Source organism: Thunnus thynnus, chromosome 13, assembly GCF_963924715.1.
Source record: "Thunnus thynnus chromosome 13, fThuThy2.1, whole genome shotgun sequence".
NCBI lineage: Eukaryota > Metazoa > Chordata > Actinopteri > Scombriformes > Scombridae > Thunnus > Thunnus thynnus.
In genome coordinates this window covers 22,140,512-22,201,459 of record NC_089529.1, presented here as the reverse complement: position 1 = coordinate 22,201,459, position 60,948 = coordinate 22,140,512, and the positions used below count along the sequence as shown (strand labels likewise).

At 39.1% G+C, this 60,948-nt stretch overlaps 1 long non-coding RNA gene across 3 annotated transcripts; it reads right to left on the bottom strand.

The window, feature by feature from the left end:
• Nucleotides 1-15,397: 15,397 nt before the first annotated feature.
• Nucleotides 15,398-32,328, bottom strand: LOC137195034 (uncharacterized). 3 transcript variants are annotated; one of them, XR_010931058.1, is made up of 5 exons: nt 32,222-32,328; nt 31,206-31,288; nt 30,648-30,771; nt 29,160-29,241; nt 15,398-15,661 (listed from the first exon to the last, which is right to left on the bottom strand). It is a non-coding gene; the product is annotated as an uncharacterized lncRNA (long non-coding RNA). The 3 variants fall into 3 exon arrangements; XR_010931060.1 differs by having other exon boundaries at nt 15,398-15,646; XR_010931059.1 differs by lacking the exon at nt 31,206-31,288.
• Nucleotides 32,329-60,948: the final 28,620 nt, after the last annotated feature.

Genomic DNA, 60,948 nt, shown 5'->3' with positions numbered 1-60,948 from the left:
AACACTCCCTCCTCTCCATCCCCATTATTTTCAAACCCACATCCCTCCCTTCTTAACACTCTCTACTTTTATTTAAGACATGCTCTCTGGCATTTTATAACTTTTTTTGACTTGTAAGTCAAAGGAAACAAGAAGTTTAGGAGATAGATAGGTAAAGGTGTACGATCGACAGCAATGTCATTTGTCCAACTGAGAAAAGTTGTGCGTTATCCAGGGTGAAAGCCACACACACAGCGAGGCTTTCAGGTTTGACCTACAAATCTTCCTCTAATGTTTGTGGATGTGTCAGCTCCACAGAGATTCAACTGTACTCCAGTCTGTCCCTAATGACCCCCAAAACCTCTGAGTTTGCTTTAAGAGGAAACAGGGACAGTCAGTAAATACAGAGATCTTCCTTCAGCTGGAGGATCCAGGGAAAAAAAAGCTGTCTTAGACTACGTCAAAGTCTAATTATTAACGTAAAAGTAACTCAGTGAAAGCGATTTGCATCCACATTAGAGTTTCCATGTCATTTTCATAGAGAACTCTGCCCACCTATTTCAGTTGGTAAATAACAAAAACTGTGAATCACATCCCAATAAGGCTGCAACCAACAATTATTTTCATTATTAAATAATCTGTTGATTATTTTCTCGATTAATCAATTGTTTTGTCTATAAAATGTCAGAAAATGGTGAAAAATGATGATCATGGTTTCCCAAAGCCCAAGATGACGTCCTCAAATGTTTTGTTTTGTCCCGGCCAACAGCCTACAACCTAATGATATACAGTTTACTGTCATAGAAGACTGAAAAAACGAGAAAATGTTCACATTTGAGAACATTTGAGAGTTTTTTTCTTAAAAAATGACTCAAAACAATTATTCAATTACCGAAATAGTTGGCGTTTAATTTAATGGTTTGCAGTTATTAGATTAATCGACCAATTGTTGCAGCTCTACATCCCAACATCTGGTAAGGAGCGAGACGAACACAACCCGACTGACCAAATCATTATTTTATGGTGATGTCTGACAACATCAAGATAAATACAGTTTAATGACAACATCTGTGTGATTGGATATATTGACAATGCCTCACTGGACAGCTTATGTCATTATTATGCAAAAGCTGTTTTCTCCTGTACACACTGAAACATCAAGCTGAAGATTTTTAGCCGGCAAGTTGTCCCAGATGTACTGTAGATCCTATGCAGTTAGCCATGATGGCCTTTCCAGGCAGCTACTTTCTGTATTAAATTTCAGTTTGACCCCAACAAGTGTTTGAATTATTCATGTTAAAATTATGTTTATTTGGAAAGCTTTAGGAGGCTCAGCAGCTTGCCCTGATATATGTTTTGCATGAATCCTGAATATTTCTCATTTTATTTTAATGTTATCAGTTGCTTGTTGTTGCGTCCCACATACTCTGTATCACCTCTGTTTTCATGTATTCATGTATTACTTACCTTTCTTTGAACATCATACCAAACATGTTTAATGAAATTAAACTGAATTGAAGTGAATATTTGTGAAATGTAATTTTTCTATGTTACTTGTAAATATCCAGGACTCTTTGAAAAATGATATTTTCAATCTTATTGCAGCAGTCCTGGTTGGACAAAAGCTAGAATTAAAAAAGAATTAAGTTGATATCAACATCTCTCTAGAGCTGGGCCTGTGTAAAAAAGAACCATGAAGTGTCACAATTACTTTAAAGCAAAGCACTGCAAAAATATCCATCTTATCAAGTCATGTTTGTCTGGTATTTAGTCCTAATTTGACCTGTTTGTTTCAAGGATTTTTAGTGTGTCTGTCTCTCTTATTTTGTGTGCTTTGAAGACATTAACACTTATTTTCAGGAAAGTTCTTGAGACAAGCCAAGCTGCATTGAAAAAGGTAAAAAAAAAACTGTGTTAATGCACAGGCAGAACAACCCCAAAACACAACTTTAGGGGCTACAAAATACCAAACAAGTGTGACATCTACAGGTAACTGATCTTCTTGGTCATAAACACCAAGATCAAACCTGTAAAAGTAAAGAAAGGCAAACATTTTTCCTGGTTAGACTGTTTGACCAAACAGGACAGCGAAAACACAACTTCAGAGCTCCTCTGCCACCACCAGCCTCTTCTCTCCTCGATGTTTGGAGGCTATTTCGATCATTAAAGGCCTGGGCTCAGAGCACTGTGGGTGTGTGTTGGTCCTCCGATTAAAGAACAGCCATTGAAGAGTGTGTGTTTTGTGGTCTGAACCAACGGTATGCAGGACGCCATACGAGCCCAGGCTGACGCAGCAGCACCACACCGAGATCTGAGCTGGGGGAGAGGTTGTGGGATGGGCACGTGGTGGGTGGCTGGCAATAAAGTATCAGGTTATGATACATAAACTAACCCTAATGCTTAACCACCTTAACCTCCATTCACAATAAATGTCCTTATTTTAAAGATCTTCAAGTCAAAGAACAAACAAACACTCAGTTGTTTCTCTCCTGTCAATCAAAACTGTCCTGCTTTACTACCTTTCTTTCTTCCTCTCTAGAGATATATAGTCATTAATTTATTTCACCGAGTCATTATGGTCTCAATCTCTAAATTCAGGCCCTCTAGTAAGGGTGCTGGTGGTCATTTTGGAAATTATTGCTCTGTTAATAAAATTTGAAGACTTACTGTAGGCTTTGATGTCTTCCATGTAGGCATTGATTGACAGCTGTGATTGACAGTTTCCTCACCTTTGAGGTCAGACCTGTGTGATTGCTCACTTTTACCTATGGCAAAAACATATGATCTACAGTCACATTCAAGCATCTCAAAAGCAACATTTATAGTTCATAAAGTCTTGAAGTTGCTGCCAGTATCCATCAGAAGAAAGACTATCTTAATGGACAAGTGTGTAGAATTCAGTGGCATCTAGTGGAACTGACAGAAATTGAATATAATATTCATAGGTATGTTTTAATCAGTGTATAATCCCACAAAAATAAGAATAGTTGTGTTTTCATTACCTTAGAATGAGCCCTTTATATCTACATAGAGAGCGGGTCCTCTTCCACAGAGCCTACCATGATGCACCACCATGTTTCTACAGTAGCCCAGAATGGACAAACCAAACACTGGCTCTAGAGAGGGCCTTTTGTGTTTTTTGCAGACACAAAGCAAACTCTCCCCTTATATACTGCATATTCCGATTTAAAACTCTTCCAGTAGGTCATGGTGCATAATTCCCTCCCTATATGCAATTATGACAGGAGTTTAACTCATAATAGTTAACCATTAAGGACACATCTCGGAGTAGAATTGATCAGCATTTTTAATCAATGATTTATATTAAAAACATATACTAACATATCATAATAAGTTAGAAAATGTTTTTGCAGTGATGGAATTAGTATGTAAATTTGCTGAATTTGTCATGCAAGCCTTTATAGTGCATGTAATTTTCCTTTTCTCCAGCTGTTATTTGAGAGAAAGCCATTATTTGAGAAACTGTTTTTTGGATTTATTTATGGTATACTGTGGAAAAAGTAAAGGACCCAATAAACTACCTTGTGGCACACCAGTAACATTTGAAACCTGTTTAACAAGGAGGAAATATTAACAATTGCAAAAAGTTGTAATGAACTGTTTATACAGGAGAATATGATGTTTTACCACACTGTCAAAATCTTTATGAATACTAATAATAACACATCCAGAAATATGATCTTTGATGGCAGAAAACGTATTCCATATAACTATCCAGTTTTGGTGAAACAATTGTCGGCATTACTACCTTTACCATTAATGGACATTTCAACTGATGTTGAGCAGCATTTTAAAAATTTACATTATGTCATATTTACATCATTCTGTTCAATCAGCCTTCTAAAACTAAGCAATTAAAACATGCCAAGTGAAGACTAACAAGTGAAAAGAGAATTTTCTGTCTCTAATTTGAGCAGGTTTAGTTTTGCCATGTCTCCTGGAGATTGTCTCAGGCCTAAAATACTTGAGGGAATAAGGTGGCCCAGTTAGGTTAGATACAACAAAATTTTCAACAAGACATCACAACCCAAAAAACAGGTGAAGAAATCAGAGAAGTGCGTATTTATGCAGTGGAAAATGAAGTAGACGTTGCTGTTTTTCTGTCTGAAATGTGTTATCAAAGTGATCTAGTGACTTCTCTCTCCCCGTTTACACACAGTATGCACCTTTTTTCCTTCCCTCCATCTTTCCCTCTCTCTCTCTTTTTCTCCCAGTGAGTGGTCTATTGACATACCAAGGGCCTCTTTCAGCATGTTCAGGTCTGTGGCTCCTTTCAAGCAGCCTACGTCTCCAGCAAGTGTGGCCTGACAGAGGACATTTTCAAACCGGCCCTGACATTGATGAAACCCCTCCGGTCGAGTCCAGGAGCTGCAGTTAAACACACAGCGGTGAGAGTGTTGACTGAGACTATGAGTCCATGTGTGTGTCTCTGTGTTAATGTGTAAGTAGTTTTCTAAACAGACAGAGGCTTATTTGAAGTATGAAACTTTGAATCTCCACAAATGTTTGGAGAAAACTCATTTCCCCATGCATGACCAATGCAGTTTGATAGTTTGTACACAGTGTGCGTCTGACAAGGTATTTGTGAAAAGAGTTTGATTGTCTGATTGCTCTGTGACATTTTCATATCAATAAATGTTTTGCTACTTGCCAGGTCATAAATGTTTCAAGTTTGCTGTTTTAAATGCTCCAAGTCTTTTTTATGTTTACAGCTGAAATAGGAGAAGTTTTAAAAAAAGAGAAGAGGTAAAACAGAAAATCAGTAAAGGAAATTTGTAATCAGCATGTGCAGTGAAAACTTTCATGATATCAGCAGTGAATCCAGCCAAAATAAACTAGGAAACACTGTGAAAAAGTTGAGAGGAGTAATTTTCTCATATCACATCAGTAGGAGAGTGGCAACTTAACGTCCGGTCATGCAATGCACGTCAGACTTTATAAAACGGGTAGTAGAATTTGTTCCCTAAATTCAGTTCAGCTCTAATCCCACAAGAGGAAATTCTCTTTGCAGCAAGTCAGCATAAACACACAAAAACATGCAACAGAAACACTAAAAATACAATGAGATAACTCCAAACAGCTTATAAAGTTCACACAAGGACGTGAATACACTTCATGATTTCGACAAGATGGGACTCAAATAACATGGTCAGATAACAAACAACATAAGCATCTAGTCACCCAATACTTGCCCCTGCTTCGCTGTGAGCAATGATAATGTTGAATGATGAAATTGATGCTATCAGTGAATTCAGTCATTCATTTGTTCATTCATGATGGCCATTGATGAAGTCTTCAACAGCAAAATGTCAGCTGTCTCTCATGCGCACAATGTGCCAAATAATGTGCAAGCATTGTCTCTCTCCGTAAATGTCCTGTCATGTCTGCATAAAGGAACATTGATGTCAAATACACCTCAGTGTGAATGACACAAAGCCATCACTTACTTACTAACAACTTGATGAAGACAACAATATTACGTATTCCATGTCTGAAAAGGGCTTTGGAGGTGTATTTCCAAAAATGTTGCCTTTATACAGTGTATCACCTTAATACAGGTATGCACCGTAATAGATCCAATTGTGTGCAAGTACATGTAGGAGAGTACATGAGGAGAAGGAAGAAAAGAGTGAGAGGAGGGCTTGTGGATGGATGGATGGAGAAGAGGAGGTGGTGGTTTACTGTAACAGGTCTCATTAAGAGCTCAGGAAGAACACGAGGCACAGGAAGTCAGGCACTCGGTGTCCTGCTCTGCCCTGCTGCATGCCTTTTACTACTCTGTTATGGTCTGCTCTGTCTCAGTGTGTGTGTGTGTGTGTGTGTGTGTTTGTGTGAATGTGTGTGTGCGTAAGTGTGAAAGAGAGTGAATGAGCTCCAGAATAACAGACTGGCAGTGAGAAATTTGGTTAGAGGGTGTGTGTGTACAGAAAACGACAGAGTGAGTGTGTGTCTGTGTTTGCTGGGAGAAGACAGAGTGGAGAATTCGCGTAGTAGAGTGCTATCCTCTGAACACACACACACACACACACATACTCACATGTACACACACATGCAGGCACGTAGTAAGTCCAGAGCAGTAGTTTCCTGGTTGTGGAAGTGAATGTGACTATTACTGAGGTATTAATGTCTCCAGATTGCAGGCCTGTTCCTGCCTCCGCATCCGCCGGCACTCCTCCATCCACAACCGTGAAATTGGGACCATGTGTTGCTGCTGCTGCTGCACTCCTCTCCTCCTCCTCCTCTCCTCCATCCCCTTCACTTTGCCAAAAACAGGTTTCTCTGCCTTCCTCTTCCTGTCCCTTCCTCCTCCTTCTCCTCCTCTTCCTCTCCCACATACAGTAGCACTGTGTCTTTTTCTATCCTTCTTCCTCCTCCTCGGTGATTCTTTAAGGCCTCAGTGTACTTCTAACGAACTACTTGGTACAAAGTGCTGACTGACCACATCTGAAGGCAAAAGGCTGCATTCAGACCGGAAACAACCCTGCATTAAAACAATGCAAAGGGCTGCGTTGGTGAGGGCTTGTTGTAAGGTACCAGTGAGACAATGAAACATAATCCAGGAAGTCCAGTTGGAGCTACAGATGAATGCATTTAAGGGCTTATCAGACATCAAAACACAGAACAAAAGTTTGTAATACTCACAGACAGGATTTTACAACTTTGGAAAGTTATCACGGCTGCAGTTATTTTATCTTTCACCACAACGATTGCAGGGTAAACAGCAGAAACACAGCATTCACTTTACCAGGAATGTGTGCTTGCATGTGTATGATTGTCCACTTTGACAGATGATATCAAATTGCATTGCAGCTGCAAAAGTTGAGCCCAGCTCAACTTTTTTGGCGGATGACCTGGCGTTGTTTTGACGGAGCCCTCTGCGTCGGCTCTTTTGCGTGTCTTTGTAGTTTTGATGCAATTTAATCGTACAAATGGGGATAACAGAGCACACCTGCAGACAGTCTCTGTGTGTTGTTTGAGCCTAAGAAACAGACAGCTTGTTTCTCACCTCCAACACACCTGACCAGTCGCCACGTAAAGTGTTTGTTGCATTGTCTGTTTTGGGAAGTTCCAAAACTGCACTTCTCTATAAGCACTTTGAAGTATAGTAAGACCTTGACAGGTGATTAAACATGTAAATGCTGGTTTAGTATTATGAATTTAATCTGGGACATCAGGAAGAGAGAAGAAAATTCAGGTGACAGATAGAGATTGTTGACCGTTCTGACTTGGAGATTGGCTGTGACAATAACTCTCAGATGAAGGAGTTGAGAAATTAAAGGGAATAAAAGAAAGAGGGAGGAATACCAGCAGGAGAAAGTAGGATGGAGGGAATGAGGACTGTGTGTATGTGTGTGTGTTTGGGGTTGTTGAGGTGGAGAGGTCACATTTCGCCAGGATGCAGGGGTCAAGTTTATTTTTCCTGCTAAGGGAGACGCCAACAGAATGGGAGAAGATAGAGGGATAAATGGAGGGAAAGGAGGAAAAGAATCAAGCAAACAACAGATTTAAGTGACAGCTTGTTTGAGCACCTGGCAAACTGAGTAACTTGCTCTTGTCCTTGTCTGTATCCTCGCTAATTTAACTCATCGTTCCGGATGTTGTTATGGTGGTGGTTCCTCATGGAGGTAGTTCATCATAGACAAAGACATTCCACAAGAATAACTTATATAATATGCCTGATGGAGAAGAATTGCACAACTCAAAATGTGCACTGAGGTGATGGAAATGAAGCCAAACTAACAATGCACCATGCAGTTGCAATTATTCCAAACCTAGTAATGGGACAATCACACCTACTTTACACAGTATTGGCCAGGTGTGCAGAGGTGAGGAAGTAGGCAGAGTTTCTCCTTTTTCATTCCTCACACAATGACTTCCATCACTTGTCATGCGCACAAATGAGTGCAACACATGATCGCCTCCAAGGAGAGACTGCACGCAGGTGTGTGATGTTATCCTCATTTCCATGATCGTGTCTTGCCACACTCTGTGATGGCAGCTTTTATTCAGAGCAGGTATGAACACTTTAGCCTTTAGACGTGGTTGTTTGACAGTGCTTCCTGACTACTTGCCTCATGTTGGTTATATAAACTTAATCTACACTTTGCTTCTGCACACACAGTATATATTATACACTCACACACACACACGAGCTATCAGTTTGCTGAAGTACTTCCTTCCGCTCAAGCATGAAGAGCAACTTGTCCACAGTTTCAACTGGACGTCTGCTTATCAGGATACTTCAGCAGCGCGTGCAGGAGGCAACTTATTAGCATCAGGATGCACTGAAGAGCCTCTACACTCACCCCAGGTTCATCCTCAGAGGTCACAGCATAACATCCTGCAGGAAGCGTGCACACACACAAACACACACACCTTTTCCCCCTTTCTTCCTTCTCTTCTTTCTCATGTCATGCTCAAATTTCACAGCATAACATCCTGTAGGAAGGGGTGTGTATGTGTGTGTGTGTGTGTGTGTGTGTTAGTCAGATTCATGGAGGAGTTACGTGTTCATCAGCTGGGTTATTAGAAACGTATGGGAATGAAGCATCCCGCAGTTTTAAAGAAGTTTCAGGAATCAGAGGAATGATGCTCTTGTCTTGAGAAATTTAAAATTTACATGTGGTGAAAAAGGCGACATTGATGTTTTTACTCAAATGTAAACATGCAGGTTTATTCCTTCATTCCTTCAGCGCTCAATAACACATATATAATAAAATAAGCTACTATTTTTGAGGACATTTGAGTGTGTATCTCAGCCAACAAGATGATAAATTATTTGCTAGGTGGTCTGAGCAGATAGAAACACAAGTAGCCTAAACAATAATAATCTATGGACAACATGGAGGGAGCTTTTGCTTCTGCAATTTGCATTTATCATTTGTTTTCTCTCCCTCTTTCTCTGCTGCATCTCAACTAGCCTTTTCTCTTTTAAAAAAATCTCAGAAAATCAAGTGATGAATGAACACACTGACCCTGAACTCTTCATACTTGAACTCTGCCGTTTACATGTAAAATGTTTTATACAGACGCCTCCTTCGAGGTGGAAGTAGAAAAACAAAAACGGGTCAAGCAACATCTTGATTATAGCAGCCAAAGATGGAAAAACTATTAATGTAATCAAATGATATTGATTTGTGTTTGAATGTATGCCTCCAGTTATTTGAAAACAAGTGGCTTATCCAACTTTTGGTATTGATTTTCTAAATGTTGCATCTCATATTTTTAATGCACACCTGTTGATACATTGATAAAGCAGCGTCTGTTTTTGTTCAGTATAATTTTCTTGACTCTGATTCAAGAATCAAACCTTTTGAACAAATTTAAATCCTTCTGAAATGAAACAATGAAACAAATTTATTTAAGCTAAACTTTCACAATATTTCATTTAATCAACCTTGAATTACATACTGTATATATAACACAACAATTAATGACTAAAACGAGTTAAGATTTACATTTAAAGAGCTTCAACAGGCAACATAACGTCTTTACTTCAGGTGTTTGCACAGGACAAAAAAAGAGAACAGAGGAGGAACCAGAAATCATACACATGGTTCACTTTATTTAGCTACTACATTTTGTTTTTGCAAGTAACCGAGAGTTGGCTAAAAAAAAAAAAAAAAACATTACCTGGAGGTTTAGCTTATTGCTCTCTGCTGATAAAAGATAAAGAGGGAATAGAAGGTTAAAATAAAGACTTGACATATAGATATTTTACCAACTTTGAACTGTTTAAACTGAATTTACTGTTGGGATTATTGAAAAATTGCCCACTCAACAACAAAATGGAGTGTATGTTTGACACAGAGTGATCTTGAACCCTCACATCCATGTACTACGGACTGTATAAGTATTACCATGGAGACATATGACACCACAACATGAACCTGAGAAATATGTAAAAAATGAGGGTGTATTTGAGAAGCGAAATGGGTCAGCTGAACTAACGGGAGCAGCTTCCAGATTCACACGACCCTTTTCACAAAAGGAATCGCTGGAACACATAAACAAACTGAAGAAGATGCTTGATGAACAGTAAATTTGACAGCTTGCATGATTCGATGATAAAACTTCCAAAAGAGTAAAATGCAAAAAATACATGTATGAAACAATATTTTTGCCAAGAATAAGGCAAATGTCTACACCTAAATGTCCATTCCTAACATGAGAATGGACACTAACATTTCTAATTCTTAATTATTTTAATTGAAACAATGCTATCATAGACTATTATCTGGCCTGATGGAGATGCCTATAGCCACAAAACGCTGTCAATATTAAAACTTGTTTGATGCAGCTTTTTATACAGACTCCATTTGCACCTTAATGGAAAGAAGATGACGGTAGACTGATAAGGATTACATTTTTGGGTGCGTGTGTGTGCACGTGTGTGTGTGTGTGTGTGTGTGAGACGCCGAGGGGTCTGTAACACTGCAGCACAAAACAGCATCCCTGAAGCTATTCCTGTAATCGCTCCCAATTTCCCTCCCGCTCAGTCACTCTTTTCTCTTTTCCTTCTCAATCACTCTTTCTTCCCTCCAGGAGCCACATCAAAGAGCGGAGTGTTATCAGTGCTGGGAGGAGTGTGAGTGTGTGTGTGTGTGTGTGTGCTGTACATACCACAGTTTATCTCTGTGAGTAGCAGATCTCTTCCTGGTTTATCTCTCACACTGCTGGCTGAGATTTATCAATGGGAAACAACAGTGGAACAAAACTCATCTAAGCAAACAGAGTTCAAACCTTCTGGAGTCAGAAAAACTCTAAATCATTGATTATTCTACACATTGGGATCACACTCTTGTGGTGTATTTTCCTTTTTCCTGTGGCCAATTATAAATGATGTTAATTCATGATCAGATATTTACAACAGCTCCAGTGGAGTTTAAGAGCAAAAAACCCCCCAAAATTTTAGTATTAGTGACGTTAATGTTATTAGTATGTTTAGTAATTTAAACATTAAGAAATATATCAGTGTTTTGAGTCTATGGACCTTATTTTCAAAGATAAGCTGTTGTTCACTTTGAGAATCCACAGCTGCGCTCTCAATATCTGCACCTCCACATGAAACAGGTGTGTTGGAAAACAAACTTCTTCTTGTCGAGCTTGTTAACTGTTTGGCATGAGTTGAGAGAGTCGAGGGAAAATATCAGCTCCTGTTCCTTCTGGTAGGATAAAAGTTCCCACCGCAAAATCTACAAATATTTCCTTCAGGCTGATCATCACTACATTACACGGGGAGTGATTGTGTACAGTAAAGAAATCACACACACCCGTCAGTCTGGTTTTCTAGTACCACTGTTTCAGAATTTAACAGTCTGTTTTTGGTAATTTTGCATGTCAGTCATAAATCTGACTCTCTCCTTAAAGGCCCCACGCACCTGTGCAACACTTATTAACAGTGTTAATGAGCTGCCTTTCAAATTTCATACCCTGTTGTCTGAAAACAGAATTGAAAAATATGTAAATCAGAACAACTATATTGTGACTTAGGCTGCGTTAAAAGACAGGAAGGAGGTTTAACAGGTTGAAAGTCTCTGTCTTTCTCTCAATTTCCTTCTTTCTTCTTCTTTCTCTTCCTCTCTTTTTCTAACTACAGACATGTAAATATGTCTGTAGACATATTTGACATTTAATACATTCACAATTTCATTCCACACTTCAGAGTCGAGAGCTGCTCCAACAAAGTAAAGATAGCAGATCATCTCTGGCAGCCATAAGGCGACACAGCTGGATAAGGGATGATTGTAACTTTCCCTTGCATGGAATAACTCTCATTCTGTTGCAACGTCATAACTCACAGCTGAGTGACCATTTTCTTGGTTAAATATCTAATCTAAATATACCGAAGATGATATCAATTCACTGTAAGTAAATCCTGAAATGAATTTAGCACCAACGTGTCTGCATTTCTGGACACTCATGAAAATTTCTTCCTCTATGAAGATGAAGATTATGTCTACTTTAGTGCTATATTTATATATATTTTTATTTATTTAAGTTTTGGCAGCTTTTGTGACATATTTGTAATGTTACTGACAGTGAGGACTGTGCAAGACACTGCATCAAAAAGAAAATATTTCCTTGCAAAAAGCCCAACTTGTGAGAATGAGACAACTAAACTCTCACAGTACAGTTGGCGTTGCCTGTAAGAGGAAAAAACAACTGATAAATCACACATGGTAGGACGTCATGTGCCTACAGCTCTCCTGCTTTCCAGACTCTGACCAATCGTCAAAATTTCAGTAATTGATTTTCCTCTCCCCTGGCATGAATGTGAGGCAGACAATTGTAAAAGGAGACATACTTTATAGAGGAATCAAGTTTTAGTAGAACAAAGGCTCCTTGAAAGCATCTCCAAATCTGATTCCCTTCTCCTATCTCACTCCCCTCCAACCGTGCCTCCACACTCCCTGATAAAGCTCCCCACCTAAAGGGCGTCTTGGCTGGTGGTTGGGCTCGACTCTCCTCCCCCCTGATAGCGACCTGAAGGGCCACATCACAGGAACATAGGCCCTCTTTGATAAGCAGGCCTGTTCCAGCAGCTGCTGAGGATCACTGACCACAGGCAGGGCTGATAGCAGCCTGCTGTACGCTCTTAAAATAACAGGAGTGACGCAGAGAACAGCCGAAACACAACAAAACACACATGTCAACAATGGACATCATCTACATCATTAAGACAGACGAGAGGTATGAAATCATCATGAAATGTGTCAAGGAAAAATATCTGAGGGGAAATGTGATGTGTGAAATGTGAAAAAAGTATATTTTTCCATTCTGAAAATTTATTTTTTTAGTATATTCAGTCTATTCAGATTTATACATGTATATTTCTACAATACTTAATACTTTTCATGTGATTTTATGCTCTATATCAAAGTGCAGTTTTAGTGTATCAGTTTATTGCACTTGTCTTTATGCCTAACTTTAATTTTTATATAATTGATAAGGATCCTATTTCTAACAAATTCCATGAAAGACAAACATCAATAACAGGTTAATCTGTCTGTCAACACTTTCTGATTTACCAACATTGATTTACATCTTTTTTTCCTTCTGAAGATGTAAATCTTTAAAAATGGTTCTGAAATATAGAGTTTCATTAAAAAAAGGCTAATTAATTTCCTAAAACAGTTGGGAACTGTAGTTTTTAGCAAACATTACTCAAATAGGAGTAAATAAACATTTAGTGAATATTTACTGCAGCAAGATGGTGTATGTTGACTCAGAATAAATTACAGTGTGTGTTTATTGTCATAAAGAGGAACATGTCATCCAGTGCAACATGTTCATTGATGTGTTTTTAATAGTTTGAGGGAAAAAAAACAACGGAGGTCTGTGGCACAGAGGAATAAGATATATCAGGCTTTAGATACATAGAAAATTCATTGATGGTTTTGGTCTTTTCATTGGATTCATTGACAATATGTAAAATATAGAATATCATCAGATTTATCCTTATTTTTTTATGATGCAGTTCTCTGATTTCCAGCCAGGGTGGAAGCCCTGTTCCAGGCTGTTATAGACTCCGTACACCTGGGAGGCTTAACGCTCTATTAGACTTGTATGGAGTGAAGAGAAGTGGGTGAGAGTGACAGACGTTGAAATAGAGGGCGAGGAAGAGAGGCAGAGAGAGCTTGTGAGCGTTAAGTTATAATCCCTGAGATTTCAGTGCTGTTTTATTTGGAAACACCCGTGGTTACCGGCGGCAGTAGCAGGTGTTTTTCTAATACAGGTCACAGTGTTTGGCTCAGAGGATTCACTTTGTTTCAATAAAGACTTTTAATTAAAGACTTTTTTCATCGTGCCGTGATCAACCACAATCTGATCTCATTTTAAGTGCACAGTGTGGGTAGTTTTCCACACAACACACAGCAAAAAGAGTTTGTTACCATGCTGAGAAGTTGAAGGTGTGCAGCCTGTTGCCTCTTCATCAGCAGCTCGCTGTGGCTGCTCCTACTTGTTCCATTACTTCATGCAATATTTAACAATGATCCACTGTCAAAAATCACCAAAAAAAAAAAAAAAATGGCAGTCAGACAGTCAGCACTGACCATGCTGACAAATATATTGCATTTCCTTTGGCTGTTTCACAATAAAAGCCATTCCTACCAGTTATTTCACCAAAAATTGAATACTTTTAATATGAAGTAGCAGAGGGAGGAAATGTTACTTAATACAGCTTTGACAGGACTGTAGAAGAGTGAAAAATAAACAGTGAGGCTGATGATATCAGACAAAATTGCAAACGGTATTGCTGAAGTACATACATGCATCGCTTCTTGTGAATCCCTTGTGTGTGTGGTGAGCGCGTGTGTGTGAAGGGAAGTTGAATACTGCGAGGAAATGGTGGACTCCACCTCTAAGAATGGAAACTACAATATAGACTACAAATGTTGTTTGAAATCTTAAGAGTTATAACATTAACCAGTGGAGATATGAAAGAATTTTTTTCAACACTGGATCGTTGTTGTGAAATGACCATATTAATTAATTAATTAATTTTTAAAAACTCAATATTTTCACATAGTATATTTATCTGATGTTCTACCCTGTTTGGAGTAAGTTGGTACACATGTGGTACAGTATTTACTGGTTTGAGGGTAACTGGCTCGGAGCCTTTAAAGTACCAGTGTGTAGGATTTAGTGGCATCTAATTGTGAGGTTGCAGCCCCCTCCCCTCCCTCCAAATGTGTAGGAGAACCTACTGTGGCCGCGAAAAACATGAAAGGCCCTATTTACAGCCAGTGTTTGGTTTGTCCGTTCTGGGCTACTGTAGAAACATGGTGGTGCAACATGGCGGGCTCTGTGGAAGAGGACATGCTCCCTATGTAGATATAAAGGGCTCATTCTAAGGTAACAAAAACACAACTCTTATTTTCAGGTGATTATACACTAATTAAAACGTACTTATGAATATATTCCTGCCAAGTCCGTTCTGCTAGATACCACACTACACACTGCACCTTTAATGAATTTTAGGCGATGTTTGCAGTGGGAGTTGAACCCGAAACCTTTTACCTGTTACTGAGCTGTAAGCGGAGCACCGACAGACTGCTTTTGTGTTCAATTAGAACAGATATACAAAACAGAAGCGCTGCCATTATTGAGTAGCCTGTTGCATGTTTTGCACACAGATACAAAAGTGTACAGCATGTTTGTGTCTTTTCAAACTTTGGATTAGATTTTTCTAATGGGTCAGTGTTCACTTCTGAATGAAAAGAGGAGCTTTGTGCTGAATAAATGCACCAATTTACTTAAATTGAACAATCCAATTTGCCGTCTGCATCACCTTGTCAGCACAAATATATTTCAAAATCAAAACAGTGTTAAAATTGAAAAATGGAATTGACTTGGTCATGCAGCAAATTGTTTTATTTTTCAGAGTAATAAATAGATGTTCCTGCATCTAAACACAGCCTCTCTGTCTTTTCTTTTCCTCTTCCTCTCTGCCTTTTTATCTGTGTCTCTTCACTATCTGCTCGAGTTTCTGTCCTCTGGTTAAGAGCGCCAGTCGACAGACATCTGTCATCAGGGATCGGGATGTTTCTCACAGCCTCTTACACTTCCAACTTTCACTTGAGGGTCATCTGCACCCATCTAACCATCTTCCTCTGGAGCTTTGACTCAGGCCAGGTCCACTCTGAGGCAGATAAATCTGAAAATGTAATTTATGAATCTAACATTTGCAATCCACTCTTGTCTTTTATTTTTAGGTTGATCAACTTTAGCAGTTTTACACAAAGAGAATTATCTCTCTTTGTGTGTTGGAAGAAACACAAAAAGGATGTTTCTTTTCAAATGGTTAAGTGCAGGACTATTTCTTGGTTGAGACCAGTAACTTTCTGGGGTCTACTTGTTGCTGGCCAGTGGTCCAGACTAGGAAATATGGTGGCACATAACCCCCTGTAAAATGGCAATTTGTCATTTCTAAACTTAGTTTTTTGTGCAGATTAAGCAAACAAGATGTAAAATGTTAATTTTCGAGTTTTAGGGATGCTGGTAGGTGGATTTTGTTACTTTTGGACAGAGCCGTGCTAGCTGTTTCCACCTGTTTTCAGTCTTTGTGCTAAGCTAAGATAGCCAGCTCCTGTCGGTAGCTTCATGTTTAACAACAGACATAAGAGTTGTACCAGTTTTCTCATCTTATTCTCAGCAAGAAAGCGAATATACACATGTTGAACTTTTCCTTTAGGCTCAAGTCAGCTACTTCCAAATCATTCACAAAAGCATAGTTACCATTTGAATCAGTGTAAATAAATAAAAATGTCAAGGAAAAGACAAACGTGCACAATTTAGGATTATCCTAAATGTCCAAGGTATTACTGGACTCCATTATTTTTCTCCAGTCACCAGCACCATCACCACATGCCTTCCTGAAAGGTTAGTATAACATCTGAGTGAAGATTCAGTATCTGTCTGATATATACAGTCCTTGGAGGGAATCATGAAAGCACATACACCCTGGGGAGCCCACAAGAACCCATGAAGTTGACATGTAGTATGGACTATTAAACAAAAGCAATATATGTATGTTTGTTTTGGAGGTTTAGCTTCATGGCTACATAAAGTTTGTTTCCAAACACTGAGCATGGCCATCAATTCATGCTGTGTGATCATTATGTAGTAAATTTATTTTGGCAGAGAAGTTAAGCAATGACATCACCTGTATGCACCACGGGCAGCACTGAGGTACAGTGTTGTTTATCAATCTCTATTTCAGGACCGCAGAGACTGAGAAACACAGATAAACGTAGTGAAAGTCTGACATTCAGGCTCCTCTAGAACGATAACACAGAGCCAACTGAGCGGCCTGCAGGGAGACATAAAGAACCCTAACTTTCCCACTGTCCTTCTGAAATACAACATGTTTTTGGGAGATTGACCTCTTGCTCTGTTCAGAACACAGGCCCCAGCGTCATCCACTTGTCCCTGGTAGATTATTTAATTGGTCTCAAGAACATTCGCTCAACTGAACCCAGAGAGCATGTATGACAAAATAAATAATTTAATGTGAACGCATGAAAATGTTTTATGAGTGTCATGGCCTAATAAAATATCTCCACACATTGCCAGTGAATGACCATGAAACTTTGCACATTTGACATTCATGGTCCCCACTGAGGATGAACTCTCTGACTTTTCCTCTGCTGCCACATGCAAGTTACCATCTTTGGTTTTGACTGAAATATCTTGATGACTATTTGAAGGATCGCCATGAAATTTGGTACAGACATTTGAGCTCTCAAGAGGTTGAATCCTAAAGAACTTGCAGACCTTTTAATCCACCGGCAGGTCAAAGTTTTTACTTATGGAATGATGTATCATCTAAGTGTAGCTGTATGCCAATCGCTGTGTTGAAGAAGGCAGACAGCTGCTTCTGTGGACAGACGCTGAACGGAGGTCCAGTGAGAAGTGGGGAGGTTGCAGAGGTGCGGAGAGTGTGGATGGACTGTTGTGCTCGCATGAGATGAAGTTTCTTTTCCTCTTGTGGTAATGTGTGAGAGGAACAGAAGTGACTTCTACAGCTGAGGCATCGCTCTGGATTCCATATTTCTCTTTTGGTATTTGCCTTGGCAATGCTCGTCCATGACTTTGAGGGGGGCGGAGCTTCTGAAGGAACAAATATCAACAATCTTTCTCCCGAATGACTGACTCTACTTTTGAGTTGGTGTGAAATGCAGACAAATCCAAAATCCTGCTATTTTCAAACGGCAAATTCCGTCTAATCTCAAGGGGTTGAAATTCAAATGGTCTCAACATATAAGTATTTAGGTATTATTATTGTTGTTATTATTATTATTATTGATCAGAACTTGTCATTCAAATCACACATTGAAAATCTTGTTTCCAGGCTGAAACTGAAATTAAGTGTCTTCTTTAGGAATAAATCCAGTTTCTCCCTCAAGGCAGGTAAACACTTGATATCGACAACTTTTTTTGTCTTGTACACCACTGTACTCTGTATGTAAACATGTTTGCCTGTGGATGACACTTGATACGAACTAGTTTCAAGCATACCCTGGCCTTGCAGAGCCTCACATGTGGCAGCAGACTCTTGCACCAGTGATCAACCATGTATTTATTAATAACTTTTAACTGTGCAAAGTTAATTGAGATGACTTGAGTGATATCAGAACAGGATAGTTGACCAACGAGCAAATATTCCTAAACCATTGCACATTCCTTATGGTTTATATTTTTTTTAAAAATACTTGAAAAAACAAATTGCCTATTAACAAGAAAAATACAGACATAAAAATGTTCTTGACCAAAACAATTACATTCTGATTTTTTTCAAAGAACTCTTGTCAGTATTAAGAAAGTTGCTTTGCATTTGTTTTGAACATAAAACAGTACATGTGACATCAGATTTAAGACTAAAAAGTGAGCGAGGAGGCAGTCGTGCAACATACGTCTTCATCCTCCAGGGTGAGGGTGAAGGAGAGAGGCGGGAAACAGAGGGATACATGTAGAGAGAACGAAAGAGGACGCAGCCGGGAATCAGTTGAGCGTGACAAATATCTTCATCCTGCTGTGGGAGAGAAAGAGGGAAAGTAGGGAGCGGGAGAAAGAGAAAGGCTAAGAAAGGAGACAAACAAGATGGACAGAGAAGCAAGTGAAACAGAGAGGCAGAAACTTCTCAAGACGGGAACAAAAAGCACATTGATCGGACGTGTCAGTCAGAGGAGGTGAATGAAAGATGGAGGAGGAGGAGGAGGGGGGGAGATACTCCTGCTGTCTGGGCGGCAGGGAGGGAAACAGCAAGAGGAAGCGGGATTCAATCAAACCCTGTCAAGGTCAGTTTGCAGTGAATGGGCCTCTCCACCTGGCTGCTCTTTCACTGAGATGATGCATGCTGCTGAGGGCCTCATGGCACTGCATGCTGGGAGGGGCCTGTCTGCTCTAAAGACAGTCACTGAGACAAAAGTATACTCCTCTATGTTTACTGTAAATTCAGGAGAAGAAATCACATCATGTAAATTAAGATGCCATATCTACAAAGGGCAGAGAATCCAGATGATGAAAGTGACATTACTTTGAAGATGAAGTTAATCCTTTTATAATTAGAACCACTTGGTTTTCACTCCCTTTAATTAAAGGTTCAAAGCATTGTAACTACATGTCTTAGATAGGAATTCTATGTATTGTTTTTTTAATTAAGGGAAATGATTTGGCATGTCAATGGTAACTGGTGAGAATGTTACATAAAATTAACAATTATAAATGGAAAATAGGACTATATCTGCTGTCCGGAGACAGAAGACACAGTAGCAATGACATGAAGACCATAATTGGGAATATATACCTACAAATTTGAAGTGTGACATGATATGTACACATAAGAGCCAAAAGTACACAAAGGTAGTGCTATTGTGCAAAGTTAACTGTCCAATAAAAAGAACCTTAACTTTATCTGAACTTTAGAATCGTATATTTTGACACTGAGACCAGAAGTTTATCTTCCAAAAAAAACTTATCTTGTGTTTAAAGATGTTTTCAAACCTGTAGTTCTGGTCCAAATCAGTGGACGTATCACTAAAGGTCATGTGAGAATGTTCACTCCACTTAGTGATTAGTTCAGTCAGAGACAATTATATAAAGGAATTGACCATTTATAGCAAATGGTTATACAGTTAGATTTGGCGGAAAAGGCTCTGTTGTTTTTGCTGGCTCTGCTGATTGAACAGCGACAAGGATTCTGCTTAGTGAGCTAATCCCCCAAATAAACATACATGAACATTAATTTGTACTTAAAATAAACAATAAGAAATACCATATAAGAAGGAGGTTGGGGTGGTGGAGGGCGCCGCAGCATCAAACTTCTTTGGCAAGAGTGCAATCGGCTGAACTGTGATAGTGTCAGGTTAAAACGACAGTGTACAGCTGCATGAATGTGATTAGATGTTACCAGCCACACAGCTGTGGATGAGTCAGCAGTGTTGGATACAGTAATATGTTACTTTTAGCAGGAACAAAGTAATATAAACACGATACTAGTAGGGTTTTGGTAATATTATTACAGTTACTATGTTAAGTAATGTGTTGCCATCTGAAATTAAATCATCCACACCGCGCGCTGTTCTGCCACCAGAAAAACATATAATATCCCCGGAAGAAATGGGTATACTCCCATTATTTTCAGTTTATCAAAGAAAAGGACAACAACATAATAGTCAAGTGCAATCTATGTCTGGGGAAGCTGAGGGAACTCTCTACAGTAAGAAATAGCACAAGTAACCTGAAGAAACACCTGGAGGGGGTTCACGTCAGCACTAAGCTAAGTGAGAGAACCCCGAGAAGTGAGGAGGCTGGTGGCACACGACACATCGCCCACCACTGAATTCATAATAAACTGCAAAAGCTTCTGTGCTTCAATTACATGCTATGCAACATTACACTCTTGCATTTTATAATGCCTAGTTGTACTTCTGTGGTTATTTTGGTGAAAGTAATGCAAAAGTAGTTTAATAAGTAACGTGTTACTCTACACAGACAGTATTGTACAGTAACTAGTAATATGTAATATATTAGATTTTGAAAGTATATCACCCAGCACTGTGAGTCAGTGATTGTGAAGCATACTGAAGACAACTGAAGCCAATCAGGTGAATTAAGTGCAACTTCAGTGCTCTGCCTGAACTAACGCTATGCTCCATTAGTGTCTGAGGAATTAGCAAGAGAAAGATGGTCCTGAAGAAGCTTCTTTCTGCCCAAATATCAAGAAGGCAATGTACTTTGTTGCTAGTCCAGTTTGCGATTCATTCTCTGTCAGGCAGATAGCAACTGTTTATTTTGCTCATCCACATCCCGGCATGCAAAGCACACCCGGTTACAGGAGCCGTTTAGTTAAACCTTGTAGAGTAGGTTTTGTGTTTGAGGTCGGATCACTTTCCCACCACAAACCGCTCCAGAATTAATTTGTGACCTCCTCTGAAGGGTCTTGATGCAGTTGTTGTGGTCTGCACCGGGCTACAACTACTGTGTTCAGATGTGCCCCAACGATTGTATCAAAGGGGAAAACAAACCAGAGTCCAAGTCAACCAGCGAAAACAACGCAGGTTTGAAAACACTGCTCATCTGGGGAGTCGTGCCAAATGTCGAAAAATAAAAAATGAATGAGAATTTAGTCCTAAATAGTCACATCCCCTCATTCACTTTCCCCTCTTTTCTTTTAACTGACTGGAATAGTCTCATTTGACAATTAAAGATCTGTGTTTGTGAGTGTGTGGTGGAGCCGTTTTGAACAGTTTTTGTTCTTAAATCTGAGTAAACAATGAGAGAAAGTGAAGATCTACTTTACTGAAACAAAAACAAACAAACAAACAAAAAACCTAGATCTAGAATGATCCTGGAAGCTGGAAGATTCAGTAACTTTTGTTGTGGATTGAGTGTGTTTGTGTTTGTTTAGGATGTGTGAAGCATTTTGGAATGAAACTCCTCATTTGTGTGTGACTATATTTGTTTATGTGTGTGTGTGTGTGTGTGTGTGTTGCTTCAAACACAAGCAGTACCAGCCACAGTGTTTCTCCATGTGTGGTCAGAGTATCACAGACATATTTGCTGTCGGCTACTGTGTATAAATGAGTAAGCGCTTGTGGTCAAGTGTGTGTTTATTTGTTCATGAATGAGTCAATTAAAGTGGTTTCAACCAAACCATTGGGTTGAGTCAAACATGTGTCTGTGTTTTACATACAAGTTTTTATGTGTGTGTGTGTGTGTTTGTGCGCCATACTGGGCAAAACAACATATTTTAGCCAATTAACTATGAATCTTGTATTACTTTATATATTGACTGATGGTTTTAAAAGTATACAATAAGTTTTTAAATAAATTTCCAACATCTATTTAAAGCCCTTACAAGGAGAATTTCACCATTTCTGACTTTTGAGTGATTGTATCAAAAAGACACTGTGGCAGACAGCAATGCACGCCACTCTAGATTTCAAAAGTGCCATTTGCAACACAAACACTCCTCGTTAATTAAATTTTTGTATTTTTGGCCATTACTTTTTGTCAGTTTTGAAATGTACTTATCAAGTGACGATCTGACACGTTGTAAACTTTATTGGTAGAATTATTTCCCAAACTGTTCGTTGTAAATGCCTCATGTAGCAAGATTTAGTGAAAAAATACTAAGTACTGGTAAATTGCTAGATGTTATTTTCTTTTAAAGAAGAAATGCTCAGGAATGACAGTTTGATGCTCCAGCATGCAGGCAGATTATGTACCTTCCCTCTCATTCCGGTTTTCAAAAGACAGTCAAGTTTGACTTGACTTTATTTGGTAAATGTGTAATTCTGCATCATGTACCTAGTTTCCATCCAAATGTACCGCAAACTTTCACTAAATTTCCAGAAAATCCAATTCATGTGTGTTTCCCTCTACTACTGTTAGTACAAATATTAGTAGTTGCTTAATTGAGATAAACAATTGGTGGTGCTCATTCTGTAGTCTGGTGCTATTGGTGCTGCTATATAAATGTCTTCATCAATCAAAACTCAACAATAACAACAATAAAGCTAATTCCAGCTAATTGTCACAGGAGTGATTCATTTATTTATTCATTTGTTCTATTCATTCAGGCTCATTATCAAAGCAGGTAAAGTCTATCAAGTCAATATAATGTTGAGGAAATAAAGTTTAGATGGATTTATTAGCCTTCACTACCTGAAATGTCATAAAATTATTTTGTTTCCGATTACTCAGCACTGGCTGCAGATTACAGCAGCTATCAGAGGTTAAACCGGGTCATAAAGTAATGTTGAGGTGGAAGCAGTGTTGGTGTCTCAGTGGTATCAAATATAGGGTTCTCAGTAGTAGTAATAGTAGTTAGTGGTTAATAAGTTAGTTGTCAAAACAAACCATTGCAGAAAAAGAGGGTACAACAGAAAGATGTAATTAAAAGAGCAGCAGATAAACCTGATACGATGGAAAAGCAGATGGAAATATGACATTTATGTTTGTTTTCTATGTTCATTTGAGGAACATAACAGTCTCCTCATTAGTCATCACAGATCTGATGTTTTACATGACATCTATACTTATTTGTTTCTGCGGTCAATAAATGCATAAAATAATAGGTGTATTTGTTTATATTATTTCTTCACAGTAGGTGTTTTATGTTTTATAATAGCTTCACTATGCTAAACTACTGTTTCTGTCTTCTGTTGCTTACTTTCAACAAAGGCCTAGTGTTGCTGTAACGTAGCTATATTCATTGAGAAGTAGTTTTTTTTAGCTTCATTAGCTGCAATTTCAACACTTCCTCCAATCAAGTGGTTTAGATAAACTGGATAAACTGTTGGTTTGTTTACAACCTGTCTGATCGTCTGACTGGTCGTATTTCTTACTCCCTCAGAGTTTTTCAAAGTTGTGTCTCCATATTCCCAGATCTGTTATTTCAGTGAGTACAGTGTTATAATTAATAGAAATGATGGACAAAACTATGAAAACAAATTATAATAATCCAGAATCATCTTTTGAGTAGGATAATCAACAGCACATTTGGTCTTTCCACCTGTTTTCTCCTCACTTACGAGTACAAGATGAAGTGTATTCTGAGCTGTCAAAAGAGGGTTTTCCCCTCTTGCAGTCACAATAAATCAATTATGTGCTAATGGGCTGAAATATAAAATTTAAATGTGTATGCATGTGTTGCCCTGGATATCTGCCCTGGTGGCTCGGTGCCAACCAAAATCGCCTGCTGGCAGCCTGAATGCAGCAGGCCTGCCTCTGCCTGAGAGCCATTTCACAGGTAATTAGTGGACATAATGACTGCAATTCTAGGGGAAAAAAGGAGAGCGTGGGTTGCTCTTATAAATGCACGAACATAGTGATCCGCGCACAAAGGCAATTACACATGATTACACTGGGATAATGTTTTTTATTATTTCTCCTCCACACAGTATCACTCAGTAAATCTAACCAAAATATAGTATTTACAGCTTTTAAAATGTGAAAACATTAAGACAACACCATAAGAACGGATGTTTTGACCTTTAAAAACATGCTCACTTATAAACTTGTCTCCTTTTTTTAAACACAACCAAAATGTTCTCACTTTCACAATCTTAAACACCAAATACTTCTTTTACAGATAGAGGATTAAGAGCACACACAAACACAAACACACACTGAAGGATTTTCTTTGGCTGGATCTGCGTCACGGCATTACCACACACGCCTGGAATCACTTATGTCGCCACACATCCATAAACCAACACAGGAAAGACGCGTGGCACCACGAAACTACACGGTTCACCACTCAGGCCAAGAGCTCAAACTGCTTCCATACTGAACTCTGCACCAAGGGCGTAGGTTTGGTTTTAACTCTGTTAGGGCCATTTTTTATCGGACGGCCAAAATACTTGTGTATGTGTACTTGATCTCTATCGCTCTTCATAGGCACATGTGCGCACACACATACACACACAAAGATCCTGGCTCTGCTAAATGTTTACTTTACTGAATATGCATTTGCTGATTTGTCTGAAACCGGACTTGTATCACGATTTTTTCCCTGATTTAGACATTTTATTGATAGACTACTTAACTATTAATCTGAGACCAAAATTAATAACATAATAAAATAATAATAAAATAAAAATAACATACCATAGACTGTCACAATAAATGTTACAATAAAATAAATGTATAGACACCTGTAAGTAATGTAACTAGCTGCTGTAAGGTTTTCAAACTTCACCTGAGATTCTGTCCTTTCAGTTTGTGGATTTGGGCAACACAAGTCAAGAGTTTCACGACAGCATAGTAGTCTTGTTGCAATCTGATGTCAAGCAAATTTTAAACGAACTTTTGAAATGTCGCAAAAAACAAAAAAAAAGAAAGACAATTAATTAGGTGCGTTTCCATCAGCTGGCTTGGAGACAATAAACCAGGCAATGCAAAGTGTAGTTTCGTCAGAAGTTGGTGGTAGAAGGTGGTATGGGCTACATTATGCATGGCTGTAATAAACAGAGTAGAAGAAATAGAGGTTGCTAACCGGTAATAAAACCAGTCACCTTGGCCATCTACGAGAGAAAAATGGAGGGGCGATTCTAGGTTCAAACCTTTAGGGGGGCTCAGTCCCTAATGAGAATGTGACATGCATACAGTGCCTTGCAAAAGTGTTCAAACCCCCTGCTACATAACTAATTTCACTAGATAACAATTCAAATAAAGTTGTTCTATATACTACAAGTGTTGCTGGAGTTTTGACCTCTTTCACTAGATAACAATTCATACATTCATATTTTTCTATATATGATATTTTAATTAACAACAATAATACTTTTAATGAATTACTATTAAGTAACATGAGTTTTACGCCACAAAATATTTTTTAAGAAAAAGAAAAATGGAATATGCTGTTTGCAAAAGCATTCAACCCCTTTCACTTTGGCAAACCTCAATTTAATTAGGTACACAATGTTACCTTTAGAAGCAACCTAATTAGTTGGGTTGTTTATTAGTGAAGTGTAAAATAATAATGGTTCAGAACGAACAATCACAGATTTAATCTGAAGCATAACAAAACAAAGAAAGATGTGTAAGGTTCTGCTTCAATTCACTGTCCATTAATGACTGTAAATACACCGTAAGGCCCAATTCTATTGAAATAAGAAACAATGTGACTACTTTAACTAAAATAATAAAGTGCATCAATTAGCTCATTAGCTAGCAAATGTACAAGCAGACTAGGTCAGAGAGCTAACATTAGCCGATAATCTTTGAGCCAGCTAGAACTAGTCAGTTAACATTTTTTGACACTTCAGACCATGGAACTATAACCAGACACTTTCTTAGTTTTAAATAAACTTTGCTATAAATCTATGACCCATACAAACAGCTAACAGTACCCACACAGTTGACATTCAAACACTGCCATGTTTAAAATCTGAAATTAGCAAATTTACATGCAAGCTAGCTCAGAGATGATCTAAGGTTAGCCGTTTGCTAGCTAGCTAGCTTGTGAGCTTGCTAATAAAATTAATGCCTGAAACTACAGACAGTTAACATTATGGTTTGTTCTGAAATGTCAGTGTCTGATAACTTCTTCACCTATAAGCCTTACATTAAAATTACGTTGATACATCACCAAATACATTGAATCAACTGCACAGTAATAACAACCAATCTGATCCAACGTTCTCTGTCAGAACATTCAGCAGTTTTATTCATGGATGTAGCTATAAAGAGAACTGCAGCGTTGGAGGCAAGGCCCTGTTCATTCCTATGAAAGTTGCTCAGTGGCGCATGAAGCCAAAAAAGTTCAACTTCTTCCGCATTGCTTCTGCATCTGTTCTGCAAGCGCACTAGTGACTTTCGCCAGCTGAGCTAGCCCTCTAGCTAACTTAAATGAGGATAAAACAATTCAATCGTGCGGCTCTTCTAGACTTTTGAAATGTTATCAGACCGAATGGATCAAATTATGACAGTGAGATGAGTCATGAGTTGCGGGGTTCCTAAATTCACTACCTACCTAAATCTCACACATTCAGTTTGAAACTAGGGGTGGGGTGACTAGGAAGTGTAGAACAGTCGAGTATCAACAGGTCGAGTGTCCCCCATATCCTGCTCTTTCACTCTTTATCATTATAGCACACTTTTTTTGCAGAAAACACACAAACCTGGCAACTCTGCAGAGATCTTACTGTTAACATTACTTGGAGTTGTAGGGGCTAGATTGTTTGAGATCGGTAAAAGTACAGTAGGGACAATCCAGCAACACCTTGATGTTAGTAGGGACATGTCCCTTTTGTCCATACCCAAATCTATGCCCAAGCTTTGCACTGCTCAGTGTGAGATGTCAGATTACTTTTTTTGTAGTTTAAAGTTACCTGTTTTCACTTGTGTAGGTTTAATGTCACAGTTCCTCGTCAGTGTTTTCTTTTGTTCCTTAAAATTCTTCAGATATGAGATGTGGGTGTTGTCTGTGGACTACTCACCAAAAAGTGCTTTATCTCAACTTCCTTGCTAGTGAAAACCACACGAGATGAACCAGAGGCCCTATTTACACCTGGCGTTAGAAAGCGTCTCCACATGTGTCTCAAGTGACCACTTCCCTTCTCTATATACAAATAAACGTGTACATCATTTCCGTTTGCAAAGACTAAGTGCGTTGTTGTTTTTAGATGGCAGGAAGGAGCAATGCACTTAAAAGAAGTTTACAAAGACCTTGGCTTGCGGACAAAATCAAAACTCTTCGGCCCAAATGGAAATCAGACAACGTGTTTCATGTGTACTCCTTTCATGAGAATCCATTTTGCCTGTTCTGGTTGACTTCTTCTTGTTGTTTCACACTTTAATATGATGCTATTGGCGCACAAATGAGTATGTACTTCCACTTACGCAGAGGACGTCAGTAGACGGACCTTCACTGTGGCCCAGGACACATTCACGTACACACTGCTAAAAGAATGTGGTCATAAGTGGCCCAGACCACCTCCGAATGTGGTCTGAGCAATCAAATCTCAATGTGTCCTCAATATGTCTTGGGTGCATTCACACCTGTACTTAAAGCTGTCCACTTCAGATCATCCAAGACACATTTTAATGCCAGGTGTGAACAGGGCCATAGATCACCTATTTATGTTAAAAAAAAAACATTTTGCCCCTTCACCTCTCTGACATCACAAGAAGATGTGTTTCTTTGGGTAAACAAACCTATAAATCACATGTGGAAAGAATCTTTCAGGTGACTATTTGAAACATTTTCTGTCAATGAATCAATTATCATTTTAGTAATTTATGAAGTTAAAAATACAAAAAAGCTTGTTTCAGCTTGTTGTGTAAATGTGATAGCAATGTTACATGTTAGTCTAAATTCTTTATAAGTGCTCAAGGCATTTTTACTTAAAAGTCTCGACAACAATCCGCCGACACAGGACCTCGTACCATATCTGTAACATTTTCAACACGGCACAAGTCTGAACTGAATTGAACTGTCAGATTAACATTCAGGCTGCAGCAGCACAAGGTTAAACATGTACAGAGAGAGTTAACACACATTTTGTTTTGCCTTCTCAAATGGTATCATCTTTTAAGCACAGAGAAGATAAAATCACTTTAATAAATCAATTAATGAGCCTATTTTAAGATGTTGAGGAGTGTCTTTTCATGTTGGATCAGTCTTAAAACTATTTTTTTCTTTTCAAGAAGTTAAAAAAATCTTATGCATCTACAATGATAATGAGGCCAGCTGTCTTTCTCCTTTATATTCCTTGTCAATTGCATGAACTTAGTGTCCTGTCATTCTATGCAGACATTATAAAATAGGCAGCAGAGTTCTCTGATGAATTATGAAATTGCTGAAATGAAATTGAATTAAGAGATTTATTGTGAGAAGCAGGGCAATTCACAATGATAATTAATTAAGGCTTCAACAGCAAAAGAAGTAAAGATGCATCATTGATGCAGCCACCACTCAGTGTCGTACACCAGATGCCAAAATGTTTTGTATAGAGACGGAAACTTATGTCTAAATGACAACAGATGAATTAAGCCGATGATCTTATGGTGTGTTCAGACAGAAGGCGAAGCAAATTTTCTGACTGCTGGACTTTTTGTGTTAATCCGCCCCAAACAGCTGATAATCTAGCAACAGACACACCAACTGTGTTTGTGGGATTGTTTCTGTGTGTTTGTGTTCAATTCAGCTTCTGACTGAACTCAAAACTCAACAGAAACACCGGTTCTTTCAATTATTTCCTTCCTGTCTCTATCCTTTTCCCCCCTCTCGTCTCTGTACATTTATGAAGCGGCTCAAAAGGATTTTTGGGATGTTTCCAAGCAAAGACCACATTTCCCATAAATCATGTTGCTTCCTGTCCTTGAAACGATGCTACTACTTATCTCCCAACTCCGCAGTGAGTCAGTTTGTTTTTTAAAAAGCCACAAATACAAAAGCTGTGTGTGTGGACAGAAAGCTCCTCTGTTCTCTCCCAGAGGACCAATCAGCCGCACTGCAGCTGTGGGTCTGTACACACTGATGACAGCATGTCACACACACACACACACACACACACACACACACACACACACACACACACACACGGACGCGCACACACACACCCACACACAGACCTACCTATAGGCTTCAATATGCTCGAATATGTTGCATTGTACACATGTGCAAACACGTGCACACTGACCTCCGTGACCTGAGGGCCTCCCAGGAGATCTCAGCTGGACGATCTTGACCACCTGCTCCTCGTCACTGGCCGATCAACCACACTGAAAACACACACAGAATCACACACTGACCAACAACCTACTCACTGACTGCAATTCCATTTGTATGAAAACGTTTGTTACAACATGCACACTGTGCTACAAGCAGCAGCAATGTCCGTTTCGGTGTCAGAGGACCAAATGATTCAGAATTAATGATTTATAAATATCTCCTGCAAAAGCTGCCTTAGTATATCGCGTCTCTTCTCCAGGTCAAAACCACTGCTCACCAACCCAAATCTCAGGATTGCTTAACTCTAGTTACACTTCAGATAAATACTGAACTTGGGAAGACTGCCATGCACTACTTTGCACTTTATAAATTAAATTTTAAAACTTGAAAGTCTCTTCCCACTGGCTGATTTTAAACTTTCAAACTCAAGTCTAGTGATGTCTGTGATTGTTCCTGATGCTGTATGTGCTTTTGTTTGTGTAGCTATGTTTGTTTTCTTTCTCTTTGCTGTACACAAGTGTCTCTTCCTAAGAAAGATCTTAATCTCACCTGCTTAAATTAAGGTTACAGTATGTATGTTACACCAATCTAGGTTTCCCTTCACAAGCTCCCTATTCATGTTAGATCAGACTTTAATGTGCTACTAAAAACATAAAGTGCTCAGTGGGAATTCCTCCTCATACCTGTCTGATCTCTTTCAAACCTTGTGTACCATTATGCACTCTGAGTTCCCAGAATGCACAGCTCCTGTCTGTCTGCAGACTTAAAAAGTAGTCAACAGGCTGCAGGACTTTCTCCTATCATCCCCCTTTCTATGGAATAGTCTCCCTGCCGAGACAAAGTCATTTCAACTGTGTCTCCTAGAAACTACAATTAACTAATTGACAAAAGCAAATATGTTTCAGATGGCGCTCACATTATGTTTGTTATTGACATAATGAAGAAATGTTGTCAATTAACATATCTGGCAAGTCACTAAAATACTCATGCTGAACATATGAGTGTAATGTTCACTGACAACATTACAATATCTGCTCTCGCAATAAAATATCTTCCTGTAGAAACTTAACTTTTTATTAAACTTTTTATGGTTATGTTTCAGCACATAAAGCACTTGGTCAAGGTTAGGGAAAGACCATGGTTTTGGTTTAATACAGAAAAAAGTGACTTACAGCACAAGACACAACATGCTTTTTAACATTTACTGAAACCACAATCTTTTGCTAACTTTGGCAGAGTCCTGCACTTTGCACATCCACCCTGACTACCTACGTATGACTCTTGTGCATAAATGTATGCGAATCCTTCAATTGAAAATCATTGCTTTTGAACATTGTCTGTTATTACATTTCCCGGTGAAATATAATTGGGAAAACACATGTATAAATGTTATTTCTAGGGGTCAGGGTTAGTCTTTATAAAAACCAAAACTTAAAAATAGTTTAGTTGATTTTACTTTTAATAAGTTGTATTTTCTCTGGGCTAGTGTCCCCTTTTCTGTGTTTCCATGATCCCTCTGGCAGACTGGTCATAATGTCTCTTGAACAATCTTTGAGAATATTGACTTCTTGTTCTTCTTCCTGCTTGTATGTAAACAACAAACACATGCACATTCAATTGTAGACATTTCAACATTTTTCTGTCTTGTTAGTATTTCAGCATGGAGAGCAAAAATAATCAGTTAATACTGTGTTTCAGCAGGAAATCTGCTAAATGGCTCATGTTTCACTAGTCGGTTTGGCTTTGCATGTTGTCTTTCCATAATGTCTTTCTGCTTTAACCAAAATCTGAGCTATTATTTCTTTATAGGGAAATATGAATCTTGCTTGGTTTCTTAACTCTTCAGTACAATCCTGTACAGAAAAAAGAAACCACAAAAGAACCAAACACACAAACCCTACAGGTGTGAAAGGCCAGATTTATCTTTAAGGCAGCCAAGGAAGAAGGATGTGTTTTCTTGGACGTGATTTAAACTCAGAGCACCCATGGGTGACAAGTGTGTGAGCAGTGTCACCTGAGGCAGGCAGATCAGGTGAGGAAGACCCGAGGTAAGGTTAGATAAGTAGAGGTCAGGTGAGGAAACCTTTGCTCTGAGATCTGCATTTTCAACATACCAACAGACAATGAAACTGATTTTAGAAATGATTGTGAACTCAAGCTAAGGATACTCTGTATTCTAACATGTTAGCTTTAACTTTCACAGATCTTTGGCAATGTAACAAATAAATTCCAATATGTCAAGAAACTCAGTGTCTTCAAATGATGTTTAACATCAAATACCTTGATTATCTATTGACCATAAAGGATAAAGAAGACAAGAAAAGAGATGAGGAGGATATATGATTGACTATACAAGATGAAGAAAGTTTGAGTTTTAAAATAAGATACAGGACCTCTACTCATGTTATTGGGTATGATTTAAATACTGGATGCTACTTTTGTTTGGAGGCAGTTTACATGTTCAGGCAGTACTGAGCCTGGCATTTGAGGAATGGTGATGCGCAGGAGGCAGCCAGGTTAGATGTCAACTCAAAACAAGCCCAGATGTCAGGAAATAGATCGTAATACTTTCAAAGCCATGCTATGTTTTATAACTTTGATATCATAAAGAAATTTCACTCATCTATGGACGATATAATACAGTAGCTTCTGACTCTTCATGGACATTAGTGGAAAAAAGAAAAGCTGACACAGTTTAGACTTTCCCATTCAGTCATTCATCTTCTAAACAGTGACACATTCCTCAGTGAGTCTCCTGGATATGCTCAAGACAATAACTCTCAGCTTGAATCACAAAAAATCTTTCAGTCTAGTTATTTTACCCACAGAGACACATTTGTCTTGATTATCTAACTCAAAATACAGTAAGTCGTTATTGAATTGCATAAATTGGGACCTGATCAGTCTAAGAGGAGCACACACTTGAGCCTGACTGATCTTTCGTAAATTCCCCTAAACCAGAAATATTCGATAATTTGTGTCCCTGGAGAAAAGTTTTGTGGACCATTAGCATTTCAAATTTGAACTTACCTGAAAGAAAGTGTAGTCAGGTGAAGAGAGGAAGGCTGTGGAAGGTTAGAGGTGGTCAGTTGAAGACGATAAGCAGCTGCAAGTAATCGTCTCCCAATTACACAACATTCTCGCCTCTAAGGCCCGAGCTGACTCGGCTAACTACACCTGTAATTTCAGTGTTGAGATGGGGGGGGCCGTTCCTTTCATTGACACCATGCTGTGTGTGTGTGTGTATGTGTGTGTGTGTGTGTGTGAGTGTGTGTGAGAGAGGGAGGAGAGTCAAACTGAAATGTCATCCAGCAACGTACTGATTTGGACAATCATCAAACATATTACTCAAACATTTCTTTTTCTGGAACATAAAAACACACCCACACGAACGCAACAACTTTTAAGATTTCTAACAGCCCTATTTTTAGTCTGAACGTCGACTGCGTATGAAAGAGTCGGGTGCATGCAAATTTCCCCTGTTCCCCTTGATGTCATATTTTGTCAAACAACGTATGTTGATTGAATGGCAAACAGTTTTCCGAGGTCTCTGCGACTGTAAATGGGTTAATAATAAATATCCAGCTACTCGTATTTACTTACTTAATTTACTTACAGAAATACTTTAATTAGAAACTGATTCATCACTTATCATCAAATGAGACAACATTTCCATATCTGCTGCCAATATTTAGCAGTTTGGGAACCTAATTAGGTGTTAGGACAATGTTTTTGGCAACAGTTTACAAGTCCAGCAGACACAGAGCAACATTAGTATTCATTTGGAGATGCGTTTTGGTCCACTTCATGAATACTTAAGCTCTGGTTTGATCTCCACCGACTGAGGGAAATATCTGGCTCTTTAGCTGTTAAATGCACCACTATGTTCACCAGTTTATCACTAGCTTTGTCTACTAAGCACTTCCACAGAAAACAGCTGCCTGCTGCAGCTGTAAACAGGGTTGATGTGTGTGACGATACTGAAACCATAAAACCAAAACAATGAACTGAAAGATGCTAAAATGCTCTGTAGAGCCAGCAGGATTTGAACCATTGTGAAAATGAAAATATAGGTCAGTGCAGCCATAACAAATATTGACATCCCTGTGGTTAGTAGAATAAGCAGCATTTTAACTAAATATCTCAATAAATAATTATTATTTATTGACTTTGTTAATGAAACATCATGAAGAACATTCTCATTCTGACTGAGTATATTTGAAAGCATTTGTCACCTTTACAGTTTCTGATCCACCAAACTTTTCATATATTTTCCCAATGACTCAAGCATCCAGCTGGCTCTGAAAATAATCTGTAGATCACATCGTTAAACATTATATTAGTGACGATCATGAATTTCACTGATGAGGGAGTTCTGGGGTAAAACATTACATCTTTAACTTTGCAACTCAGCATCTCAAATTGCATAATTTGTGCATTCAGCGTATTTATTAAATCAAAGCCTAAGATACCTTCTCATTTATTTTTTTAATTAAATTTAACATTGTTTTTACCCCACCTCAGACCACCCCCCCTCGCCTGGCAAAGTCGTCTGAGCAGCTAGTGAGCCTCTTGCCATAAACTAGTGACAAAATAGCAGCTCCTAATTGTTGAGTTTAACGCCTAGTGATTACAGGGGCTCGTAAAACTTCCTCGCTCCCCTCTGACAGAGAGACCCCCCCCCTCCACCCCCCCACCTCCCTTCAGTCCTCCAAGGCCACACAGGGCGCCAGTGCCAATCAGCATGTCTCTTTTTCTAACACCATTTTTTCATTTTACAGCCCAAAGAGGGAGGAGAAGTCTACACTCATTTAGTTAACGGAGACCAATAAACACTGAGAGATTTAGATTAATTGACCATTTACAGGAAGGGGAGGAGGGACACTGGGTAAACTTGGCTTACTAGATTTGGGCTGTCTGCTGTTTGCCTCAAAAAAATACACTGTACATGTTGAAATAGTGTAAGACAAGACAGTCAAAAGCCAAGAGAACTGTGTCACTTAAAACTGTTTCTGTATTTAAGTCGACAAACATAAAGGCAGTCGGGCAGTAACATATTACTTTGTAACTCGTTACAGTAATATTATTTTTCCAGTATCAAGTAGTGTAATAGATTACAATTTGAAATTCAGTAACTATATTACAGTTACTAATCCCAGTAATGCTCCATTACACTAGGGACTCGGTGCTCTCACCGTCGTACCGGGATTAATAGAGGGTTGATATCAGGGGGACTGCCCATTGGTCCAAAGGTCCATTATTCCAAAACCCCAATAGTTTGAAAAATGTCCCATTGGACTGAAAGCCCATACTCCAACGGCTCGTTATCCAACAAACAAAGCCTACAGCTCCGAAGGCCCATTGCTCAGAAAAAACACACTCTACAGTTGGAGTTTAGTGACTGCCAGCCTTACAACTACTTCCCATACTACATTAACATATTGCTCAATTTAACAGATAATGTGTAAATCATAATATAAATCACAACATGTGACTTTGTGTGACTCTTAAAGAGAGACTTTTCATTTCATTTCATTTAAGTTAAATAAACTAAGTAAAATGAGTTCTGCTTTGTCAAACATGACGCTGAATTTATCAGAAGAACTGAGCGAATTGTGAAAAGTCTGTTTGATAAGTTAATTTACATTTTAAATGACTGACAACGAGGTGAATAAAGTCTTCAACTGTTTCCTGCTGTCGGAGGAAAACCTCTAACAGAAGTATCTTAGTGTATTTTGATGTGCTTTTAAAAAAGGATAATGTTTTATGGTGTGGCAATGCTGTGGTTAAGGTCTGGTCAGGTTTAGGAACACTTGGTTAGGGTTAGGGAAAGATCATGGTTTGGGTTAAAATGATCACTTGCACATCAAGGGAAAGTGTGTATTTTGGAGCGACGGGCCTTCGGAGCACTGGGCTTTTGTTTTCGGGATAATGGGCTGTTCGATTATTGACTTTGGGTCCAATGGGACATTTTTCAAACTATTGGTATTTCGGAATAATGGGCCAGCCGACCAATGGCATGGCATCAATATCAATGTGGTCTCTGTGTTCAGCTGACATTCAGAAGAAATGTGACTTGCAGTAATTACAAAGTTGTCTTATTTACATGTTGTGTGTTCTTAGATGGCTTGGTAACGTTAGGAGTCACTTCAGTTCAGGAGTCACCTGATGCTTGTTTATTTCAGATTTGGGGGGTGTGTGAATCATGAGGTTAAGGTCAAGACTTCTGCAGTGCTTTGTGCAGTCACTGAGGCTACGCTAATGCTAGCTGGTTAGTAAATTCTTCCAAACTGTATCCTGCCTGCTTGTTAAACCACAAACATCTCATTTTCTATTTCTACATGAGTTAAATACAAAAGATGCTAAATGTGGGTGTGGATGATTTTGAGTCGTTTAAAGGCAACTACAAAAGTAGAGAACTTCTAAGAGATAATACTAACATGCTTACATCTTATAGGAGTGTAAATATTAACCAATACATGTAGGAAAGCTGCCACAAGAGATTCGGCTACATTAATACAGAACCACAGATCCAATTCTGCATGAAATTCAGAAAAGAACTGATACTGTTGTCAAAAAATTATCTTTCTAAGTTCGCTCTCTCTGCAGCTGTATCATAAATCATAAGAGGGGTACCATGCACGTCGCTATACGAAGGTGACTTGTGCGCTGTCTGAAGGTAGTATTAATTAACACAATTCAAGTTAATGCTGACGTTAGCAGCTCATACTACTTGCAACTGGGCCCTACTTCCTCCTGGTTGAAGCTATACTGAAGTCGTGGGGTTTTAATTCATATTTATATGCACACATACAAAATTATTAAAAAAATATCAAATTCAGAAGGATGACACTGACCCAAAGACTGATGTAGTAGTAGCTATTTGAAATAAAAATATTGTGACTGCAACTGAATTGAATTGGAGCATATTGTCCCGTTACAATTATATATGTGTTGTTTTTATACTGGACCGTGGGCTGTGTATCTAGAAATGTTTTGCATCATCTGAGAGGGAGATAAACACACCCTTTATGTTTTATAATCAGTTGTTTGTCTCCTTTCTATTCCTTGTAGTTTTTTTCTGCACAGTCACAGTTGTCAGAGCTCATCTTTCTCCTTCAGAAAGAGCCATTAGCTGAAGGTCATTCAAGGTCATTGTCAAAAACAACTTTAGAAACAGATACTCCATCACAGTTAGCATGAAAAACTTTGTTTTTTTATGGGGTTTAAATAGTTTTTGTGTCATGTGGCACATTTAAAATGACCAAATTACATAGAGCATGCACTGTATAATGAATGGACAAAATGTCAACCAGACAGAGACAGATGGAACAGCTCTGTAACTCTAAATGACACATTTGTTCTCCTTCAAAGGAGCAGTCAGTAGGTTTCAGTCTTTGCAGTGTTTTATTTGCACTATGTTTAGTTACAAATTCAGTCACTTTCTTCTAAACAAAGTTTCTGCCAAGTCAGTGGATGTCAGTAGATTGTTGGAAATATAAAAGTAGAGGGTCACTGCATACTGTCTACAGCTTCATATACAGCACATATTACAACTATTAGGGGAACATTTTGACTTCAGAGCCATAACAACAATCTGCCTAAAATATAAAGAAATGGGAAAAAGATTAAATTAGTTAAAGGATAGCTTCACAATTTTTCAAGTCTGTCTTAAAACAACAGTCAGGAGTCCAAATGAGCACTGACACATTTTTCTTGCGGTAATCATTCCTTCTGTTCATACTAACTGTTATAAGATCCCTTCATAATGCACTTACAATGTAACTGATGGGAGACAAAATCCACAGTCCTTGTATTGAGCCAAAATGTATTTAAAAGTTTATGTGAAGCCAATATGAGGCTTCAGCCATCCAAATTAGTTACATCAAGTTAATATCTTTCAAAGTTAGTCTTCTAAGTGCCAAATTCCCTTGTTTTGTTACGATCCGTCTACGGCAATAGAACAGGAAAACACTTTGTCGAGACACAGGGGAAAATTTTTACAAAAAAGACTGCAACTGTGGAAGATATCCACTTTATTTGTCTAACTCAGACGGCTGAAGCCTCATATTACCTTCAGATAAGCTTTTAAATACATTTTTGCTCAAAAGGAGGACTGTGGGTTTTGGCTCCCATCACTTACATTGTAAACGTATTTTGGAGGCGATCTTCTAATTGCTAGTATGAACAGGAGGAATGATTACAGCGAGGAAAACCTGTTTCAATACATATATAAACACCTCACTATTGTTTCAAGACAGACTTGAAAAAATGTGATCCTATCCTTGAAAATATTCCTGACGGAGCAAACAAATACCTTCGGGAATTATATCAGGCAGAGATTCTCTCTCTCACACACACACACATATACACACAGTGGTATAATGGTAGAGCCATTGTTTTCTGTATCCACTACTCAGTGAGCTGCTCTGACAGACAGCATTAGGAATTTAAACATAAAGTGTATGTTCCTGTATATTTGTGAATTTGACTGCATCTCCTGTGTAATTTCACATTTACACAAAAGACTACTCAGACTCTCAGGGAGGTGACCGTAACAACAGGCTGCACAGATGGGAAAGTTTTTTGGTAATTTGAACTTTAGAAAAACAGGCTGCCGTTTAAATGAAAAGATCGATGGTAGCATATCATAGAGCCAGGTTTCCCCTCTAATTTTGGCGGTGGGTGATGTTTTGATTTTCTTTTGGTTCCATGTCTGGCCTCATTTTATTTTCCAGTTTACATTCTTGTGCAGGTCGGAGCACAAAGAGCCATTTGCTGAATGTGAGAATCACTACTTTTAAGATTTCTTTCTGATCAGATCTATTTTTTTGCAGCAGCAGTGGCAGGTTTCTGCCTAATGGATCTGGAGGAAAACACTTGTGTAGTGGTTGTATAGCGTCTTTGTCAGTGGGGTCCTTGAGCCCAGGCTGAAGATGCCTTCTCATTAAGTCGCGGGTGCTGGGCTTTATTGTTGTGCTAATCAGGCACAGATGTGGACACCCCGACTCCGGAAAATCATCCAAGCAGTCTTGACAGCAGACGCCTCTCAGGAGGGAGGAGGGGGTTTGAAATCCTGGGGGGACCGTTATAATTGTTTTTGACAGGGATCCAATCCAAATATGTACATGCGTGAAAATGAATCAAGCTTGAGCTGTCAACCTCTGAACTGAGATATTTATGACGGTGGTGTGGAGGGAAGAGACGGGCTTCATTTTTCAGGGATGGGAAAGAGATACCCTGGCGATAGTTTGTAGATATGGATCAGGAGAGAGAAGGACACTTGATGCTCCCTTTTCTTACCAGCCACCATCAATGTACCCTTGAGCAAAACATTTTACCACCTACCGCTCAAGTTGTGCTTCACTGTGGCCGTGAGAGGAATAAAGTGGTTGTACTGAACACCTGAGATCGATTGAAAAGTCAACTTGAGGACATATCGCTGTTTTTCTTGAGGTATTTAAGAAAAGGTGACAGAAACCATGGCCACAAACAACACATGTTTCTGATTGGCTGGCAGGTGTCTGAAATGTAGTTAAGGTCAACAGCAGCAACAGTACTTCTTTGTGCTAAATTATTAGCTAAATATTTAAACTGACCACAAACCTTTCAAATTATATGATCATTTTAACCCTTTTGCTTGTAGTAAATGGCCATGGTGTATGTGTAATAATACATTGCAGTGTCCTGATATAGTTGATAATGGACTCTGTGCAGGAAATACAGGTTTATAGATTTATAATATATATGAAATTCAACCTCAAACTGGAGAATCTACTATTTTAACTCTGCATTTGTCACCTCATTTCAATTATACTGAAGGAGGAGCAGTTTAAAATCACTTGGCAGTCACAACTGAAGGCACATTGTGTCAAAAATAGGAGTTCTTCAGTTGTAAGCACACCTCAATATCTGACAGATGCCAGTAGTGTGATGTCAGAGTGTAACAGATATAATTTACTGCTTGAAGTCAGTGCTTGAATATGGTGTAAGATGTAATTTGATCATGGTATCTCAGCTTGAACCACAGTAGTGGACTGACCGAATAACTGGCATTTCCATCCCTAGAGCAACACTGCTAACATGACTAAAAAGACGTTTTCCTGAAGCTCCTTAATTGTATAATATCGTTGTGACTAGATATTACAAAAGACAAATTGAAAAGAGAAACAACACTTTTTGCACAAAAGTGTCACAGTTTTTGTCAGACAGCTGTAATCAAGCTATATTTTCTTAGCTATTAAGCTAGTCACAGCTTTCAGAGTAAGGAAGCTGAACTTCTGTGTTGCTTCTACTTGTTAAACCACAATGTCTACTTTTTATTTCTACAAGTAGAAAATTCACAAGATATAACATATAACAAGTATAACAGCTTCGAGGTGCTAAGCTAAGCCAAACCATAACTGACCAGGTTGACTTCTTTGTTGTATACTTATAATAGATGTGAATGAGGTGAATCTGAGCGTAGTTCCTGGTGACCTGATGGAGGCTCTGATACTCTCCCAGGTGTTTCTTTGCTCTGTGTTTTTCTACCCTCGACTGAGCAGCAAACCCAAACATCCACAGAAACTCCAACGCTGTTTGTCTCTTTCATTCACACACTCAGAGGAAGGTGTGTTTCCGCCTCTGTCACCGACTCCCTCTGTCTGTCTGTCTGTCTGTTTGTCAGAGAGCAGGAATCTACCTGTGTGTGTTTTCAAAGAATTAGAATTACACGGTAGCGACAAACACACACACACGCACAAACACACACACACACACTATTATCATGTGGTATAATGATAGGGCCATTGTCCGTGTGTGTGTGTGTGTGTGGGTGTGTGTGTGTAAGCCAGGTGGTTAGCAGGCTTTTTGTGCTTTTATATACTGTGCAATTGAGCGTCTCTGATCCGTGCTGCCTACCACAAGACACCTGCTGACAACAGCAACACAACATAAGTCGGACAAAACACACACACACACAAATGCACAAAGTACAAACTAATCTAGTCACCAAAATGTCTGCAAAATGTGCAACTTTCAAAAAACGTTGAGTTTTTAATTGACACCTATCACTTAGTTAAAAGGGTATAAATGATATCAGAAAACAAAATCCAAAAAGCCTCCATGAAGTAAATTTCTTTTTAATTAGAATTAATACCTTTTTAAAAAATATATTTTTAGTGCTTCTTATTCTATTCAAGTTGTGTGATTATGTGGCATACATTTAACCTCATTGAATAATCACTTTTTTGCTTTCCCAGTGACCAAATTATTCCCTGCAGGTATCACTGTATCATCTCATATAATCCTAAATAACTCACTTGTAGGTCTGTCATGCTACATGAACATGCTCACATGCTCACTGGATTGGAAAACCCAGTTAACTGAGCCAGCTGATGACCAGCTTCATAATACCAGTTATCCAGGATCACTAAAGTTAGGGTCAGTGAAGCCAGACTAAGTTGAACTTGCTTCTTGACACAGGCCCCAGGTCAGTCACTTGATCTTGAGCCATGTGAATCTGCTGACAACCAGTCTGGAGACAAAAAAACACACTCGGAAACAAGACATAATAATTTGCAGAAATATAATAGAGATTCTAATTACAGCTTTCTAGAAATTATTTCCTTTTAAATGAAGAATTCGCTTGCAAAATCACTTAGGACAAGTTTTCCAGTAGCTTACAGTAGCTGTAGTCATCAAAAGACAACAGGAGAGGTTGGCATCTGACACTTAATAACTTAATATATTGGTCAAACCTCCACTGCTACCTCTGTTCTGTTTTTTTATTATGAACTTGATCAGAATCTTCTTTACTCTCAGGCTTTAATTACCAGCTTGTACAGACTTTGGGCCTCATAAACCTACATTTTCGTATTCTTATCCTAAAACACACTTACTTTTTCTGTGAGGTTTGCTCATACGAGACTTCCTAGTTGGACTCAACAAACTCTCTTAACTGCATGAAGTTTTCGCTCGTTTCAGCTTGATGAATGTCACCTGTTCATGAGTTGGTGCGTTGTTGTTTGTGAGATTTGATCATTAGCATAATCGGCAACCCTAAAATTGCCATATAAGGGGACCTCTTCCACTTTGTTCTATTCACAAAAATGTTACCAAAGAGTACACCTTCTAGTCCTGCTTGCAGAAATCAGAGGACAAAAACATAATAAGTTTATGAGTGTCAGTGTTAGAGGGTCCGAAACATTTAGAAAATATTAATACCGCTGTTAACAACATGTCATCAGAGCAGCGCTGCAGTGTAACAGAAATAAAAAGGGAATGCTTTGACATGTAGTTAGATGCTAAAAAAATATTTTTCTAGAGCAAAGCGTGATTCAAGGCAGTCAGTGACAGTCACAGAGAATTAGTTGAGAGAATATTATAGCTTACAGTAGGTGATGTTACACTGTCAGAAGATGATGAGACCTGCAGAAAGATACTGAGGCAGCACTTTTCAACAACCACTGAAATGTAGGAGCTGCTGTGCCGAAATATGCCAATAAAAATCATAAAATCTGAAAAACCTCCTAGTAAATTGGCAGCCATGATGATAACATGGTAAACAGAATATTAATTTTGCATTAAGTTTGTTATAGTTATATATCTTATTTGAGTAGATTTTGGTGTCATATTTAAACTCTAAATTCGTTCAGATTTAGACTTTATAAGTCAAACAAGTGTTTCTCTGCTTGTGAAGAAAAGCAGAAAATTCGACAAAGTCCAAGAAAACTAATGAGTGTCACAAATGTTCTTAAATCACTCAATTATGCCTCTTAAGAATGAATCTGTGAGTGGTTCTTGCATAAGGCCTGTTGTGTGACTTTCCAGCAAAATCAACTTTCCGCTAATCAATGTCAGCAATAAACACATTCTCCTAAATTTAATTGATTCCTAGTTTCACTATCCAGCTGGAGCTGAAGGGCGTTCCTACACATATTCTTTGATATCCAGCCAATCAGCATGTACGATAAACAAAAACTGTCCACTTGCATTCCAGCTTGAGCAGCTTTAATTGACCCTTTGTGTATCCGGTGATGGTGAAGAGGGGCCTGGTTCATGTATGGGAATGAATTAGCTGATGCCAGAGAGACTGTGGGATTAAGAATATCCTCTTGGAGGATGATGAGACATGAAGGGAGGGGAGTCACTCTGTCGAGATTAACACTTCAGTTTGCCTTTCCCACATGGCCTCTCAATCCCTCTGGAATGCTGCATCACTGTCCCTTCGAACTAACGTCTTTCTTTACGATCTGAACTGATTAGAATATGAGCCTAGACCTGAATAGAGTCACGGGTTTGTCTTCTAAAAATAAGCTCAGTTTGTTTTTCTGTTGTGCTCTCAGTTAATTTGTAAGGGTGATTTACTTTGTTTTTGAACAGAATATAATTTACTTAGTTTAGGTTAAAATTGAAGCAGCATGTTAGTGCAGCTGTTAATGGTTAGTTAGGTAAGAATGTCCTGGATTTGTCTGTATGATTAGTAATACATGTAGGAGTCTTAAATGTGCACCTTCCACTACTCTCCCTGAAATTAAATTGATATATGACTGAACTGCAACTTTGTTTTGTTATGTTTTGTTAGAAACGTAAAGGCTGATTTATGGCAGGTCGCTCGACACTTTTGATGTGTCTTGACAGAAATTAATCAATGCAATCAATTAATCAATTTATGCTTCAGCAAAAGTTTTCAGTGGTCTCCATGGTAACCAGATGCTATCCTCCAGCTGCTTTGTTTAATTACAATATATCATCCCGACTGGGACTAATTAAACGTAATAAATTATCTAAAGTTAGGTATTTGGCAAGTTGCAAAAATGTTGATACTGAATGTATGAGTACTTTTCTTGCCTAAACCTTCCACATGTGAGAAGCATGCAAACCTGGGTCTCTGGTCCTGTATGTTATACGCCCTTCATCCACCCTGACCTTTTCCCTCCGACTTCGGAGCGATAGCCATAATAATGAAGTGTTTCAGTCATTTGAAAAAACTTACCTGTGAACATAATACAGGCAGCCATTATGTTCAGGGATGCAATGTAATCGGGCAAACAATTTAGTTGTATATGAACATAATTTCTAGGAGACAAGGTTGTCTTGGTGAGTGTCGACGTTCTTGACAGAGATTTGATGTGATCAGTCAGTTTATATTGAGATGTTGCCTTCAGTGTCTGCCGAAGCAGCTCACTTCACATCCAAACATGAATCGGGACATCTCCAAGCGGCGGACAAATGGATGGCCACAGGCCTTAAAAGTATGAGTTTAAGGTTTAAATCCCTTATCGTCTAACATCCCATTGTCCCCCAAATCCAGCCCACCTTTAAAAGAAGCCTTCTCTGAGTCCTGCAACAATGTGGCCCATAAGACCCCCCCAGACAAAAAGAAAGAAAGATCCTCTCTCTTTCTTACCCCCAACTCTCTCTCCTTCACTCTGTGTAAAGGCCTGATCCTCCGGTGTGAGAAGCTCTTAATCAGGGGCCAAACAATGGGGCCCCAGATCCCTGCTTTTTGACAGAGGGTCTGATCTAATAAGCAGAGGAGGGCTGAGATGAGGGTTGGGGGGGCGGGTGCCCTGATCCAAGGGATTACTGGGAGAGATCTACCCTGGAGAGGGGGCCTCCTTACGTTGGAGGAGGGGAGTGGACAGAGAGGGAGGGGCACATGGAAGAGGGAGGAATAAAATCTGTAGGTACACAGGGATGAGAGGAAGGAGTGACGGAGTAAAGGTGTAGGAAGGCCAGAGGCAATGTGTGATTCATTTGTTGAATAAAGCAATTGTGATTTGAGATGCAATAATACAAGTATTAAAGAATTTCTTCATGATGGAAACGATGCATGACGGAGCCTCACAATTACTACATGTATAATTATGATGGCCATTAATTAAAACTTCAGTTACAAAACAAGTTTAGAAATCCATCACTGATGCAGCCTGTGAGAGAACAGAGGACTCTTCTTCCTTCATGTAATAACTTTTTAACTCACCAATGTTCTCAGGCAGTAACACCCTCTTGTGCACCAGGTGCCAAACATTTACACAACAGACACCTACATGTGAAAGACAAAATGCCAGTACTTGACCAGACAGATGAAGCCTGCAATGCTACATATTCCATATCTGAAAAGGGATGTAGTGATACATTTTTTGTGGTTTTGTGCATTTATATTTAACCTTGTGCTGCTGCTGTAGCCTTTGCATTAATCTGACAGCACTTAATTCACATTTGGGCTGTGTGGGAAGTGTTATGTAAAAGTAACTTGGGCGCTTATTCAGACATGAGACCAACATGTAAATTTGCCATTAGATTTACATAACAAGGTGCATGTTTGAAAGAGGCTTAGCTTGCAGTGACATTAGCTGCACACTCTCTCCTGTGGAGACAGAACATAGTTCTTGGGAGTTTGTAGTTTTACTTTACTTGACATGAGAAAGTTTCTCACTTTTGAAGTGGTATTTGTTGCCTACTATCATTCACCACAGTGTGTATACTAAAGTAGAATAGATAATCCACCAGGGACACACTAATAACTTTTATTTTCATGTTCTCATTTCTTCACATACATGAAGCAGAGATGACCCGCAGCCAAACCTGATGTTTATCAGACTCGTTTTGTGACACTTAACTTTCCCAGATCATTAGTCTGCTGTTGAAGTGTAAGGAGACTCCCGGGGGAAGCAGGTGGGATAGGGGAGAATAGAATTGGGTAAGAGAGTATAAAGGACTGAATATGGGGGACATGAACACCTGTCTAAGATAAACCAGGAGGTCCTTTAAGCTGGGCATGAGGGTGGAAGTACTGGAGGTAAAGAGGAGAGGAGAAGAAGAAAGGGTTTGTTTCTGGTAATCCATTGTTTCACAAATTAAATCCACCACAGACTCAGTCAATGCATTGATGTAATCGGTGACAACGACGGTGGTGTCCTGGAATGTGCTCCAGACTGCATCATGTGGTGCAGACTGTAGGGCGGCCTCTGACTGCCCTGACCATTTCCTGACCTGTCCCATCACTGGGGGTATGTGTTGTAGTTTGTTTACATACTGTGAACTCAGCGAGATGGACGCATGGTCATTTTTCCCGAATACGGGTAGTGATTTGGATCTGTAAGCATTTTTGAATGATGTGTACCAGTGATCCAGAGTGTTTATTCCCCTTGTTGTGCAGTCAATATGTTGATGGAAGTCAGGCATAACCTTCTTAAGGTTAGCATGATTCATGTCTCCATGAACATGAGCGCGGCATCAAGAGGGCACCAACAGGGCAGCCTCTGAACTTGCCTGTGGTGGGATGTTGACAAATGTGATAATGATCGATGTAAATTCCCTTGGTAGAAAGTGCTGTCTGCATTTGATTGACAATAACTCCAGATCAGGTGAACAGGAACAGGATAGCATTTTAATATTACCACTGTCACACTGATCCTTATTCACCATAAAGCAAACGCTTTCTCCTTTTTTCTTGCCCTCTGTTTTGTCAGATTGGTATACAGAAAAAGAGTCATCTGGTTGAATAGCACTGTCCGGTATTTCAGGATTTAGCCGAGGTTCAGTGAAACAAAGGACATTACAGTTCCTGATATCCCGTTAGAAACTGATGCGGGAGCAGTTTATTATTGCCCAGTTTATTATCCAACGCCTGTACATTGGCTGGCAGGATGCTTGGCAGAGAAGATCCATGTGGCTGGGATCACAGCCGGTATTTAATCCCTCCATGTTTACCTCGGTGTGTCCTCTGATGTTGAGATGGACACAGACATGGTCTTCCTTGACTATGTGGTCGGGATTGTAGCTGCTGTTTATCCCCTTCACCTTTTCCTTGATGTTTACTCCGATGTTTACATTTGAAAACCTGGACCGGCCAGGTAGCAGAGTCCACAGGAGGAGAGTTTACAAAGTGGTGAGTTGATCATTTCCTTACCACTATAAGTGACTTGTAGTCCTGTGTTATCATTGTCCAATATTATTCACAAAAAGTACAACCAATATTGTAAAAATAAATGTAAAGAGCATAAATTTGCATAAATTCAGCAAAGCTAATGGAGAGGCGACTGGATAGGTCTGCACCTAGAACAGTTAGGATGCATCTGGTGTTAAGTAAACATGGGTGAACTCCAACTCCTAAAGTTTGTTGTCTTGCAGTCCACAACCATAGTAGCTTGTAAGTTATCAGGACTCACTCATTGTTGCTGAAGCAAGAAACTGGCTTGGTTTGTTGTTACAAATAAAGTCCTATAAACCCATTTACGTCAAAGAATATAAACTGGCGGTTTGCCTGCCTCGCCTGAATACCTTTGTCTTCTTCATACCATTGAAAAAAGTTGCAGTTATACCAGGATGGGGGGGCTTTTTGAGAAGTGAATTGGATTACAGTGCATGTTACTCTTAAATGAGAGGTATAAAAGGAGCTAATGTATGTTTGGCTGAGGTTTCATTGGGTGAGGTGGGACAGGAAGAAGCAGTAAGCATTACAGAGGCCCCCTCTCCTTCCAGGCAGGACTCCAGCTCCCCTTTTTTCTTCCCCTCAGTCTCTCCATCCTAAACCCTTCCTTCATCCCCTGCTTAGCCACCTCTTAACCCAACCATCACCCTGAGGCCCCCTCTCTCCTATCCACCACCATCATCTCCCTTCTACCATCCCCCCTCTCCTCCTTCAAAGATCTCCCTTCTGCTGATTCAATCACATGATTACATTTATTCATACACTGTCCTCAACCAGCTGGGTTGCACATGACATCCTGACCACGCTAAGGAGAAGAAATGTGTCAGGGTAACGTATGTTCCTGCCCGTGTGTTGAGAAAACTGGATCAAAAACATGTATGCCTGATAATCAGACTGGTTTGTCATTTTGCTTTTACTCATTCTGATTAGACTCACTAAAATCATAGATGTGGGCAGCAATTCAGCCTGTCTGGAACCAGGATAAAAAGTTAATAAGGTGCTGGTCCAGATATGAATGAAAACAGAACAGTTAAATCTGAAATAGATATCTGGACTCAACCAGAAACACAGCTGCTTGAACAGGACCCACCTAAATCATTTTTCAAAAAAGATGACTCTGACGAAAATGTTTTCTATGGAGCACGCTCTGATCCACTCTGATCAACTCGGGTATTAAGACATATTGATACAGACCTGTGGCAGTAAAACTAGACCCTACCTGACCTGATTAGATTGAGATGAGTAGAATTTGGACCTGGTCACGGTTCCCACTGCATTCTTGTAAAACATTAAATACAAACTTTGTGAATGTTACACAGACGAGCTTCCGTGGATTCATTAGAATCAGTAGTGAGCAGGTTGTTTGTTTTTTATTGGCATCAATAAATTGAACACATGAGCATGGGACAAAATGTATAAATGTTGTTCTGAGAACTTAAAATTACAGTTCAGACACTGATAATCTATATATAAGACCCCAGATATAAGGGAGCAGATTGGATTACACTGGGTTTTTTTGTTTGTTTATTTGTTTTGTTTTTACTTAGATTTATCTAGAATTGGGTCCAATATAAAATGGTTGTGTTGTAAACGTTATTTTTTAAAATCAAATCAAATTGTGTTTTCTCACCTGTTTTTTTTGTTAAATAGCAAATCTTAATATTGTAGATAAACACAGATACATTCCTGGATTTTTTTTTTTTTTTAAATGAAGAAAACAAATATAATGAACTCTAGATGTTAGTTGAGACTTCAAGTCAGTGGAAGCCACTGAAGGACTACATGGTGTGTGAGGATTATTCATTGAAGATCTGAGCTGTGTGGCTCTTCATGTGAAGCAGGGGGTGTCTCGCTTCCTGCCCCTCAAACCTCTCAAAGTGGTGGGTGGACCAATGGAGAGGGCGGTTCCATTAGCAAAAGCTACTGTGACACCGGGCGCTCGAGACCTTTGATGTCTTCATAGCAGCAGGCTGCAGGGGCGGAGGGACGAAGACCTGAGGGCTTTCAAACAGCAGACCTGGTGTGTCCAGATGGGGTCTACGCCCACAGAGTAGCAAGATATATCATCAGAATGAACTGCTCAAAAACTAAAATAAAGAGGCTTGTTTTTTGTTTAATAACCATTGATTTACAACTTTCCAAAGTTTGTAGTGTAACATGTTGGTAAAGCTGAGAGAGAATTTTTCAGTTAGTTAATCGATTAGCTGATTGAAAGAAAAAGGAATATGCAATTATTTTGATCATTAATCATTTCAGTCATTATTCAAGCAAAAATGCCAAACTTTCTTTAGTTTCAGCGTCTAAGATGTGACGATTTTTCTTTGTCATAAGACAGTATATTTAATAGGCTTTTGCGCTGTTTGTCAGACAAAACAAGCTAATTTAATACAGCACCACAAGCTCTGAGAAATTGTGAACAACGTTTTTTAATTATTTTTTGACCTTCCATTGACTAAACAATTAAAATTGAGAAGCTAATTGGCCGATTAATCAATAGTAAAAATAATAAGCCCATCCTCACAAGAAAAAACAACAATATAGGTCTAAAATTCAGGCCGGTAAAAACGACCTGTAGTTACGTTTACACCATCTAGCAGCTGTAGTAATCATGACCCGGGGAAGTGACGCAGTTCAGATGACGTCAATATAAGGTGACTCGATAAGATGTTTTTTGTTAGGAGGAGGCGGGTTGAGTGGATGACTTTGCTGCAGGAGATCGCTGTTCGCTTCCCGTTTCCAATCACGAGTGTCATGTTTCCAACTGCGAGTCGAGACATTATTTTAAAAAACGTAATAATGCAGCGTTTACTGTTGCTGCGACGATGAAGGACGTATGAACCACATTTCAAGTGATCATTTTAACCCAAGCCATGATCTTTCCCTAACTCTACCAAGTTTTTTTTGTTTTTTTTTGCCTAAACCTAACCAGACCTTAACCACAGCACTGTCACGCCATAAAACATCATTATTCTTTTACAGTGATTTGTAACAGTTTTGGAAAGAGGTATAATATGGTCCTATGGATCGTTCTGGAGTCCCCAGATGGCATAAATGTAACTATAGGTTGTTTTTTGCTGGATGAACTTTAGACCTATACTGTTGTTTAATTATGAGAATGTGTTGAAAATAATTGTTAGTTGTTGCCCTAAAAAACATGCTACTGTATAACTGCTTTGGAAAGTGATACCAGAAGGATATCCTGAAAAGGGGAGAAAATACATAACTGTTAATTTTCTGGGTATGCCAGAGGAAGAGAAGAGAAGAGAGGAGAAGAGAAATTGAGGAGAAGAGAGGAGGAAGAAGATTCCCAGTTAAGCAAGGTCAGGAGGAAGAATCAGACCACAGATCCGTTTCCATCCTCTGTCTCTGTTTATTGAACTGTAATCATGAATAATACCCCCCATATGTAACACGTTACTGGATTTCCTCCAGAATACTGCGGCCGGGAGTCTGCGTTCACTCAAGGCCCCAGTGTTGAGGTTAACCAAACATGTCTCTACACGTACTTCCTGGGTATATCACAAAGTGTGTTTGGACGGCAGTAATCCCTCTGTTGCCAGCCAACTATCTGTAACAACACACACATGTATAAGCTACATACAAACATGCCTTTATATACAGTGCATGGACACATACTTCACAGACACATGTGAACTAGTGTGAGTTATGTTCTGTGTTAGCATTTGTACTTTACATGAAACACTGATAACAGCCTTGTATGCTGAAAAATGTTTTTTTTCATACATTTTGGAGGAAATGTAATTGCTGAGTGGATTGCGTTCACAGGCAGCTTTTTTTCCACTCAAGAAAGTGTATCCCACAGGAGTTATATGTATGGAAGTCGTGGATGATGGGCGAGGGAATGTGCTGGACTTTGACATTGAGTAATGGGTTACAGTAATGAGATCCTGTAAGGGATGACAATTTGAAATCCAGCCATTATATGACAGTTACTGATCCCAGTGTTGCTCCATTACTTTAACAGTTTGGGCTGTTGGCTTGTTTATTGTCTTATGGCGTTTTCAGACTGAATGTTACAAACATCAGAAAGGCTCCTTACAAAAGAGGTCCAACATAACCATAAAAGTCAAGCAGTTGTAGAAAAAAACATTAAATTTATTAATAAACAGTAAATGTGACCATAAACCAACCCCGACAACAAATAACAGAAGGCTAATGGGCCAGCTAAAATTAACAAAAAGGAAGGGAAGGCACACAGACCAACCCACAATGGCTCGTAGAATCTGGGTTCTTCCCTCTAACCTAAGCCAACATTAGAAATAAACTTAACAGGAAATAAAGCCACAAAAACAGGACCCATTGAAAAATAACGAACCAACAAAAGCAGAAATCTAACTGCTGCTGCTGAGACTGGAAGGTGACAAGAGACTGAGCCAAGGTCCCTGCCCCCTTCCCATTCATTCCCCCTCAATCAGACTGGACCAGACGCACCCGAGACAAGACATCATGAGAGTCAAAATTACATGCACATCATCATAACCAGCAGGGGGAGTGTGTAATACAGAATGAATTTCGCCTTGCGTCATTTGTGCGAGTTTGTCCACTGGACCATCTCGTGTGTCTACGTGTTTGTGTTCAGTTTTCTAACTGAACTCAGAACCCACCAGAAACTCTGGTTCTTCCCGTGTGTTTTCCTTCCAGTCTCTCTCCTTTTCCATAGCCTCATAGTATGTTTATGAAGCAGATCCACAAAGCCCCGGGATATGAGCGTCTAATCACGTCATTTCATTGACTTTGTAATCGTTGCATTCTGTCTTGAATTCATTTACTAGGAGCTGCAGGGGTTGATGGGTTTATATTATCAAGCTTTCTCACAGCAGACATTCTGGTTTATTATAGTAGGAAAAGCACAGGTGTTACTAATAACATTAACAACTGTTGTTATTATCAAGTGTAGCTGTGGGGAACCACACAGTTGGTGATAATCCTCTGTTGGTTTGTCACTACAGGTGACAACTTTAATATTAAGATTCAGATTTGCTTTATTTGTCATTTGAGCCATATGTATCTCATACACTTACACAGATGTTTCTCATAGGGTGTGTGTGCCAAGACATCTGACATAACAGACAACAAACAAGATTCAGTTAAAAAGAAAGTAAAAAGTGCTTTAAAACAGGGCAAGATACAGCATCCATAACTTCTTAAGCATTCAAAGTAGTTTAATCATTAATTAAATACATTCATTTGATTCATAGTTAATATAAAAATGTTAATAAGTGCAGGTTTTCATCCCTAATAGAGACACATGTCCACCAACCCAGGGTGAGAAGAGGGCCATGAAGGTGGGTTGGCTGACGATTTGAATTGTGCATCAGAGCAATGAGAAAGAACACTGTTTCTGAAGAGAGATGTTACCTGGAAAAATAAAACTAAAACTATCTGCATGGACAGATTCCACTAGAGGTAGGTGAGAAAAATATGTTTTTGTAATTTGGGCGAACCGGCCCTTTAAAGCTGTCATCTGATTCAATGTTAATGTCAAATATATCGCCTTATGTAAGTGTTTTTATATCGTTTTGGTATTTCACTGTGAAAGGAAAACAACCTGAAAATCCTGTGTGGCCATAAAACTTTGCAAACAATTAAAACATTGTGTTTTGAAATGTACCCACATTAGCCAGGTCCTATTTCCAAAGTTCACATAGTCATTTTGGGGTAAGTGATGTTGTAACAAGATCTTTAACGCAACCCAGTGTGCTAAAATTGACACCCAAGAGAGTGCAACATGCTATGAAATCACAAGACCACCGAGGTGAGATTTGAGATTTCCATCTGCCAGATCAGAGTGTACACTGCTGCTGTATTCCAACCTAAATATGTAAAAGACCTCTGGATACAATCGGACATAATATGTAGTTATCACAGAGCAGCTAACTCTATCCAACAGTTGCTGAAACATTTCACTAAAAACCACAAATGTGAACCTCATGGTAGAACTAGAGGAAAATTCAGAGGATCACCAAAGTCACTACGATTCATCATTTGCGAACCATGAATGTCTGTACAAAACTTAATGGCTATCCATGCAGTAGTTGTTGAGATATTTCAGCCCAGAAGTGCTGGAGAGACTGACAGACAGACTGACGTTGCCATCCCTTAAATCGGATGTTCTTGGCATGCTTCATCACAAGATTAAAGACCTGAGGAAGAGTTTCATGTTTACTTACCAGCAAAAACGTGACATCCACAGAGAGAAAGCTGTAATTGAAACTCCCAGTGAAATACTCATTGCCCAAATGGACATCAAAAAAAGAAAACAAAACAATGAAAGAGAAAGTCCTTGATAACTATAAAGTCATTTTCCAAACCAGAAACATGTGTGACGATTTAATCTTTGAAGGAACAGCCAAAAGCACCATAATGACAGCCTAATAATTTAGACCCCCATCCCTATCAAACAACATTTGCAACACACATATGCAGAGTAGGTCCTGTCCATTTACATACATGCTCTTTATCACTAGTTAGGTTTCCTTCCAAATTTTAACCGAAATTTCAGAAAATCCATAAAAAGTAATGCGTATTAATGTGCGTGTCCATCCGCTACTGTTTTGTGAATATTTATGGTTGAGCACATCAAAGTAAACAGTTGGTGCTGCTGATTCTCCTTTCCAGTGCAGTAATCTACAAAATGTAGACGTGATAATGTAGACAACGTGATACAAATCCTGGTGATGAAAAGTGTAATAGACAGCTGAAATGAAGAGAACAGCTAACATCACAGCTTCTTGCTTTTGGAAGTGTTTTGAAAACGGCCCTGTGTCAGGTATCACGTATTGAAGGCTGCTCAGAGACAAAGACGAGAGCTCAGGGACATTTATGTCACATGGTTCCTGTTACGTCATCATGTATTCGCTAAATCTGTTCCCATTGCACTTTGTTGCATTTTGCTTTTATCGATACGTCCACCTTTCCACCTCGAATTTCCAGCATTTCCACCCACATTTTTTACGTGCAAACTGAAAAAGTCCAATAAGAAGGGTTGGACTGAATTCCGCCTTCTATCTCTCCTCTTTTTTTCTGTGTCTCAGATGTTAAAGATCCAACAAACATCCTGTAAAATTAATTTTGCCCCAAAACTAATCTTAAAATTACACAAATATTAAAACAAATGCTTAAAAGTTTCTCCAATTTCCCTCCACAGATAGATACAAAAGAGGGAATCCTCCTCCTTCACTCGGGGTTATCAGCGCCGGGCCAGTGGGGTTGTTTCAGCCGTGGCATACGTCCCAAATACTTCAAAGCGGGACGTGTTCACGCACACACACACACAGGCAGTCAGCCAGCCAAACAAATAATTAACAAAGTCAGTGAGATTAATTAAAGCAGCAGGGTTCAGGCAGGGTTCAGCCTTCTGTGTGTGTGAGGGGGGAACGGGACTCCCCTGCTGGATGTGATTAGGGAACCAAAGAAGAAAGGGAGAAGAGGCGAGGGAAAACAGTGGCTGTCATTGATATCCATCTTCATGTAAACAGCTGGGTGTGTGTAGGTGTGTGGGTGTATGTTTGTATGTGTGTGTGGTGGTGTGGAGGGGACATCCATTGAGTAACTTCATGCCCTATTGAGCTTCAAATGAGAGTAATTTGAAAATTGATAAGGATTTCACTTGCGACACTTTTCCAGGAATTCTGTTGGCCATTAATGTCTGTACAAAACTTAATGGCAATCCATGCAATAGTTGTTGAGATATTTCAGCCTGGAAGTACTGGAGAGACTGACAGGCAGAGCCAACATTGGCATCCCTTAAATTGGATGTTCTTGGCATGCTTCATCACCAGATTAAACATCTAAGGAAGAGTTTCATGTTTACCAGCAAAAATGTGTCATCCACAGAGACAATGCCGTGCTAAAAACCTCCAATGAAATACTCATTACCCAGTCGGACATCAAAAAAGAAAAGAAAACATTGAAAGAGAAAGTCCTTGATAACTAGAAAGTCATTTTCCAAACCAGAAACATATGTGACGATTTAATCTTTTGCAGAATAGCCAAAAGCACAATAATGACAGCCTAAATATTTTTGTCTGTCTAATAATTTAACAAAATGTGAATCACACAGGCCTTACCCCCACCTCTATCAAACAACATTTGCAACACACATATGCAAAGTAGGTCATGTACATTTACATACATGCTCTCTATCAAGAGCTCTTCAGCCTGTTGTGTGTAAATTGAGGGACTCTAAATTGCCTATTAGAGGGCAGAAGTTGGTATTCTCCGTTTTTAAACATGTGAGGAGTCAGAGGAGGTACTGTTTAAATACTAAATAGCATGTGCACAAAAAACAGCTGCCCCTTTGTTGCCCTCTTATGTAGCTTTAATGTCATCCTATTCAACAGTTTCTGTATGACAGTATCATATTTTATGTATCATCAGCTCTTCGTTGAAGCTGTATGATGTTTTTGTGGTGGCACCATTCCATCAATTGGAAATATTCTAGATATCTTGTGTATCATTTTATACCCTAAATTACCCAAAATTCAGGCATATTTAGTATCTTTGGAAACTTTGGGATCTCTATTAGAGTTTAAAATCAAGTTCTGCGGGTTTGAACAAAGTTTGGCTGCACAGCATGCATTGTATTGACAGGACCACCAGTACGTCAGATGACATGTTTTAATTGCAGGTCTCTTGCTGTGGGACCCTCCTCCCTGCCTTCTCTCTCTCTCTCTCTGTATCTCTCTGTTCCTTTCTTTCTCTCTCTCTCCCCTCTCCCTCCCCCTCTCTGCTCTGTCTCTCTTTCAGCTTTGTGTTTTGGCAGCAGCGCTCCCCTGCATCACAAAGCCCGTACTCTCAGCTTGTCCCATTGTGTTGCGAACATCGCAGGTAATGATTAACACAAACATACAACAATGGGAGCTTCAGGACCCAACCAGCATGGGAGTCGATGACCTTAAGGCCGGAATGAGCAGACAGTCGGTCAACGTCACTGACCTGCACTTAGAAACCACAAACCATGAACACTGTGTGATTTTAGCTTTTTAGTTATAGGTCTGGAGAAATGAAAAAAATACCTTCACCGTGTTGCTCACCAGCTTGTGTCTCAAAGCATTTTTGAGGGCATCAGTTTTCAGTAGCCTGAAACATCATCCTAAACTTAATACCACCATCATCAAAACTGCAACTGAGGGGATAGATTTTGGAAGAATATGTTATCCTCCAGTAAATCTCCAAAACTTGGAAAATCTTTTCCAAAGAGCACTGAAGCTGTTCTGGAGGCTCAACGTGGAACAATCTCAGAGAGACTTAATGTTTTTTTTTTTTTTACTGTTGTTTGTCACCCATCTGTGTATCCAATAGATGATCTTGCAGTTCTGATTTGCGCAAGTCAATTGTACATTTATCTGAATTGCAAACACTCCGTTTTATTATTTGAGCTTTCAGTCAAACAGACCTGATGCTCTGATGAAAGTCTGTTTGACCGAGTGCTCAGACAGTACTCTGGGTGTTTACAGTTGAGATAATTGTGCAGATGGTTGAATTTCTTTTCATTTAACTTAGAAAAAAATGAGAATTTGACAGCCATGCCCATGTCCTGCAGTGATTGGCCAGATGTGCAGAGATGTAATTCCCTCGATCGTCATCTCATGTCACTGATCACTGCTGAATATAGCATTTATGTTTGCAGCATTGGATGTAATAGTATAAAAATATACTTTACGTCACTCTGATCTATGCATTCCCTTTTTTTAGGTCTTGGGTCTTTTGTAAATCACTTCAGAGCGACATAAAGAGAGACAGAAAAACACCACAGTGCAAACTATCACTGTGTTTCTGCTCAAACCACCTTGCAAGGAGCAATTCTCATGGTTTATTGTCTGACCCCCCCAGCCACGCTAAGTATGTCCAACTTGGCTTTTGGGATTTGTCAGCCCAAATTGTTCTTAAAAAGTTTATTTTCAGCCTGCAACCAGGACCAAAACAATAAGACATGCCTTAAAATTGAGATGCACTATTATTGGTAATTTTGGAGAGGAGCATTGGCTAAACAGTCAGAAATTTAGATGTAAATGGGACCTGATGTTTCCATGATGTGTCCCTGCTGTGAGGTAGACTAATGAGCGACCGGCCACACCTCACACATTCCTCCTGACCTTTATTCCACCTCACTTTCCCTCCACACACACACACACACACACACCCTCCTAACCTCACCTCACCCCGATGATTATCATTCGTCTCGGCATCACCCCTCCTCCTCCTCTCCAATCTGTTATCAGCTGTCAAGCACCAACCAGCCCTGGTATTCCCCATTAGCATTAACATCAGTATGCAGCAGGCTATCAATGCTATCTGGACCTGGGGGCACTGGAAGGGTCGGGAGGGATCCGCCATATCACTGATGTCATCAGATAAAGAGGTGGGATGGAGGGTCTTGCTCTGGTCAAGGTATTTGATTTTATCATGCAGACTATTTGGGATTTGGATTCAGATTAAGGAAATAATAACTCAAATGTTATTTATAAAAGTGATATGTGATGTTATATTTGTTGTAATTTACTTAACAAGTGAACCATTTCTGCCTGAACCTGCCTCATTTATCTCTAATTCAGTTTGATTTCTTAAGTTTCCCAAACAATCCTCCAGAAAATGGTGTTAACAACGAAGTTGCACTTCAGCACAAATATAAAAGGAGTAATTCCACATTTTGAGAAAACCACTTACTTTCTTGTGTTGCTGACAGTCAGAAAGTTACTACTGTCGTGTTTATGTGCAAGGTAAGGTGCTAGAAGCTAGGTGATTAGCTTAGCTTTGCATAAAGACTGGAGTCAGGGGGACACAGCTAGCTTGGCCCTCCTAAAAACTTATTTCTGCCTCCAGATGACATATAACACTGATAAACACTCCCATTTAAAAATTCTAGTTTATTACTTTAGGAAAAGTGTAACATTTTCAGAGGTACAGAGGAATCCTTGTGTTTTTTATTCCACAGCTGCTCTTGCCTACCAAACAGCCTCTTTGCAAAGAGGCCACTGCAGCTGGAAAACAATCATACGATTAGCAGTTTTATGGTGTTAATCAGAGACAAAGTAAGTCAGTCTAACCCTTTTTTATAGCAGATATACCTTTCACTAAGTCTTACATAAATCTTTAGGACTTAGACCTACTGTAAATGCTCTACCTCCAATTGTCTGTTTTTTGGGTGTAAATAAGATAAGAGAAAATGGATTTACTTTGATATTAATGTTTTGATTATTTTCAAGCCTTTTCTGGTAAAGACCTACAAGCAAGAAATGACAATGTCTGCCCCAGTGTTGTCTTTACAATCACATATAAACACTGGGGCATGTCAAGCACAGTGGAAACCAAACTACTGTAAAACCTTAAGGCCCAAAGGTGAATCAAAAACTCAAAGACCACATGTCAAAAGCATCTGAGATCACTGACCTGTCTCAGGCAGCAGCGCATTGAACAAGACTGTGCCTACATTTTCTAACACGTGATCATTTTAATAGTCTCTCTCTTGTAGTTTGACCACTTTATGTAACTCTATTATTACACCTTTCGCCTAAAAGCAGTATATGATATGTGGTTGCAGTGCATACTGGTGTATATACTACTGTCAGTCTTGTGTAGATATACTTTTTATCTTTAGAGGTGTCACAAATGATCTTTCTTTTATGTGAGATGATATTAACTGTGTGTCATTCAGCATTGTGCTAGCAATGTGTAAGTGTTAGCATGAAATAATTCCAGTGGATCCTCATGGATGACTTTAGTGTCTGTAATCATAAATTGATGTAAAATTGATAAAGATGGCTCCACAAAACCTTTGTGACTTTGGTTTAAATGCTCAAGTCTCCCTGAGATATTTAAACTTACAATACACAAGCTTTCGTTAATGTAGGGGTGTGTCAATGGGCTTTAAATAGAAGGAGTCTGTGTCTGTGTCTGTGTCTGTGTGAAGCAACTGAGGCGGCTGCAATTCCACCTGTGACTCATTAGCACAACAACAAGTTGCAATAACATTAACACTTCTGACCCCTCCCAAAACACAGGTATCTAATAATCTATTAATCTATCAGTGTAAACACACACACACACACACACACACACACACACAAGTTTACGCTGCTATCCTTGTTTGGACATTGCATTGACTTCCATTTAGTGTGGACAACCTAACCCAAACCATAACCAATTCATGTCTAACCCTAACCGTAACCTAACCTCAATTCACACCATAACCCTAAATCTTAACCAGGACCTCAGAAATGATGTTTTGCCTCATTAGGACCGGGCTTTGGTCCCCATGATGACTACTGGTCCCGATAAAGTTTGGTGTTTACACCGGAAAAAGTCCCCAATGAGGTAACAAAAACATGCACGCACACACACACATGAAAACACACACACACACACACTCAGGAATGACACAAACATACCAAGGCCGGCCCAGCAGTCGATCATATAGCGCCGGACGGCATTAGCACAGCTCTTATCTGCTTTATGACTTCCACTCTGCCTCGTTTATTTGTGTACTTTGACTTTCGCTGTAAAGCTCTGTCTGACCCGAAGTAGCACTGCACAGTGTTAAAGGTCAAATCTGGAATTTATTTCAACACATAAATTTCAGCTAAACACATTCATGCTGTGGCCACTTCTTGAGGAGTTTGACCCCCAGATAAAAGTAAACGGACTGTGCAGCTTCTTTACCTCCATAGTGATTTATCTGGAGCCTTTATTTTAAAGTTGCCAGAGCTCTCTAGCAGACAGAGCTTTAAGTGAAATATTTCTCTGAGGTGTGAAGCATCCCAGTGGCTCACTTGGCTAACGCAGGTATCATGTAACCGTGTTTGAATGTGGGCAGGGACCTTTGTAGCTTGTGGTTGCCCTCCATCTCCACAGCACTTCCTGTCTCTCTTCATAATAAAAACTGCCCAGCAGAGGCAAAACAGTGATCCTAAAAGATTTCTAAGGTTGAAATGAATTTAATGGTGGAGTTTCACCACTGTGGGTATTTATGGGAACACAGGGTTAGCTAACTGGCAAACTTGAAGCTTATAACCAATTCTGGTCAAAGTATATCATATTAATAAGAATAAAAAAGTTTATTTGTAGCACCTTTCATACAGGAAATCACGCTCAAAGTGCTTTACAACAAAAATCACATGCACTAGGTGCTTCACATGAAAAAAGACATAAATTAACATAAAAACATGTAAAAAAAAATGTCCTTAGTTGTGTTTTTTGTGATTAAAATAATAATCTTAAGAGACATCTGCTTGTTCCAAATGTTCTTTTCTGTAACTTCAACTCTTCTCTCTGAGGTTTTTGATACCCTACATGGATGGTCAAAAGTATGTGGACACCGGCACATTATAGTCATATGTGTTTACTGACCATGCCATTCCAAAACCATTACAAGCATTAATCTGCTGCTATAATAGTCTCCCCTCCTCTGTGAAGGCGTTCCACAAGATTTTGGACCCTGCCTGCAGAGATTTACTTTCATTCAGCCACAAGAGCATTAGTGAGGTCAGCACTGATGTGAGGTGATAAGAAAGGTGTTGGAACGGGTTCAGGTCAAGTTCCTTCACATCAAATTGGGAAAAACATTTTTTATGGACCTGGATTTGTGTACGGGGCAGGGCTTTCCCGAAACTGTTGCCACAGAGTTGGAAGTCTTAAATATCATGCTTGAGAAATAAGATTTATCTTCATTGGAAGCATAAGGTCAGTATTTGGCCGAACTGTATAGTGTAGGGATACATACAGAGAGATTTTCTCACACCATAATACAAATATCCTTTGAATATGCCAAAATAATGTAACTTTAGTAATGTCCTCAGTTATGTAGTGATGATAAATGTATAAATCAAACCCAGTAAAGGCAAAATATAAATCCTCTAAACATCGCAATTAATCCCTTGGAGTACAGGAGGGAAAACAGTAACAGATACAAAAATTGAAACAAAAATGAAAGAATAAAAGACTTCCAAACTTTATCCCGACCTTTCCTGAACCTTAGAGACAATACAGATAATCCTCTTTAGATCTTATTTCTTTTACACTCACAAGGTCTTATGTCACAGGAACACAAAACATGATCTCTTGGACCCTTAACAGAAGTTGCCTGTAATGTTGCTGATGTAGAAACTGAACACTTAACTGCTCTTGTAACCAAAATCCCGGAGTTAAAGCTACAGCTATCTGACACTGGAAGCAAGAAAATAAAGACTTTTTTTCTCCTTTTGTTTCTTTCTTGCTTCTGGATTTTAATCCGTTGAGTAAAAACCTATCTAGGTGGAAGAATTCAGCTTTTATTGTTTAAGTGAGATACAGATAGAGAAGCAGGGGGAAGGAGGGAGGAAGAGGAGATGTATTGTTCATTGGTTTCAACTTTTTGATAAAATCCCAGCAGTCGGGAGTGACAGTGATGCATATATAAGCAAACTGAGCTGAACTGGGGAAGAAAAGGAAAAGTTAGTGAGTTAGTGAGTGTATTCATGTGATCTTATGTCCACATTTTTATCACTTCATTATCATTACAAGGTCTTTTCTTTATCTCCCCTGCATGATGATCTTATGCTGGTAGAGCACAGATGGATTTGCATACCACACAATTAAACCGACTCCTCTTGCTTTTCATCTTTTTTCCTGAGTAAAATTATTAACAAAACTATCAATATACAGATTTCTGATCTATAACGAAATTAATTCATGGTTCTCATTTTAATAAGCCGTTCATATGAGGGACGAGATCGAGGCTCTTAGAGTCTTTAGCTGCTAAAAACGCGACTGATCTTGAGTCTGCTGCAGCTAATGGGATTAGACCTGTTCTTTTACTGATGCAATTAAAACATGGTGG